General features: G+C 35.1%; 2 protein-coding genes and 2 long non-coding RNA genes across 4 annotated transcripts in view; 1 reads left to right on the top strand and 3 right to left on the bottom strand.

Moving 5' to 3' along the window:
• Nucleotides 1-2,921: 2,921 nt before the first annotated feature.
• On the bottom strand, nucleotides 2,922-9,959 carry LOC145279968 (uncharacterized). The gene is made up of 2 exons (XM_080131567.1): nucleotides 9,844-9,959; nucleotides 2,922-6,560 (listed from the first exon to the last, which is right to left on the bottom strand). Exon 2 carries the CDS (start codon nucleotides 6,238-6,240, stop codon nucleotides 5,356-5,358), a length of 885 nt encoding a protein of 294 aa, XP_079987693.1. The 5' UTR covers nucleotides 6,241-6,560; nucleotides 9,844-9,959; the 3' UTR covers nucleotides 2,922-5,355.
• A 3,314-nt stretch (nucleotides 9,960-13,273) lies between these two features.
• LOC145280355 (uncharacterized) lies at nucleotides 13,274-13,909 on the top strand. The gene has a single exon (XM_080132126.1). The coding sequence runs from the start codon at nucleotides 13,274-13,276 to the stop codon at nucleotides 13,907-13,909; it is 636 nt and encodes a 211-aa protein (XP_079988252.1).
• Nucleotides 13,910-23,105: 9,196 nt separating this feature from the next.
• On the bottom strand, nucleotides 23,106-38,700 carry LOC145279969 (uncharacterized). Its single transcript, XR_013868506.1, has 3 exons — nucleotides 38,580-38,700; nucleotides 25,600-25,713; nucleotides 23,106-23,948 (listed from the first exon to the last, which is right to left on the bottom strand). It is a non-coding gene; the product is annotated as an uncharacterized LOC145279969 (long non-coding RNA).
• Nucleotides 38,701-67,334: 28,634 nt separating this feature from the next.
• Nucleotides 67,335-72,089, bottom strand: part of LOC145279967 (uncharacterized) — a 13,859-nt gene continuing 9,104 nt past the window's right edge. The window contains exon 3 of the long non-coding RNA XR_013868505.1: nucleotides 67,335-69,559. This is a non-coding gene — a long non-coding RNA (uncharacterized LOC145279967). The remainder of the gene's footprint in view (nucleotides 69,560-72,089) is intronic.

Below are 72,089 nucleotides of genomic sequence, written 5' to 3'. Positions count from 1 at the left end.
AATTTATATTTAAAAAAATCAAAACTATATTGAACATTTAATGGGTTTATTTTTTTATAGAATATTTATATGGCAAAGTAAAAAACACAATTTTAGTTTAATATACAGTGTGGGAACATGATGAGAATTAGCAGCGAACCGGATGTTAATGTATCCACCATGAGAGACAAAATGAAAAATCGTCTTTTGCACATGGCTCCACACATCGCTTCCGCTTGGGAAGAAAAAAATAAGATAACCACAAAATAGTTATCGACCAATGGCAGATCTCCGTGCCTAAAATAAACACCTCAAATATCACAGTCACTGAGAGCCGGTTTACCACTATAAAACGAGGGATTTTAGGGAACCAAAAGGGAAGAGGAGATTCGCCCAATTGCGTCAGTGAACGCACGGACAGATTCTCCCACCCGACCTGAAGAGACATAATGAAGAAGAAAAAGAAATAGGCACCAGTGAACGGAAGCCGATTATGCTCTCATGTTATGGGCCAAACGCCTTTAATTCTAAACATTGCCTAATTCACACAAACCAAAAAAGAGGAGGAAGAAAAAGAAGACGAAGACGCTGGGCTGCTGATGAAAAAGTCACTCGCTTTCCAGTTACAAGCCAGGACACGCATCACCGACAGCAGGATGACCAGCCTACCTCCTACCACATCCATCGTCCGAAAGATAAGTTACGTTTACGAACCTTCATTCCTTGTCAATTCATACATACCTACAAACATTTTACGAACATTCATTCCTTGTTAAATCGTACATACTTGCAAACATTCTACGAACATTTCACCGTAATACAAACTGTCAAATATCTCCATCGGACAATCCATTCTTCGTTAAATCACATTCCATCCTACGAACACTTTGCCTCTTCTAATAAAAACTGTTAGTAGTAAATAAAATCGGCTCTCAACCTTCAATATTCGTCTGTCTTTAATTATATGGAGTCAGAATCTACACACTTCCAACGTTGTTCATTTCACGTATTCTTTGTTGTGACCTCCATGGCATCCTTTTCTACCCCTAACCCTTTTATAACCTCCGAGGCCATAACAGTAAAACTCCTTTAATTTGAACTTCCTCTAAAGTTGGACTTACTCTCATTTGGACTTCTTCTAAACCTGGACTTTCTCTAAACTTTAACTGTCTCGTCATTGAAATTGTATTAGCATATTTGATGCGGAGTTGCAGTAAAACTGTTTACATGGTTTAGTCAGATATTGCGCAGAAATGTTAATATTGGTACTATGTAATTAATGTAGATTAGCTATTGATAATTAATTTACACTAACCGTAAATTTTTTGTTCAGATTGCTATATTTAAAATAGTGTAAAACAACCCATCACAATGGGTATAGAAAAAATTCTTGAAACCAAACCAACCACGCTGTTCTTAAATCACTTAATGCAACTGATGTTGAAATATGGATGCAACAAGATAAGGAAACTACTGATCAATATCCTGAAGGCAGTAATGGTGATGAAAATAGCGACCGCTCCCATTCTCTTGACCCTAATGTAAATAACCAAGAACACTCTGATGAAGCAATATGATGAGAGGATGCAGAAAAGTCTATGGAGAATGTTATAAAATTTCTAGAAAAAATCTTTACTTTAGTGACAACTATGTATTGCAATCAATGTCACTCCGAAGAGATATAGTCATAAAGAAGCTACAGAACCAAGAAATTGTAGATTTTTATGATCGCTTATGGAATACAATGGCAGCGCCCGAGAGCTCAATCGATGAAAATAGAAACTGCAATGACATTCATTCAATGAATAAATAAAAAAAAATGTATTTTACATAAATGTATGATTTCTGTAGATGATAACTTGGGTAATAAATACCTAACAAGTAAGGGTAGATTTAATTTACTTTCAATGTTTTTGTTCCCGGTAATAATATTTAACAATTCTTACTTGCAATATATCGTAAACTCAACTTAATATATACTTGAAGTATCATATAGCAATGAATTTGATTTACTATTTCTTAATTCTTAGAAAATTAAAGTTAACTGCAGCACATATTTTTATCATGAAATTTGAAGAGCATACTCTAATTTGAACGAAGTGGATGTTCAAATTATAGGAGTTATACTGTATTTTGATTTTTAATCGTTAAAAAATGTCGAAAATGTCGATTTTCGAGGAATTCAACTATGAAGTTTTGCAAAATTCAAATTAATTTTTTCATTAAAAGGTGAACATGCTTTATCATTAAATATGAAATGTAGTGAAAGAAAATCACATGAGCATAATTTCTCACGGCAAGCTAACTTGTTTATGTTACAAATAGAATGTTGTCCTTTAAATGTAAATAAAACCAATTTCTTATTTAACTGTTCAATATATGTCTTATCTACTTCTCCTCCTCTTGTTTATTTCAATCATTTTATCGTTTTACCTATTCTTTCAAAAGCTTCCTTATTACTAAAATGCTAGTAATTGTTGTCTTAGATTGTCAAATTCCTTTTAAATGAATTAATTTATACAAAGAATATCACTTACTTTTCATGAGATAAATTTCTCGCTCCTCCTACCCTTTATCTTCACCATCTCAGTATTTCTTTAAAAATGGCTAAACATTTTCACTTTGCTTTGACAGTATTTAACAAAAAATAAAATTGATATTTCATTTATAGAAAAGCAAAGATATTTGTAGCACAAATATTGTTTTAAAATAGATAAAATGCAAATATCTTATAGTTTACAAAACTGAACTCGTATAAAAAGGCAGTCAACATACTACAAATACCGTGTGTTTTAGATGTAAGTTAATTCCAAAAAAACTATTATAATAGAAAAATATTTTCTACAATCTCGTATGTAATATTTATAAAAAAATAACTAATGACATTTGGAATTCATATTTCAGAAACCGATTAGGAACCAGCTCTTGATTTAGTATCGCCATGGTAGTAGGAAGAATGGACTTTAAATTATTTTGTATCAGAAAAACATTTTCGTCAAATCAAGAAAACCAAACAAGTATTTATTCTCATACAAATAAATAAAATGGATTAAGTACACCCCCTTCCTATTCTAAATCAATAATATGCAAATTGGTTTACAACTAATTATTCACTTTTCCAAAGGCATCGTACAAATAGTAAATGTTATTCTAAAATACTGTTACATTAAAAAAAAAACATATATGAAAAGGAATAACTGTATTTACAAATAGTGGAAGAATAATTTTTTTTTTTTTTTTGAATACGCATTTTGGGAAATACTTTTTTATTTCATGGCAAAGTATAAAAATTTGGAGATATGATTGTACAAGTCATATTTTCGTCTCATTAAATCAAAATGTATCTGTGCATATATCTGAAGTTGTTAAAATTCATATTATTTAAATGCTTAAAAATTCATCAAAATCAAAAAATAAATCAATTTTAATAAAATTTTAAGTATTTATCAAATAATGGTCACGAAATATAATGGACCCATTATTTTTATTTAAATTTTAGTGAAAGTGTATTATTTTGTTTTAACAAAAACACCCATCAATCAATTTGGTTTTTATTTCTGTTAACATGATAAAATAATCCACTTTGAGAGATTGTTTTCCAATCCAAAGAGTTCCTTTAAGTGCAAATCTTGCACGATTACTGAGAATTAGTTCTGCATTTGAGAAACACTCGACATTATTTTGGTTTCTATCAAGCGTGCTTTCGTATATTCAACTTCAGTGTAATTTATTATATATTTCACTGGAAACATTATTCTGTAATATATTGGAGTTTTTTTTTTAAAAGAAACGTCACATATTTAACCTCTCTGTGAATAATTATATTTTCACTGGAATCTTAGTCTTATTATTCTGAAACACACGTCACAATATGTTAATGTAAATCAGTATGTGGTCAGGCTGTGTAAAACGTAAGCGATGAATATAATTTTGTTTCAACTTTGTGTTTGCATGTGAAATATTTGATTTCTTTGAAAAAGCAGAATATTTAGGAATATGGTTTCTTTGTTTAATTTTTCTTCAGTAAGAATTCTCGCAAATCAATAGGCCCCTTATTAGGGGCTAACACTTAATCTCTATATGAGATCTATAGATATTCGACTTTCCCTTTACCTTTCAAACATCAAGTTAGTAAAGAAGTAGAGAACATACTTTTCCTCTGCACAATTGACCATTTAAAATGTTATTAGAGCTATGACAACAGCATATTCTTATTATTTTGACTCTCGAGTATATATCCAACACAGTTAGACACAGTTAATCAACCGAGAACCACATCACTCTCTATAAAAACATATAAGATAACGGATAGACAATCGAGAGTCAAAACAATGCTAAGAATATGCTGTTGTCCTAGCCGTAATTATATTTTTCTTGTGATCTATTGGTCTTACGAGACGAGCACTTATTTACTCTAGTAGAGTATCAAGCTTCATGCTGTTACTTGAAGCAACATCACTTGGAGAATATACATCATTCCTCATAAAAGCTAGTGCGAGTTAGCCATACTAAGGAGACCTTTTGGGCAGCAAATACCATGTGATTTTGAATATGTAGTCAGGATTTACTTCTACAGAAAAGTATCCTCATATTAGTTTGTCCTAACAAACCCCTGTACATAATGATCTTAAGTATTCAATAATAGTCTGTAGCAGGTATTGACGTTTCTTTCCCATATGTTGCTACATATATTACATTCAAAAGAATCACATATTTCACAAGAATATAGTTTCTCTCCTTTTATTTCAATTTATTATAGTTGAAGTTTTTAGAAATCAATGCAGTATGTGGTCAGGTTAGATCAACATAGTATATCTGTGTAAAATATAAGCGATATCGTATATTTTAAAAGAATCACATATATTCTAAAAGTATCACATATTTCACAAGAATATAGTTTCTGTTATATTTCAGTTCTTTATAGTTTAAGTTTTTAGAAATCAAAGGGCTCCTCCCTGTGGCTAACATTTGATTTCTATATGAGATGCACAGATATTCGAGTGTTCCATTACAGTTCTCCTTTACCTATCAAACGTTATTAATTTTCCTCTTGTGTATTGATGAGTAAACTAAATTATGGTATATATTTCTTTTAGTCGCTTGGTCTTATTGGACAGGAATTCATCTAATTTAGTGGTGTATAAAGCTTAGTGTTGTTATTATAGCAAATATCACATAGAAGAGTTGAACCAATTCTTGTACAAGCCAGTATAGGGTAGCCATACAAAGAGGAGATTGAATACTATGCTATTTTTAATATTTAATTAGGATTTATTTATTTATTTTACCTCATGCAAAAGTTATCTTCATTAACTTCTGAACAAAGACAGGATCTAGTAGGTATTACAGATCTCTCTAGTAGCCATTCAGGTTTAGTTAGGGCATCATTGATGTTTTTCTGGTATGTTTTCGCATATGTTTCATCATATTTGATTTCTGAGTAAAAGAAGAAGCACATACTTTGCAACTATATGGTTTCTCTCCAGTATGCGTTCGCATATGCAACACCATATTTTGTTTTGTAGCAAAACAAGAACCACATACTTCACAAGAATATGGTTTTTCTCCAGTATGTGTTCGCATATGTAGCAACATATACTCTCTCCATGCAAATGAAAACCCACATACTTTGCAAGAATATGGTTTCTCTCCAGTATGTGTTCGCATATGTTGCAACATAACTTCTTTTCTGGAAAAAGAAGAGCCACATACTTCACAAGAATATGGTTTCTCTCCAGTATGAGTTCGTATATGTCGCAACATACTTTCTTTTCTTGCAAAAGTAAAGCCACATACTTCACAAGAATATGGTTTCTCTCCAGTATGTATTCGTACATGTTTTAACATAACTGATTTCTGTGCAAAAGAAGAACCACATACTTCACAAGAATATGGTTTCTCTCCAGTATGTGTTCGCACATGCTTCAGCATTGTGAATTTCTGTGCAAAAGAATAACCACATATTTTACAAGAATATGGTTTCTCTCCAGTATGTATTCGCATATGTTTTAACATAACTGATTTCTGTGCAAAAGAATAACCACATACTTCACAAGAATGTGGTTTTTCTCTAGAATGTATTCGCATATGTTTCAACATATATTTTTTCATTGCAAAAGACGATGTACATATTTCACAAGAATATGGTTTCTCTTCAGTGTGTGTTCGCATATGAATAGCAAAATTGTGTTTTTTTGTAAAAAACGAGCCACATACTTTACAAAAACTTGAATCCCTTCCAGTATCAAATTTATAGCTCATTGTATTGTATTTTTTGTGAAAGACAAAATGCCATATGAATCATTCACAATTTATGTAGATTATATGCATGGATTTATGACAACCGTTTGAGCTAGTAATCTCCTAAATATAATTAATAAGAGATAAATACATGAGCAAATGTATTGTCCAATATATATGATTCGACAAAAAACATATAATTAACATGGAATAATTTAACTTTTGCATGAAAAATGTTCAAGTTAAAAAAGCACTTTCGTAAAGCACTTCAATATTTCAAGTCACCAAGAGAATGTTGATTTATTCGAATCCAATGATACTTGTTTTTCTCTTTCAGGATTCTGCAAAATTAAAATCAATATAAAATTAGATTTTAAAAGATACATTTCAAGCAAGGATATTAATTCTATAAATATTCTGCAAAATCAAAATAAATAAAAATATGTTTAAAATGCATCGTCAAATATACAAAATACAAAAGAAAAGATATAAATATTTTAAATTTAATTTCTTGTAGGAAAATGATAAATGATAAAATTGAAGTTTTCTTTACGAATATTACAAACTATCTTAGTGGCATAAAGATAATTTTTTCTTAAAAAATAACACGAGGGATTAGCAGTGCAGTCCCTAGCCTATTAAATATTGGATCAAGTGAGAAAGCAGAGTTCATGTATCAGTAGTGTTTTATTAGGAGCTTTAACTGCCTCATATCCCTGCATATAAAAGGCGGTGATTTATGTTTTGCTTCTATCTTTATTCACATTTGTATGTGCTATTCACTGGAATGACACAGGAACCTCTTGCAGATGTATTCCTCGGCTAAGCAAATGTATAGTGTACTCCAAAAGTGAGAGGATTCTATTATAACAGAGAGGCACTCCAATGCAAGAATTCAGACTGACAATAGCACCAACATTAAACAACAGAAGCTTCAGAAAATTTTATGAGAGTTCGGGTGCATGACTACATTTCATTTTTACTAACTTTGCATTTTGATTTTGCATACAAACTGTCGAAGGTATTGTTAAGGTATCCAAAGACGATGAACAGCTAATTCTCACTAAGAAGTGATACTTTGGCTTTATGCATTGGCAGGAGATCATGATGAATTTTGGTGTCCACAGTATAACTTTACTAGCTTATGCATTATAAGTAATTTATTCATTCACACTTTTTATTGATAAAACAGATCTCTTAGAAACACCTTTCAAATAATGAAACACCTAGTATTTAAAAAAATACTTACTTAAAGTACATTCTCTTATTTTTTTTAAACAAATATAAAGATAAATGAAACACCTATTATTTTAAAACAAATAGTTACCTAAAGTACATTCTCTTATTTTTTTAAAACAAATATAAAAATGGTCAAAAATATAAAATTCCGGTAGTTTTTCCAGTTTTATTTTTATGAATTAAACGTTGGGAATTTCGTGATTTTATCTCATGGAATAAATGCTTTCTATTTTCAGATTTTATACCATAGAAAAAAATAAAAATATAAAGATTTTATGCTATTTAATACACATTGATTATTCCATAATTATGTCATGAAATAAATATTAGAGATATAATAATTTAATATCTCTTTACAAAAGTAAAAATATGTCTTCATTTAATCAAATTCCAGATTTTTATTTAGAATTCCTCAAAAAAAGCTTTATTCGATCTTGTTTCACTAGTAGCTGAATAATTGTGTCTAGTATTTGTTTAATAAATGTGAGGATAACAGTAACCTGCATAAGCATAGCTCCATAAATTTTCTCACATACTTTGCATAAATCTTTAATCTAACGATAGCTCACTCTCCTGTTACTGCTAAACCTCTTTATGATCAACAGTATTAATTTATGCATGCCCATTATACTACAGATATTCTAATGATACACAAAAAACGCGTGAGAAAACGTTTTGATTTCGAACTAAAACATTTTAAAACAATGGATATTGCCTTGAAGAGTTAAAAATAAAAAATAAAAAATCACCATAACAATTAAAAAAAACTATTTTAAAATATGTTTTTAAAATTAATATTAATCTTTTAAGGTAAATACATATTCTTTTAATAAAAATATAGCATATATAGTTTTAACTTTTCGTAAATTTCAGTTGGAAGGCATGTAAAACTAAAGTGATGATATTTGATGTATTCAAAACTTGTGACAATGTCTCACATGAAAGTCATTTCATGAAAATTAATCCATACAGAAACGAATATTTATTCTATTCAGACCTTTCTAAGAGAAAAGAAAGATCTCAGTTTTCTTTGCAACATAACAATATAATATTAATGTAGTTGATTAGGTTTGAATTCTTTAAAAATACCTCCAGCTTTTAGCTGAATGAAACAAGTTGATGGTAAAATTTATTGTTACTAAGACAAAGCTCTTTACTTTTAACAGTTCAAAGAAATCTTTTAAACAATGATTACTAATAACACCTTACATAAGAGACAATTATTCAACCCCCTCGACCTATCTTCCACAGTAAACATGAATCGGAACAAATAGAATATACAGTCAAGTCTGTTTCAAAGAAAGGTGAGCTCTCTGCAATACTAGAAAACTTCTCACATTTGCCAGCCACCATTCGCACACACATGAACTATTGTTGCATCATCTTGGTTGATGCATCAACGACTTTTCTCTCTCTCTCTCTGCATTTTCGACTTTGTCCTAAAAACGTATGCAATCTAATAGATTTCACTGTTTATAAAGCTCCAAAACTTCTCTCATTAATGAAATATTGCATTCTCATACGTGTTTTACAAGTATTTCAATAGAATATGACCTGGCAAAATTGCTTCACTAGTGCTCTCATTAAATAAAGACATAACACTGACCAACCAGACAATCAGCAAATTCTTACCCCTTCACTACAGATGGCTCCATATGAGAAGGGTGTTTACTCTAACAGATTCTTTTCTTAAACTTCAAGCTTTTGGAATTCCCCGACTGTTAACTGTTTGACTATACCCACTTACAGAAAGGAAAATGAATGTAAATATTTCACTACTCAATACCTTATCTAGATGATTTGCTTGTAATTCCCAGTAGTCATCTACATCTATAGCATGCTTTCCTGTTTGTTGTTAAATGAAAAAATTATACAAAAATAATATAAAAATTTAATGAATTCTTAATACATTAATAATTTTGAGACCTGGTACTCGCTAAGTATTACATACATGATAAAGACTAAAATTCAAACAATCATTTTTAACACAATGAAATTAGCATTTAAAAGACATTCACTAAAATCATTATCAAATGTGGAATACAATCTGCAATTCAAAACGATTTTGTATTACCTCAATATGTCAATTACAATGTGAATATATTATTTCATTTTCTTACTGATGCACAAAACCATGTATCTGTAGAAATTTAGCTTTGCATTTCACTTTCAAGAGGGAAAAGCGATTACATTGTTTGAATGTGCAAGTAGATTTTTTTTTTATTTTACAAAATACCACAAACTGTATTAATTTCTGAGAACTTTCATAAATTTTGTTATGTTCAAATAATATACTTTAAATTAACCTGAAAAAAATCTTATGCAATTACAATTATCATTAACAAATAACAAACACTAAATATGTTTGCAAATTTGGATAATTACCTGTTATTCAAAAGTTCTTTGACACAAAACCTGTCTGTTTTCTTTAAAGGTCAGGAATCTATTGATGAGGCTTTTTACCATAGATATATGTAGTTCAGCTGTCCTAGAAGAATTCTGTAAAATAATAAATCAGATGAGTAATGCTTTAAAATCCCGGATGAGTTTCAAATTTTCATTGTTAAAATTTTATTTATTTAATTCTTATTTTCATTATATGTTTTTTAACATGTCGTTTTATGTGAATATAAGTGAAAATCTAAGGTAAAATAACATAATTAAAGATTTAATATTTTTCGTGACTTAGTTCAATAAATACAATTAAAAAGATAACAAACATGATATTTAATAAAGTATTTTTACAAAAACTTCATAAATTCTTTTGTTTTCAATCAGAAAAGAAAGTCAACCAAGAAAATCTGTAAAAATATAACAACATTCGGGCGTTTATCAGCTCATAAGTCGGTAAACATTTATTACAGTGCCAAATTAGCACTGACAGATACACGGATTAAACTTTAATTTTACACAGAGCAGGCTCGAGAATTCACTTAAAAATTCTCAAGAGTGTATCCATTAATTTGCACCAACCATCTCTGTGTAAGCAAAGAAAGTATACCCATAATTTAGAACTTATGGGTATTCGCTGAGATTGTTTCTTATTTTTTTCTCTTCTTCTCCATACAGTTTCTTTTTTTTACCCTCGCTATTAATTTATGGTCTTTTGACCACGTTTTTAAACAATGTTTTCTCTCTCGTTACCAACGTTAATCTTGAAAACGGTTGGCTGAAAGACGTCTCGATAGGGTTTTCTTTTCTGCCCCACCCCTTATTTATCTAATTTATGCTTAGGAGAAATATACTTTAGAAGTGTATTTTGGTCTTCTTTTCAAAAGTTCCTTTTTAATGGTTTATGTTTAAACTATAGAAAAATAAACAGAAATTAATTATGGCACTACGCTCGGTGTTCTTCAAAAGTGCTAAAAAATTATGTACCCATAAATTTTTTTTATATAATTAAATGTAAATAATGCTGAAGACATTAGACAAGCCTTTATAGAATCATCTTTACATTATAATCAATCGTATACATTTGCTAGTAAATGTAAGGGTAATATTACATCCAAATAAACAAATAATTTTAAACAAATTCTACACTAAAATGTAGTATATAATTTAGACATTTACCATCCGACCCAAAAAAATATTCATTGTTATTGCTGGTCTACACCTATGGAGGCTGATGGCTATCCTAATAAACTTTGCTCATAACAGAGTTATTCCTCACGAGACAGCAGTTTCCATGTAGAACATGTTTTCTTAGTTTTTGGTTTCATTCAAGTAGTCACTCTACTCATTTCATCTGTCAATGGGAGAGTTCTGTGACCGTGCAAGTAGACTGTCATCTTCTGTTGGTTTGCTAATTTTGAAATTCTAACATTGGCATATCTTCAAATATGAGGTAAGGTACTTTGTCAACCAATTTGTATAGCGTTAGTTGTAAGATTGATCTAATTTCCCAATGATAACACGCATTATTTAGTATTGGGTCGAATAATTTGGTATGGCATGATCTAGGAAAAACGTGACCTCATTGACAGGATAAAGTTTTATCCAGTGTGACACCCAGATAGACAAGACAGTTGACATTTTGTAGTTGACTGTCATTCAGATGATACTAAGCGTCTGGCTGCATCATAGTTATTGAGGTGAAATATGTAGATTTGTGTATTTCCTGGATTTGTATTCAGTGCATTGTTTTTATAGTAATGTGTCATAGGATTCAAAGTGTCTGAAAGACGTTAAATATTGTTGAAATCTTCTGCTTCAACTACAAAACTAAGTCTGCTGATTTTATCAAATTCACGTTGGTTACTATACTGCAGGTTCCACTGCAATGAAAGTAGCTCAAATGGTTAGTAAGGCTTCATAAAGGTACAGAATATAATGTTTGAATCAATATACTTGAAACTGCGGAAAAATGAGATAAGCAATTGAAGCATAGTGTTATCAAGTTCCGGAGTAAATATCGCAAAAAGCAGCAAAAAACTCCAGTAAAATCTCGAGCTCAATAATTAGTAGCAGTGCAACAGTGTTAACGTTGTTGTGTGCAGAGTTTCAGGGTTTTGCCCAACCCCCTTTTGAAATTTTTAGTTTTATGAGCAAGGTTTTTCCTAATAGCGAGCTATTTTGTTATCTTTATGCAGCTCTTATTGAGAGGATAAAGTTTTTGTGTAGGTTGATCACTGTACTGCAGGTTCCACTGCAATTGAAGTAATTCAGATAGTGAGTCAGGCTTACTAAAGGTAAAACTATAAGGTTTGAATCAGTAAACTTGAAACAATTGCAGAAAAATGGGAGCAATTGAAGCAAAATGTTGTAAAGAGTAGTCACAGTAGGCACAACCTTGTACAACTCCGTTTTTCCTAGTTTCGATCGACCCCACTTTCCATCATGTTCAATAAAAATCTCCTATTGGTGAGCAATTATTGAATAATCCTGACAATTCCAGTGTTTTTCATCATCCGGATTACTTTAATAGAAGGGTCTTGTACTTAAGCATACCACTTGTAGGTTTTAGGTCAACAAACGCTGATAAAATTATAACTGCTCTTCTGTAAGCACAAAAATTGCATTTTAGACATGTTTACATTATTTCAAAACACTCAACGGTCACTCATTTGTTCTGCTACTTTAGCTTTATGCTGCTGAAGTTCTACATAAATCAGGTTCAATTTCAATTTAGTAGTTTTTTTGATGTCCAAGAGCCTTAAATAATAAATGATCTATTGAATTAGTTTTTTTTCTTTTTAAATATGAAAGAATAAAAAGAAAAGTCTAAGGTTGTGCTTGTCCTAGAAACAAGGCCATAAACGATACCATAATTCCAAACAATCTATTCATTTTTATTTATTTGCCTCAACAAATTGGACAACTTAGATACAAGGTTGATATTTAATGGGATATCTACCTAACTTCAAAATCAATTAGTATTGTGCTGACAGAAAAGAACTCTCTAACTTTTAACTTCCGTTTCTACTCTCCGGAAGTGAGTTACTTCCCTTGAGTTTTTCCTCCTTTTCTCTTCCTTTCCTTGAAGTAACAGGTCTCGTTCCCCGGGTCTGTTCTTAGTAAAATAAAGCTTATTTAAAGTTCACTCCGTATCAAAGTTTTTTCATTACAATTTATTTTACTAAGAACAACTAAAACAAAAACAATGGAGAAGTTCCTGAAACCTGAATGGCTGGATTTGGATCCCACAAAAATGGACGCAGCCGACACGTAGATACACTGGAAGCAGTCGTTCACGATATTCCTAGAAGCCGTTAACAGTTCACCCCTTACGGACGAGTCGAAATTAAACCTGTTAATCAACTTGGTGTCTTCGACAATATATAAATATATCTCGGACATCAACGACTATCGGACAGCCATGAACGCCCTCGAGAAGGTTTTTGTTCAACCCAAAAACGTCATCTTCTGTCGGCATTTATTGGCTACTCGTCAACAACGAACAAATGAAAGTGTGGACCAGTATCTACAGTCATTGAAAGAACTTCCCAAGGACTGTGAATTCCAGGCCGTGACGGCGATACAGGCGAGGGACGAATACATAAGGGACGCGTTCATAAACGGGATGTCATCATCCCACATAAGACAAAGACTTCTGGAAAACAAGAGACTCGACTTACACACGGCGTATGACCAAGCACTCACGTTGGAGTCCGCTCAAAAACAGCTATCAATTTATGTCCAGTCAGACTCTTTGACTGCGTCCATATCTGCTGCTAAAAACGAAGAGGACAAGAACAACCAGAGTGAGCATGAGGAGCAACCAACAGCAGCGGCCCTCCCGGGGCAGAAATGCTTCTTCTGTGGAAAACCAAAGCATAACAGGGCGAGTTGTGCTGCCAGAAACTCGATATGCAAAAACTGCAAGAAGAAGGGGCATTTTGCACATGTCTGTAGATCTCCAACGGCAGCTGCTACGAATTACGGTGAGTCTTTTCTTGCTTCTTCGGTTCCTTGTTTTAATTCCTCAAAAAGCCTATCTCGTTCGTCCTTGTAGGGAAAAATCAGAGGTGAACTTATTAGTATACTCGTTGATACCGGGAGCTGAGAAAATTTCATTCACCCTGATAAAGTAAAGAAGCTCGGGTTAGCAGTCTTGCCAAGTTCGGAGAGAATCTTAATGGCTAGTAGTTCTCATACATCTACTACTCTTGGACATTGTGTTGTATCTCCTAGTCTGAAAGGAAGGATGTACAATGATATCAAACTGTCGATTATGGCAGACTCATGCAGTGACATTATTCTCAGGCATAAATTTTTAAACCGACATTCGTCAGTAGAAATACATTTCGGAGGACCTCTCCCCCTCTCTCTGTTTGTGGGCTAACCGCCATTAAAAATGTTCCTTACCCCTCTCTCTTTACAAACTTAACCGCTGACTGTCGCCCAATAACCGTTAAATCCCGGAGACATACCCTACCTGATGCCGAATTTATTAAATCAGAGATAACTCGTATGCTAAAGGAAGGTATTATAGAACCCTCTCAATCTCCGTGGTGAGCTCAAACTCTTGTAGTGTCTCCTGAGAATCATAAGAAGAGGGTTGTTGTGGGTTACTCCCAAACGATAAATCGTTTCACTCTCCTAGACGCTTATCCTCTTCCTCGAATGGAGGATATGGTAAATGAGATTGCCACTTACCAAGTGTTTAGCACTCTTGATTTAACCAGTGCCTATCATCAAGTTGCCATCAAACCGGAAGAACGAAAGTATACCGCCTTCGAAGCTTCTGGATCCCTCTACCAGTTTCGTCAGATTCCGTTCGGAGTAACCAATGGAGTAGCCAGTTTCCAATGAGTCGTCGATGATATCATCAAACGAGAGGACCTCCGAGGAACCTTCGCCTACATCGACAACATTACAGTTTGTGGAGAAAATCAGGCTGAGCATGATACCAATTTACAAAGCTTTATGAAGGCAATGGCGAAGTATGGATTAACCCTGAATGAAAACAAGTGTCACTACTCCCTTGCTTCTGTAGACCTGCTTGGGTACACTATAAGCAAAGGTTCAGTAAAACCAGACTCTGACAGGCTCACAGGTTTGATGGACTTGCCTATTCCTCCAGATCTTCCTTCTCTTTGTCGAGCGATGGGAATGTTTTCTCACTATTCAAAATGGATATCCAACTTCTCTGAGAAATTGCACCCCCTTACCAAAGTTACCAAGTTTCCTCTCACTAAGGAACAAACCAACGCCTTTAGAGAACTGAAGAAAGAAATTACGAAATCATCCCTAGTAGCCATAGACTCTTCTCTTCCCCTTGAGGTCGAAACCGATGCTTCAGAGCATGCTATCACTGCCTCCCTAACCCAGAAGTCTTGACCAGTGGCCTTGTTTTCAAGAACTTTAACCTCCGCTGAGCAGAAGCATTCTGCGGTTGAAAAGGAGGCATATGCAATTGTAGAAGCGATCCGAAAATGGCGACATTTACTGCTGGGGAAGCATTTCAAATTGATCACTGACCAAAAATCGGTCTCTTTTATGTTTGACCCCAAGGGAAAGAGTAAAATAAAAAAATGAGAAGATTACGAGATGGAAGCTGGAGTTTGCCTGTTTTAGCTACGATATCACTTATCGTCCAGGGAAACAGAATGCTGCTGCAGACGCTTTGTCTCGAATTTGTTCTTCTACCACCTCTGCTGACAAATTACACTCTTTGCACACAGATTTATGCCATCCGGGGGTAACCAGGATGGTACACTTCGTCAGAACCAAAAATCTCCCATACTCTGTGGAAGATGTGAGAGCAGTTACAAAAGCATGTCGGGTCTGCTCCGAAATAAAACCCAGGTTTCTCAAGACGTCTCCTCAGACTCTTGTAAAGGCGAGTCAGCCTTTTGAGAGACTAAGTGTGGATTTCAAAGGACCGTTACCTTCAAACTCCCGCAACAGATACATACTGACTGTCATTGATGAATACTCGCGCTTTCCTTTTGGTTTCCCCTGTGCCGATGTTTCAGCTGCTACTGTTCGGAAACACTTAACTAACTTATTCTCCATATTTGGAAACCCTTCTTTTATACATTCTGATTGCGGAACTGCTTTCATGTCAGAGGAACTAAAGGAATTCTTGCTTTCTCGAGGCATTGCTACTAGTTGAACAACTGCTTTCAACCCTCAAGGTAATGGACAAGTGGAAAGATATAACAGTATCATCTGGCTGATGGTAAGTCTGGCTCTGCGGTCAAGAAACCTTCACGTTACAAATTGGGCAAAGAGTACTAGATGTAGCCCTCCACAGCATTCGCTCACTGCATTCCACCTCCACTAATTGTACTCCCCATGAACGCCTCTTCAATTTCCAAAGGAAATCGGCCACTGGAGATTCTATGCCCACCCGGCTTACAAACGCTAAGTCTGTCTTTTTAAAGCGGCATGTGTGTGGAAGCAAATATGAGCCCCTGGTCGAGACCGTAGATCTACTTGAAGTCAATCCGAACTATGCTCATGTTCGTTTTGATAATGGACGAGAGACGACAGTATCCTTATGCCACTTATCGCCATTGGGTGATAGGCTGAGCAGCTTGGAGGCAGAATCAGTTCCGGAGATGGAGAACCAACGGCTGCAGAATGCACCTCTCGAATATAACCTTTCAGATACTCAGCCTAGCGGGATCGAAAACTCCATCCTAGAGGATTCGGTTCCTACTCCCCCCTCTCCGATGATCGACAAAAAAGATTAGAGTCCGCCGCAGCCCTCCATATTTAGCTGAAAACTATCAGCTTTAAACTTCTGTTTCTTTTCTCCTTTTTTTCAGCCTAAACAGACACACCCCTTTGCTTAGATTCCTTGAAGCCTTGTGCCCCCTGAAAGTCATGCGGCCCCGAATTTCACTGAGCGGCGGAGAATGTGCTGACAGAAAAGAACTCTCTAACTTTTAACTTCCGTTTCTACTCTCTGGAAGTGAGTTACTTCACTTGAGTTTTTCCTTCTTTTCTCTTCCTTTCATTGAAGTAACAGGTCTCGTTCCCTGGGTCTGTTCTTAGTAAAATAAAGCTTATTTAAAGTTCACTCCGTATCAAAGTTTTTTCATTACAAGTATATAATCATTTCTCCAACTCTGAGGATAGAACAGATATTATACTTTTATCATAGTTCGAAGGACTCGAATTATGACTTTAGACTTAGCACAGATTACATATTGAAAAACAAAACTATAAATTTTACAAGGGTTTTTAATCGACCATCAAAATGTAACAAAAATATCAAATAATATGCAATACACGATGCCCTAGTTGATGGAGAACAATAACATGAAAAGAGTGGAAATTTTAGATGGTCAAGGAAGAATAGAGTTTTTGTCGGCTTAAAAATTACTTTTTTCAGGAAAAATTTTCCTACTCTCATTTTCAATACGAAAAATGTAGAATAAAACTAGTTATTCAGGAAAAATAAATTATACACTATCTTTGGAAAAATTGTTGAACATCCGATGTTGATGATGAAGATAAAAACATGCTTTATTTTCTACATGATATTACCTTAAGAGCAAGATGTTGTTTAAGATATAGAACCATGATAAAGATCTTAGTCCGACATTCATTTATAATTCAAGTATAGAAATAAAGACTCTCAACATTTCTTTTCAATTTGAGGTCACCACTTATCAAGGACTAAAAGCAACTTAAAGATTATGGTTAAATGTTGTATTCTTTAATCCTTTTATTTTGTGAAAATTGGAAATTCAAAGGGAAAAGAAGGTGAAGAAAACAAAAGACTTGAAGATCTAAGAGACCTACACAAAGTCAACATAAATAACAATAAAACAACTAGCACAAATATGAAAATGAAAATGACGAATCATCAAAAAGTAAAATAATTTTTAATTATAATATGCATATGCTTTAATTTAAAAAAAATAATGTCCTTCCTTTGTACACACAAGCTGGAAATTATGTTTTGAAAAATAAAATTTCTACATAATATTTACCTAGGAACAGAATTGATTCATAATTAAAGTATAGAAATAAAGACTTTCGTCTTTTCTTTTCTTTTTAACTTGAGGTCACTACTTATCAAACCTCAAAAGCTAACTAAACATTATGCTTTAATGTCGTGTTTTTTTTAATCCTTTTATTTTTATTTTGTGAAAATTGGACGGGGCAAAAAGTCTGGTTTCTCTATACATTTTGCTTCAGTTTAAAATATTGATAATGCTGAATGTATCTAACCTTCCAGCTTGTTTTCAACTAATGTATAATGTACCAACGTTGATGAATTTAAAATGTCTGATGTTAATTATATTGTGTGAGTTTGAAAATGATTTTGAAACCTGTCAATTACAGTAATGAATATTTTAGATTTAGTGCCTGGAATACATGATTGAAGGCTTCAAATTGAAAGGGAAAAGAAGGTGAAGAAATCAGAAGACTTGAAGATCCAAGAGACCTTTCTTGGCCTTCGGGCCAAGATCCAAGTGTAGTATTTCAGAGACATTGAGATCGTGTCGGAGGCACTTGCACAGTACAAAAGAATCATGGGGGCCAAGATAAACCACAGCAAATCGGTAGGACTGTGGTTGGGCGCCTGGAGTGGTAATACAAACCTCCCGGCGACCTTCAGCTGGACGGATGGCCCGGTTCGGATCCTCGGCGTGTGGTTCGTACCGGGTCTCCAGCTTGATAAGAATTGGTCGGAGGTACGGTCAAAGGTGGCAGCTGCGGTCAATGCGTGGCTTCCTAGGAAACTTTCCTTAAAAGGTAGAGCTGAGGCGTGCGCCACATATGTCTTCCCTCTTATCTTTTACCGACTGGCCGTACTTCCTCTGCCTGCACAACACCTAACAGCTCTTGTCGAACTCTTGTCCTCGCTCCTTTGGGACAGAGGAAGACACTGGGTAAGCAGACAGGTCTGTATTCAACGTCCATGTGAGGGAGGTTTGGGAATGCCGGACTTGAGGTGTCATCGAGACGCCGGTCTTCCTTAGCCACTATCTTCGAGACGATTAACCGTGGCACCCCACGATCACTGCCGCCTTTCCCGACCTCATTCTCGACCCCACTATTGAGAGTCGTTGCAGGCCGCGGGGAGATTCAGCCTTCCTAAAAGAGTGCCAAGCCGCGCTAAAACGACTACCAGGGTCCAGCGACTTTGTGACTGTGAAAATAGAAACTGCAATGACATTCATTCAATGAATAAATAAAAAAAATGTATTTTACATAAATGTATGATTTCTGTAGATGATAACTTAGGTAATAGATACCTAACAAGTAAGGGTAGATTTAATTTACTTTCAATGTTTTTGTTCCTGGTAATAATATTTAACAATTCTTACTTGCAATATATCGTAAACTCAACTTAATATATACTTGAAGTATCATATAGCAATGAATTTGATTTACTATTTCTTAATTCTTAGAAAATTAAAGTTAACTGCAGCACATATTTTTATCATGAAATTTGAAGGGCATCCTCTAATTTGAACGAAGTGGATGTTCAAATTATAGGAGTTATACTGTATTTTGATTTTTAATCTTTAAAAAATGTCGAAAATGTCGATTTTCGAGGAATTCAACTATGAAGTTTTGCAAAATTCAAATTAATTTTTTTATTAAAAGGTGAACATGCTTTATCATTAAATATGGAGTGTAGTGAAAGAAAATCACATGAACATAATTTCTCACGGCAAGCTAACTTGTTTATATTACAAATAGAATGTTGTCCTTTAAATGTAAATAAAACCAATTTCTTATTTAACTGTTCAATATCTGTCTTATCTACTTCTCCTCCTCTTGTTTCTTTCAATCATTTTATTATTTTACCTATTCTTTCAAAAGCTTCCTTATTACTCCAATGCTAGTAATTGTTGTCTTAGATTGTCAAATTCCTTTTAAATGAATTAATTTATACAAAGAATATCACTTACTTTTCACGAGATAAATTTCTCGCTCCTCCTACCTTTATCTTCACCATCTCAGTATTTCTTTAAAAATGGCTAAACATTTTCACTTTGCTTTGACAGTATTTAACAAAAAATAAAATTGACATTTCATTTATAGAAAAACAAAGGTATTTGTAGTACAAATATTGTTTTAAAATAAATAAAATGCAAATATCTTACAGTTTACAAAACTGAACTCGTATAAAAAGGCAGTCAACATACTACAAATACCGTGTGTTTTAGATGTAAGGTAATTAAAAAAAAAACTATTATAATAGAAAAAACGAAAGTCAATACACTACACATACTGTGTGTTTTATTAAAAGTTTATTCCACAAAAACCATTATAATAGAAACATGTTTTCTACGATCAATGTCATATTTATAAAAAAAACTAATGAAATTTGGAATTCATATTTCAGAAACCGATTAGGAACCAGCTCTTGATTTAGTATCCCCAAGGTAGTAGGAAGAATGGACTTTAAATCATTTTGTATCAGAAAAAAACATTTTCGTTAAATCAAGACAACCAAACAAGTATTTATTCTCATACAAATAAATAAAACGGATTAAGTACACCCCCTTCCTATTCTAAATCAATAATATGCAAATTGGTTTACAACTAATTATTCACTTTTCCAAAGGCATCGTACAAATAGTAAATGTTATTCTAAAATACTGTTACATTAAAAAAAAACATATATGAAAAGGAATAACTGTATTTACAAATAGTGGAAGAATAATTTTTTTTTGAATACGCATTTTGGGAAATACTTTTTTTTATTTCATGGCAAAGTATAAAAATTTGGAGATATGATTGTACAAGTCATATTTTCGTCTCATTAAATCAAAATGCATCTGTGCATATATCTGAAGTTGTTAAAATTCATATTATTTAAATGCTTGAAAATTCATCAAAATCAAAGAATAAATCAATTTTAATAAAATTTTAAGTATTTATCAAATAATGGTCACGAAATATAATGGACCCATTATTTTTATTTAAATTTTAGTGAAAGTGTATTATTTGATTTTAACAAAAACACCCATCAATCAATTTGGTTTTTATTTCTGTTAACATGATAAAATAATCCACTTTGAGAAATTGTTTTCCAATTCAAAGAGTTCCTTTAAGTGCAAATCTCGCACGATTACTGAGAATTAGTTCTGCATTTGAGAAACACTCGATATTATTTTGGTTTCTATCAAGCGTGCTTTCGTATATTCAACTTCAGTGTAATTTATTATATATTTCACTGGACACATTATTCTGTAATATATTGGAGTTTTTTTTTAAAGAAACGTCACATATTTAACCTCTCTGTGAATAATTATATTTTCACTGGAATCTTAGTCTTATTATTCTGAAACACACGTCACAATATGTTAATGTAAATCAGTATGTGGTCAGGCTGTGTCAAACATAAGCGAGGAATATAATTTTGTTTCAACTTTTGTTTTTGCATGTGAAATATTTGATTTCTTTGAAAAAGCAGAATATTTAGGAATATGGTTTCTTTGTTTAATTTTTCTTCAGTAAGAATTCTCGCAAATCAATAGGGCCCTTATTAGGGGCTAACACTTAATCTCTATATGAGATCTATAGATATTCGACTTTCCCTTTACCTTTCAAACATTAAGTTAGTAAAGAAGTAGAGAACATACTTTTCCTCTGCACAATTGACCATTTAAAATGTTATTAGAGCTATGACAACAGCATATTCTTATTATTTTGACTCTCGAGTATATATCCAACACAGTTAGACACAGTTAATCAACCGAGAACCACATCACTCTCTATAAAAACATATAAGATAACGGATAGACAATCGAGAGTCAAAACAATGCTAAGAATATGCTGTTGTCCTAGCCGTAATTATATTTTTCTTGTGATCTATTGGTCTTACGAGACGAGCACTTATTTACTCTAGTAGAGTATCAAGCTTCATGCTGTTACTTGAAGCAACATCACCTGGAGAATATACATCATTCCTCATAAAAGCTAGTGCGAGTTAGCCATACCAAGGAGATCTTTTGGGCTGCAAATACCATGTGATTTTGAATATGTAGTCAGGATTTACTTCTACAGAAAAGTATCCTCATATCAGTTTGTCCTGACAAACCCCTATACATAATGATCTTAAGTATTCAAGAATAGTCTGTAGCAGGTATTGACGTTTCTTTCCCATATGTTGCTACATATATTACATTCAAAAGAATCACATATTTCACAAGAATATAGTTTCTCTTTTATTTCAATTTATTATAGTTGAAGTTTTTAGAAATCAATGCAGTATGTGGTCAGGTTAGATCAACATAGTATATCTGTGTAAAATATAAGCGATATCTTATATTTTAAAAGAATCACATATATTCTAAAAGTATCACATATTTCACAAGAATATAGTTTCTGTTATATTTCAGTTCTTTATAGTTTAAGTTTTTAGAAATCAAAGGGCTCCTCCCTGTGGCTAACATTTGATTTCTATATGAGATGCACAGATATTCGAGTGTTCCATTACAGTTCTCCTTTACCTCTCAAACGTTATTAATTTTTCTCTTGTGTATTGATGAGTAAACTAAATTATGGTATATATTTCTTTTAGTCGCTTGGTCTTATTGGACAGGAATTCATCTAATTTAGTGGTGTATAAAGCTTAGTGTTGTTATTATAGCAAATATCACAAAGAAGAGTTGAACCAATTCTTGTACAAGCCAGTACAGGGTAGCCATACCAAGAGGAGATCGAATACTATGCTATTTTTAATATTTAATCAGGATTTATTTATTTATTTTACCTCATGCAAAAGTTATCTTCATTAACTCCTGAACAAAGACAGGATCTAGTAGGTATTACAGATCTCTCTAGTAGCCATTCAGGTCTAGTTAAGGCATCATTGATGTTTTTCTGGTATGTTTTCGCATATGTTTCATCATATTTGATTTCTGAGTAAAAGAAGAAGCACATACTTTGCAACTATATGGTTTTTCTCCAGTATGCGTTCGCATATGCAACACCATATTTTGTTTTGTAGCAAAAGAAGAACCACATACTTCACAAGAATATGGTTTTTCTCCAGTATGTGTTCGCATATGTAGCAACATATACTCTCTCCATGCAAACGAAAACCCACATACTTTGCAAGAATATGGTTTCTCTCCAGTATGTGTTCGCATATGTTGCAACATAACTTCTTTTCTGGAAAAAGAAGAGCCACACACTTCACAAGAATATGGTTTCTCTCCAGTATGAGTTCGTATATGTCGCAACATACTTTCTTTTCTTGCAAAAGTAAAGCCACACACTTCACAAGAATATGGTTTCTCTCCAGTATGTATTCGTACATGTTTTAACATAACTGATTTCTGTGCAAAAGAAGAACCACATACTTCACAAGAATATGGTTTCTCTCCAGTATGTGTTCGCACATGCTTCAGCATTGTGAATTTCTGTGCAAAAGAATAACCACATATTTTACAAGAATATGGTTTCTCTCCAGTATGTATTCGCATATGTTTTAACATAACTGATTTCTGTGCAAAAGAATAACCACATACTTCACAAGAATATGGTTTTTCTCTAGAATGTATTCGCATATGTTTCAACATATATTTTTTCATTGCAAAAGACGATGCACATATTTCACAAGAATATGGTTTCTCTCCAGTATGTGTTCGCATATGAATAGCAAAATTGTGTTTTTTTGTAAAAAACGAGCCACATACTTTACAAAAACTTGAATCCCTTCCAGTATCAAATTTATAGCTCATTTTTGAAAGCACACAACTATGGATGTTTTATTAGAATTTGATGTTTGCTATTTTTAAGATTGTATTTTTTGTGAAAGACAAAATGCCATATGAATCATTCACAATTTATGTAGATTATATGCATGGATTTGTGACAACCGTTTGAGCTAGTAATCTCCTAAATATAATTAATAAGAGATAAATACATGAGCAAATGTATTGTCCAATATATATGATTTGACAAAAAACTTTATATAATTAACATGGAATAATTTAACTGATTTTGCATGAAAAATGTTAAAGTTAAAAAAGCACTTTCGTAAAGCACTTCAATATTTCAAGTCACCAAGAGAATGTTGATTTATTCGAATCCAATGATACTTGTTTTTCTCTTTCATGATTCTGCAAAATTAAAATCAATATAAAATTAAATTTTAAAAGATACATTTCAAGCAAGGATATTAATTCTATAAATATTCTGAAAAATCAAAATAAATAAAAATATGTTTAAAATGCGTCGTCAAATATAAAAAATACAAAAAAAAAGATACAAATATTTTAAATTTAATTTCTTGTAGGAAAATGATAAAATTGGAGTTTTCTTTACGAATATTACAAACTATCTTAGTGACATAAAGATAAATAATCCATACAGAAACGAATATTTATTCTATTCAGACCTTTCTAAGAGAAAAGAAAGATTTCAGTTTTCTTTGCAACATAACAATATAGTATTAATGTAGTTGATTAGGTTTGAATTCTTTAAAAATACCTCCAGCTTTTAGCTGAATGAAACAAGTTGATGGTAAAATTTATTGTTACTAAGACAAAGCTCTTTACTTTTAACAGTTCAAAGAAATCTTTTAAACAATGATTGCTAATAACACCTTACATAAGAGACAATTATTCAACCCCCTCGATCTATCGTCCACAGTAAACATGAATCGGAACAAATAGAATATACAGTCAAGTCTGTTTCAAAGAAAGGTGAGCTCTGCAATACTAGAAAATTTCTCACATCTGCCAGCCACCATTCGCACACACATAAACTATTGCTGCATCATCTTGGCTGATGCATAAACGACTTTTCTCTCTCTCTCTCTGCATTTTCGACTTTGTCCTAAAAACGTATGCAATCTAATAGATTTCACTGTTTATAAAGCTCCAAAACTTCTCTCATTAATGAAATATTGCACTCTCATACGTGTTTTACAAGTATTTCAATAGAATATGACCTGGCAAAATTGCTTCACTAGTGCTCTCACTAAATAAAGACATAACACTGACCAACCAGACAATCAGCAAATTCTTACCCCTTCACTACAGATGGCTCCATATGAGAAGGGTGTTTACTCTAACAGATTCTTTTCTTAAACTTCAAGCTTTTGGAATTCCCCGACTGTTAACTGTTTGACTATACCCACTTACAGAAATGAAAATGAATGTAAATATTTCACTACTCAATACCTTATCTAGATGATTTGCTTGTAATTCCCAGTAGTCACCTACATCTATAGCATGCTTTCCTGTTTGTTGTCAAATGAAAACATTATACAAAAATAATATAAAAATTTAATGCATTTTTAATACATTAATAATTTTGAGACCTGGCACTCGCTAAGTATTAAAGACTAAAATTCAAACAATCATTTTTAACACAATGAAATTAGCATTTAAAAGACATTCACTAAAATCATTATCAAATGTGGAATACAATCTGCAATTCAAAACGATTTTGTATTACCTCAATATGTCAATTACAATGTGAATATATTATTTCATTTTGTTACTGATGCACAAAACCATGTATCTGTAGAAATTTAGCTTTGCATTTCACTTTCAAGAGGGAAAAGCGATTACATTGAATGTGCAAGTAGATTTTTTTTTATTTTACAAAATACCACAAACTATGTAAATTTCTAAGGAGAGCTTTCATAAATTTTGTTATGTTCAAATAATATACTTTAAATTAACCTGAAAAAAATCTCATGCAATTACAATTATCATTAACAAATAACAAACACTAAATATGTTTGCAAATTTGGATAATTACCTGTTATTCAAAAGTTCTTTGACACAAAACCTGTCTGTTTTCTTTAAAGGTCAGGAATCTATTGATGAGGCTTTTTACCATAGATATATGTAGTTCAGCTGTCCTAGAAGAATTCTGTAAAATAATAAATCAGATGAGTAATGCTTTAAAATCCCGGATGAGTTTCAAATTTTCATTGTTAAAATTGTATTTATTTAATTCTTATTTTCATTATATGTTTTTTAACATGTCGTTTTATGTGAATATAAGTGAAAATCTAAGGTAAAATAACATAATTCAAGATCTAATATTTTTCGTGACTTAGTTCAATAAATACAATTAAAAAGATAACAAACATGATATTTAATAAAGTATTTTTACAAAAACTTCATAAATTCTTTTGTTTTCAATCAGAAAAAAAAGTCAACCAAGAAAATCTGTAAAAATATAACAACATTCGGGCGTTTATCAGCTCATAAGTCGGTAAACATTTATTACAGTGCCAAATTAGCACTGACAGATACACGGATTAAACTTTAATTTTACACAGAGCAGGCTCGAGAATTCACTTAAAAATTCTCAAGAGTGTATCCATTAATTTGCACCAACCATCTCTGTGTAAGCAAAGAAAGTATACCCATAATTTAGAACTTATGGGTATTCGCTGAGATTGTTTCTTATTTTTTTCTCTTCTTCTCCATACAGTTTCTTTTTTTTACCCTCGCTATTAATTTATGGTCTTTTGACCACGTTTTTAAACAATGTTTTCTCTCTCGTTACCAACGTTAATCTTGAAAACGGTTAGCTGAAAGACGTCTCGATAGGGTTTTCTTTTCTGCCCCACCCCTTATTTATCTAATTTATGCTTAGGAGAAATATACTTTAGAAGTGTATTTTGGTCTTCTTTTCAAAAGTTCCTTTTTAATGGTTTATGTTTAAACTATAGAAAAATAAACAGAAATTAATTATGGCACTACGCTCGGTGTTCTTCAAAAGTGTTAAAAAATTATGTACCCATAAAAATCTTTTTTATATAATTAAATGTAAATAATGCTGAAGACATTAGACAAGCCTTTATAGAATCATCTTTACATTATAATCAATCGTATACATTTGCTAGTAAATGTAAGGGTAATATTACATCTAAATAAACAAATAATTTTAAACAAATTCTACACTAAAATGTAGTATATAATTTAGACATTTACCATCCGACCCAAAAAATATTCATTGTTATTGCTGGTCTACACCTATGGAGGCTGATGGCTATCCTAATAAACTTTGCTCATAACAGAGTTATTCCTCACGAGACAGCAGTTTCCATGTAGAACATGTTTTCTTAGTTTTTGGTTTCATTCAAGTAGTCACTCTACTCATTTCATCTGTCAATGGGAGAGTTCTGTGACCGTGCAAGTAGACTGTCATCTTCTGTTGGTTTGCTAATTTTGAAATTCTAACATTGGCATATCTTCAAATATGAGGTAAGGTACTTTGTCAACCAATTTGTATAGCGTTAGTTGTAAGATTGATCTAATTTCCCAATGATAACACGCATTATTTAGTATTGGGTCGAATAATTTGGTATGGCATGATCTAGGAAAAACGTGACCTCATTGACAGGATAAAGTTTTATCCAGTGTGACACCCAGATAGACAAGACAGTTGACATTTTGTAGTTGACTGTCATTCAGATGATACTAAGTGTCTGGCTGCATCATAGTTATTGAGGTGAAATATGTAGATTTGTGTATTTCCTGGATTTGTATTCAGTGCATTGTTTTTATAGTAATGTGTCATAGGATTCAAAGTGTCTGAAAGACGTTAAATATTGTTGAAATCTGCTTCAACTACAAAACTAAGTCTGCTGATTTTATCAAATTCACGTTGGTTACTATACTGCAGGTTCCACTGCAATGAAAGTAGCTCAAATGGTGAGTAAGGCTTCCTAAAGGTACAGAATATAATGTTTGAATCAATATACTTGAAACTGCGGAAAAATGAGATTAGCAATTGAAGCATAGTGTTATCAAGTTCCGGAGTAAATATCGCAAAAAGCAGCAAAACACTCCAGTAAAATCTCGAGCTCAATAATTAGTAGCAGTGCAACAGTGTTAACGTTGTTGTGTGCAGAGTTTCAGGGTTTTGCCCAACCCCCTTTTGAAATTTTTAGTTTTATGAGCAAGGTTTTTCCTAATAGCGAGCTATTCTGTTATCTTTATGCAGCTCTCATTGAGAGGATAAAGTTTTTGTGTAGATTGATCACTGTACTGCAGGTTCCACTGCAATTGAAGTAATTCAGATAGTGAGTCAGGCTTACTAAAAGTAAAACTATAAGGTTTGAATCAGTAAACTTGAAACAATTGCAGAAAAATGGGAGCAATTGAAGCAAAATGTTGTAAAGAGTAGTCACAGTAGGCACAACCTTGTGCAACTCCGTTTTTCCTAGTTTCGATCGACCCCACTTTCCATCATGTTCAATAAAAATCTCCTATTGGTGAGCAATTATTGAATAATCCTGACAATTCCAGTGTTTTTCATCATCCGGATTACTTTAACAGAAGGACCTTGTACTTAAGCATACCACTTGTAGGTTTTAGGCCAACAACCGCTGATAAAATTATAACTGCTCTTCTAAGCACAAAAATTGCATTTTAGACATGTTTACATTATTTCAAAACACTCAACGGTCACTCATTTGTTCTGCTACTTTAGCTTTATGCTGCTGAAGTTCTACATAAATCAGGTTCAATTTCAATTTAGTAGTTTTTATGATGTCCAAGAGCCTTAAATAATAAATGATCTATTGAATTAGTTTTTTTTCTTTTTAAATATGAAAGAATAGAAAGAAAAGTCTAAGGTTGTGCTTGTCCTAGAAACAAGGCCATAAACGATACCATAATTCCAAACAATCTATTCATTTTTATTTATTTGCCTCAACAAATTGGACAACTTAGATACAAGGTTGATATTTAATGGGATATCTACCTAACTTCAAAATCAATTACTATTGTGCTGACAGAAAAGAACTCTCTAACTTTTAACTTCCGTTTCTACTCTCTGGAAGTGAGTTACTTCCCTTGAGTTTTTCCTTCTTTTCTCTTCCTTTCCTTAAAGTAACAGGTCTCGTTCCCCATGTCTGTTCTTAGTAAAATAAAGCTTATTTAAAGTTCACTCCGTATCAAAGTTTTTTCATTACAATTTATTTTACTAAGAACAACTAAAACACAAACAATGGAGAAGTTCCTGAAACCTGAATGGCTGGATTTGGATCCCACAAAAATGGATGCAGCCGACACGTGGATACACTGGAAGCGGTCGTTCACGATATTCCTAGAAGCCGTTAACAGTTCACCCCTTACGGACGAGTCGAAATTAAACCTGTTAATCAACTTGGTGTCTTCGACAATATATAAATATATCTCGGACATCAACGACTATCGGACAGCCATGAACGCCCTCGAGAAGGTTTTTGTTCAACCCAAAAACGTCATCTTCTGTCGGCATTTATTGGCTACTCGTCAACAACGAACAAATGAAAGTGTGGACCAGTATCTACAGTCATTGAAAGAACTTCCCAAGGACTGTGAATTCCAGGCCGTGACGGCGATACAGGCGAGGGACGAATACATAAGGGACGCGTTCATAAACGGGATGTCATCATCCCACATAAGACAAAGACTTCTGGAAAACAAGAGACTCGACTTACACACGGCGTATGACCAAGCACTCACGTTGGAGTCCGCTCAAAAACAGCTATCTATTTATGCCCAGTCAGACTCTTTGACTGCGTCCATATCTGCTGCTAAAAACGAAGAGGACAAGAACAACCAGAGTGAGCATGAGGAGCAACCAACAGCAGCGGCCCTCCCGGGGCAGAAATGCTTCTTCTGTGGAAAACCAAAGCATAACAGGGCGAGTTGTGCTGCCAGAAACTCGATATGCAAAAACTGCAAGAAGAAGGGGCATTTTGCACATGTCTGTAGATCTCCAACGGCAGCTGCTACGAATTACGGTGAGTCTTTTCTTGCTTCTTCGGTTCCTTGTTTTAATTCCTCAAAAAGCCTATCTCGTTCGTCCTTGTAGGGAAAAATCAGAGGTGAACTTATTAGTATACTCGTTGATACCGGGAGCTCCGAAAATTTCATTCACCCTGATAAAGTAAAGAAGCTCGGGTTAGCAGTCTTGCCAAGTTCGGAGAGAATCTTAATGGCTAGTAGTTCTCATACATCTACTACTCTTGGACATTGTGTTGTATCTCCTAGTCTGAAAGGAAGGGTGTACAATGATATCAAACTGTCGATTATGGCAGATTCATGCAGTGACATTATTCTCAGGCATAAATTTTTAAACCGACATTCGTCAGTAGAAATACATTTCGGAGGACCCCTCCCCCTCTCTCTGTTTGTGGGCTAACCGCCATTAAAAATGTTCCTTACCCCTCTCTCTTTACAAACTTAACCGCTGACTGTCGCCCAATAACCGTTAAATCCCGGAGACATACCCTACCTGATGCCGAATTTATTAAATCAGAGATAACTCGTATGCTAAAGGAAGGTATTATAGAACCCTCTCAATCTCCGTGGTGAGCTCAAACTCTTGTAGTGTCTCCTGAGAATCATAAGAAGAGGGTTGTTGTGGGTTACTCCCAAACGATAAATCGTTTCACTCTCCTAGACGCTTATCCTCTTCCTCGAATGGAGGATATGGTAAATGAGATTGCCACTTACCAAGTGTTTAGCACTCTTGATTTAACCAGTGCCTATCATCAAGTTGCCATCAAACCGGAAGAACGAAAGTATACCGCCTTCGAAGCTTCTGGATCCCTCTACCAGTTTCATCAGATTCCGTTCGGAGTAACCAATGGAGTAGCCAGTTTCCAATGAGTCATCGATGATATCATCAAACGAGAGGACCTCCGAGGAACCTTCGCCTACATCAACAATGTTACAGTTTGTGGAGAAAATCAGGCTGAGCATGATACCAATTTACAAAGCTTTATGAAGGCAATGGCGAAGTATGGACTAACCCTGAATGAAAACAAGTGTCACTACTCCCTTGCTTCTGTAGACCTGCTTGGGTACACTATAAGCAAAGGTTCAGTAAAACCAGACTCTGACAGGCTCACAGGTTTGATGGACTTGCCTATTCCTCCAGATCTTCCTTCTCTTTGTCGAGCGATGGGAATGTTTTCTCACTATTCAAAATGGATATCCAACTTCTCTGAGAAATTGCACCCCCTTACCAAAGTTACCAAGTTTCCTCTCACTAAGGAACAAACCAACGCCTTTAGAGAACTGAAGAAAGAAATTACAAAATCATCCCTAGTAGCCATAGACTCTTCTCTTCCCCTTGAGGTCGAAACCGATGCTTCAGAGCATGCTATCACTGCCTCCCTAACCCAGAAGTCTTGACCAGTGGCCTTGTTTTCAAGAACTTTAACCTCCGCTGAGCAGAAGCATTCTGCGGTTGAAAAGGAGGCATATGCAATTGTAGAAGCGATCCGAAAATGGCGACATTTACTGCTGGGGAAGCATTTCAAATTGATCACTGACCAAAAATCGGTCTCTTTTATGTTTAACCCCAAGGGAAAGAGTAAAATAAAAAAATGAGAAGATTACGAGATGGAAGCTGGAGTTTGCCTGTTTTAGCTACAATATCACTTATCGTCCAGGGAAACAGAATGCTGCTGCAGACGCTTTGTCTCGAATTTGTTCTTCTACCACCTCTGCTGACAAATTACACTCTTTGCACACAGATTTATGCCATCCGGGGGTAACCAGGATGGTACACTTTGTCAGAACCAAAAATCTCCCATACTCTGTGGAAGATGTGAGAGCAGTTACAAAAGCCTGTCGAGTCTGTTCCGAAATAAAACCCAGGTTTCTCAAGACGTCTCCTCAGACTCTTGTAAAGGCGAGTCAGCCTTTTGAGAGACTAAGTGTGGATTTCAAAGGACCGTTACCTTCAAACTCCCACAACAGATACATACTGACTGTCATTGATGAATACTCGCGCTTTCCTTTTGCTTTCCCCTGTGCCGATGTTTCAGCTACTACTGTTCGGAAACACGTAACTAACTTATTCTCCATATTTGGAAACCCTTCTTTTATACATTCTGATTGCAGAACTGCTTTCATGTCAGAGGAACTAAAGGAATTCTCGCTTTCTTGAGGCATTGCTACTAGCCGAACAACTGCTTTCAACCCTCAAGGTAATGGACAAGTGGAAAGATATAACAGTATCATCTGGCTGATGGTAAGTCTGGCTCTGCGGTCGAGAAACCTTCACGTTACAAATTGGGCAAAGAGTACTAGATGTAGCCCCCCACAGCATTCGCTCACTGCATTCCACCTCCACTAATTGTACTCCCCATGAACGCCTCTTCAATTTCCAAAGGAAATCGGCCACTGGAGATTCTATGCCCACCCGGCTTACAAACGCTAAGTCTGTCTTTTTAAAGCGGCATGTGTGTGGAAGCAAATATGAGCCCCTGGTCGAGACCGTAGATCTACTTGAAGTCAATCCGAACTATGCTCATGTTCGTTTTGATAATGGACGAGAGACGACAGTATCCTTATGCCACTTATCGCCATTGGGTGATAGGCTGAGCAGCTTGGAGGCAGAATCAGTTCCGGAGATGGAGAACCAACGGCTGCAGAATGCACCTCTCGAATATAACCTTTCAGATCCTCAGCCTAGCGGGATCGAAAATTCCATCCTAGAGGATTCGGTTCCTACTCCCCCCTCTCCGATGATCGACAAAAAAGATTAGAGTCCGCCGCAGCCCTCCATATTTAGCTGAAAACTATCAGCTTTAAACTTCTGTTTCTTTTCTCCTTTTTTTCAGCCTAAACAGACACACCCCTTTGCTTAGATTCCTTGAAGCCTTGTGCCCCCTGAAAGTCATGCGGCCCCGAATTTCACTGAGCGGCCGAGAATGTGCTAAGAAAAGAACTCTCTAACTTTTAACTTCCGTTTCTACTCTCTGGAAGTGAGTTACTTCCCTTGAGTTTTTCCTTCTTTTCTCTTCCTTTCCTTGAAGTAACAGGTCTCGTTCCCCGGGTCTGTTCTTAGTAAAATAAAGCTTATTTAAAGTTCACTCCATATCGAAGTTTTTTCATTACAAGTATATAATCATTTCTCCAACTCTGAGGATAGAACAGATATTATACTTTTATCATAGTTCGAAGGACTCGAATTATGACTTTAGACTTAGCACAGATTACATATTGAAAAACAAAACTATAAATTTTACAAGGGTTTTTAATCGACCATCAAAATGTAACAAAAATATCAAATAATATGCAATACACGATGCCATAGTTGATGGAGAACAATAACATGAAAAGAGTGGAAATTTTAGATGGTCAAGGAAGAATAGAGTTTTTGTCGGCTTAAAAATTACTTTTTTCAGGAAAAATTTTCCTACTCTCATTTTCAATACGAAAAATGTAGAATAAAATTAGTTATTCAGGAAAAATAAATTATACACTATCTTTGGAAAAATTGTTGAACATCTGACTGTTGATGATGAAGATAAAAACATGCTTTATTTTCTACATGATATTACCTTAAGAGCAAGATGTTGTTTAAAATATAGAACCATGATAAAGATCTTAGTCCGACATTCATTTATAATTCCAGTATAGAAATAAAGACTCTCAACATTTCTTTTCAATTTGAGGTCACCACTTATCAAGGACTAAAAGCAACTTAAAGATTATGGCTAAATGTTGTATTCTTTAATCCTTTTATTTTGTGAAAATTGGAAATTCAAAGGGAAAAGAAGGTGAAGAAAACAAAAGACTTGAAGATCTAAGAGACCTACACAAAGTCAACATAAATAACAATAAAACAACTAGTATTAAAATGAAAATGACGAATCATCAAAAAGTAAAATAATTTTTAATTATAATATGTATATGCTTTAATTTAAAAAAAATAATGTCCTACCTTTGTACACACAAGATGAAAATTATGTTTTGAAAAAATAAAATTTCTACATAATATTTACCTAGGAACAGAATTGATTCATAATTAAAGCATAGAAATAAAGACTTTCATGTTTTCTTTTCTTTTTAACTTGAGGTCACTACTTATCAAGGCCCAAAAGCTAACTAAACATTATGCTTTAATGTCGTATTTTTTAAAATCCTTTTATTTTTATTTTGTGAAAATTGGACGGGGCAAAAAGTCTGGTTTCTCTATACATTTTGCTTCAGTTTAAAATATTGATTGAAGGCTTGAAATTGAAAGGGAAAAGAAGGTGAAGAAATCAGAAGACTTGAAGATCCAAGAGACCTTTCTTGGCCTTCGGGCCAAGATCAAAGTGTAGTATTTCAGAGACATTGAGATCGTGTCGGAGGCACTTGCACAGTACAAAAGAATCATGGGGGCCAAGATAAACCACAGCAAGTCGGTAGGACTGCGGTTGGGCGCCTGGAGTGGTAATACAAACCTCCCGGCGACCTTCAGCAGGACGGCTGGCCCGGTTCGGACCAGGTCTCTAGCTTGATAAGAATTGGTCGGAGGTACGGTCAAAGGTGGCAGCTGCGGTCAATGCGTGGCTTCCTAGGAAATTTTCCTTAAAAGGTAGAGCTGAGGCGTGCACCACATGTCTTCCCTCTTATCCTTTACCGACTGGCCGTACTTCCTCTGCCTGCACAACACCTAACAGCTTTTGTGGAACTCTTGTCCTTGCTCCTTTGGGACAGAGGAAGACACTGGGTAAGCAGACAGGTCTGTATTCAACGTCCATGTGAGGGAGGTTTGGGAATGCCGGACTTGAGGTGTCATCAAGACGCCGGCCTTTCTTAGCCACTACCTTCAAGACGATTAATCATGGCATCCCACGATCACTGCCGCCTTTCCCGACCTCATTCTTGACTCCACTATTGAGAGTCGTTGCAGGCCGCGGGGAGATTCAGCCTTCCTAAAAGAGAGCCGAGCTGCGCTAAAATGACTACCAGGATCCAGCGACCTTGTGACTGCCACCTGTAAGGAACTCCACAGGGATCTAGTGAGGGGGGCCGCCGACGATTCACTATGTGCGCGTTTGGGTTGGCAGCAGAGTGAGATCCGCTCTGCATGGAGCTGGGCGCCAGGTTCGAATCATCTGAACAATTCAGAGTTCTCTCTGACCAGGCGATTGGCCCAAAATGCGCTTCCCCTCAACAATGTACAATGCAGTTCTGGTTTTTTGGAGTCGCCTGCCTGTCCCCGTTGCGGGACGACGGCAGCAGAAACAACTGATCACGCATTTTTCGATTGCCGCGAACTCCACCAGTACTGGTCGTATGTTGGCGAGGTGACGGCTCGCATCGACCCCAAGCATCCTCACCAGATTACTGTATCAAATGTAGTGGACAACGTGAGGCCGCCGTGGGACTGTGAGAGACAAATGGTCTACATCGCAATCCTGGCCGTGGCGAGAATGGTGATTTGGACGTCGAGACTGCAAGATGGCCGGGGGGTGGGGTGGGGGGTGCTGCCTTTTTCTGATCAGGATCTGATCGCTTTCTTTAAACACCAACTACGGGCAAAGATCAGATGCAACAGAAGAAGGCTGTATCGCACGGCTTTTGAAAGAAGATGGATGCAGTTAGCAAGTCTGTGTGTACGAAGAGAGGCCAAATTTGGATACGTGTTTCCCACTTAGGTGTGGAGCGTCAGTTCTAGGGTTTCTGTCGGACCCCCGCCCCTTTCCAATTCTACTTCCTTCAGCCTCTCAACCAGCCGAATAAATCTTGTTTCCCTTATTAGAAAGCCTCCAAGATCCCCAGCCTCCAAAAACAACAATTTTTTCTTTTGCCCGCCCTTCCTCTCGAAATTCAACCCAGCTTGGAAGAAATTAAATCAAACACTAACACCCTCGTCCCGCCCTCACCGCCAATTTTTTCTTTTCTCCCCTATTTAGGACACAACCCCTCTCCCCTCCATTTAGAGGCTGCTCGCGAAACCCTTGGTTTGTTATCTTTTTGTTTTTTTTTTCCCCAAGTCCCTCGACACAAATGAAATTTTATTAAGATTGTTATCTTTTTTGTATTTTTTGATATAAATACAAAAAGTTTTAAAATTTGGCTTAAGTAGCCTCCCCCCCCTGCCACCATACACTCATAAATACAAATTTAAACGGGTAACCATGATAAAAGAGGCTGGCCGAGAGAAAAATCATTTAAAATTTACAACAGAGACGAGATGGATCAACCAACTTCACCATCCCCCCTTCTTTTTGAGTTGGCCTTGTGCCTAAGTTTTTTGTTCATTTTCCCAATTGTATTTTTTTTTCCTGTGAATAAAAAATTTAATATCTCAAAGTGTAGTATCTGTTCCGGCAGATACTGCAAGAAAAGACCATATGTGGGGGAAACCCCACATATAAGACCTTGGTCAATGTAGGGGAAACCCTTCATACCAATTATCACTATCCAGCTCCCCTACTCCCCGGGGAGTTGGTCCCCATTTCCTCTTCACTCCTCACTTTAAAAATTGGACTTGTGCCTAATTTGCTCAGTGGGGGAGCAAATAAATACCTCAAAGTGTAGTATCTGTTCTGACAGATACTGCAAGCAAAGACCCTATGTGGGGGCGACCCCACAGATAAGACCTTGGTCAATGGAGGGGCAACCCTTCATACCAATTGTCACTATCCAGCTCCCCTACTCCCCGGGGAGTTGATCCCCATTTCCCCTTCACTCCTCACATTAAAAATCGGCCTTGTGCCTAATTTGCTCGGTGGGGGAGCAAATAAATACCACCTTTCTTGGCCTTTGGGCCGGGATCAAAGTGTAGTATCTGTTCTGGAGATGCTGCACTTGAGGTAATTTGTCCTGGTCAATGGAGGGGAAACCCTCTACACTGGGACAATTATTATTTTTGGTCCCAACCAGAGTGCCTCTTTTGCCTTTTTTTTGGGGGGGGGGGAGCTGGTTTAACCCCACATTAAAAACGACATAGTGTCAAATTTTGCTTTGGTGGGAAAGCAAATACATCCTAACTAGAACAAAGATGAGAAGAAAAATGATGAATCATCAAAAAGTAAAATTAATTTTTTTAATCAAAATATTAATGTTTTAACTTAATAAAAAAAAATAACGTCCTTTCTTTGTAAATACGAACTGCAAATTACATTTCGAAAAAATAAAATTAGTTATAAATAAAAAGACCAAGAGTTACTGCTCCTTTTAAGATACCCTCTCTATTTCAGTGAATCGTTACGGAAACTTTAAATAGTTCATCGAATTTGTCTACGGAAATCTAACAATAATTATATTCCCAACAAAAAGACACTTGTGAAGGATACGGACGATGCTATGTTTAAGTATGATGTTCAAATTACGTTCAATATTTTTAATAAAATACCAAGGACTTATGTATGACATAAAAAAGAAACTGGAATCTTAAGAATGCATCAATCGTACCATTTATCATAGGAACAACCAGGCTAATGAAAAAGAAATTAAAAAACTATCTGTCAAATATACCCGGGAAACTAAGCAAGAGAAATACAAACAATTGCACTTAATGGGGTAGTTAGAATTTTAAAAAGATCTCTCGGTTGGAGTAACTAAACCAATGGAAGAATGTTTGGCATCCGGTAGAATGCCACATCCCCAGCAAAAGTTTTTGTTTATTAAGTTCTTAAGTGAAATAACGTTATTATTAAAAACATATTCTTAACATGAAGAGGAAGGCGTTTAAAAAAAAACGCCATCCTCTCCATGTTAAGAATGTGTTTTTAATAATAACGTTATTATTTCAGGAGGCCCCTTATTTTACATAATTACTAGGAAAAATAATGTCCGCAGGTTTGAAGGCAAATGTAAATGGCCGAAAATGTGCAAAAATTAATCAATATTAACTATTCTCCAACTTTTTTTTACTAAATGCAAATAAAATAAAATATAAATTATGTTGCAGAATTAAAAGAAAAACAAACCCAGGTTTACTAATGCATCGTTTATGGAAAAATGTGTTGATATAGATAACGTAAATTTACTTGAATAATATATTTATTTTTTGTGATGTTTTAGGTAACAATGGAATGGGCGGAGGTAACTGAATGAGTCACTTACGTCTACAAACCATTGCGTTGCCGTTGCGTATGTAATTTATTATTATTTAGGGTTTGTATTACTGTACACAAAACAAATATATAACAAATAAATGTTATCAAAGGCAAGATAAGTTACTTTTCTACCTAACTGGATATATTTTTCGTATTTTTATTCAATGTAACATGTTTATTCAGCTCGAAAACCATACAGTGTTTACCGATGTATTGGAACATTCAAGATGGAGTCTGATTCTCTCTTTAACACGGTAAGTTTGGGAAAAGATGTTATAAATAAAAAACCGGATAAAATACTGTTAAAAACTCGCTCAATACATGTTACTGTGACATAGGTTGACATATATTCGGCGGGTTTTTAATAGTATTTTGTATAGTTTTTTTTATTTATAACACCTTTTTCCAAACTTACAGTGTTAAAGAGGGTGTGAGACGCCATCTTGAATTTTCGAATACATCGGTATGTTTTTCGAGCTGAATAAATATGTTACATTGAATAAAAACACGAAAAATGTATCCAGTTTGGTAGAAAAGTAACTTATCTTGCCTTTGATAACATTTATTTGTTATATATTTGTTTTTTGACAACTTTTTTGAATCTATGTGTACAGTAATACAAACCCATTATTTATTATTAGATTTAAACTTAAGGCACGTAAAAACTAAATAACTTATTTACAACGGTTTCTAATATCTAAATCATCCTCAGGGCACTCGTAAACAAAACAAAAAAAATATTTAAAAACAAAAAACGATTGTAAATGATTGTATAAAATAATGGTCTTCGTTTACATACAAACACGGGACGTTGACTCATTTCTATATATAAAAAAAAACAAAACAAAAGTGAATTATAATCGTTAAGACGAACCGCTGCAGAAAAAAAAAAAAAAATAGTACATAAGAGGAATTAAATTCAAGCAATACTTACCTTTTGTTTGACAAATTGTTGACATGAAAGATGATTATAAAATATATGTTAATTAAAACAAGACGACTAGTTTGACTAGCGGAAGTAAAATTTAAGATGGCGACCGGAAAAGCAAGTTCGCAGAAAATTAAAACCGAACTAATTTAAATGATCCATTATGAAACGCGAAACGGTCGATCGCTTTGTTGAATATCACGTAAAAAAAGTATTTTATTTATCGCAATATTTTAATCGTTTGATCGAGAGAAAACAAGATATAACTGAGTCGAGTCGATGCGACATGCGTTCTTGAGATAAGCCACTAAGAAAGTGTCCCGACATTGCCTCTGGATTGTCAGAAGTCGACATTAAAAAGGAGTGATTAATTAGACTCGCTATATTTCAAAGCTTATAACAACACGAATAATGTAATTTAACCCCCTTTTTTTCAATAAAAGGAGCAAAGACCAAATTTTAAAATAATAAAGGTTTAATCGAAAAATATACAATATTTTTTTAATCGGTTTTCTTTTAAAAAGATCTCACGAAATTCAACGGATTTTAACTTAATCAAAATATAATAAATATATATAAATTAAAAAATCACTTACCTATATAAAATACTAATTAATGGGCGCTTCCATTCTTCATTTATAAGAATTTGTCCATGTTTATATTTTATATTCCATGTACTTTTTGAATAAAAGAATTTTTAAGCATTCATTCGAAAAGACCGCGATTTTGTAAGCGATTATGCACTGTTAGCAAAGTGGTGTTTAATGTCTTTCTTCTAGTTATCAAATACGGATGCCTAAAACGGTCATAATGAATTATTTCAAAAACATAAAAACGACACATACGTGTGAGCCGTCGTGTGTGAAAATATAGGTCACCATACTTGAAAAATGAGCAAATTTCACTCATCAGTTTTTACCGTTTAAACACAATACAACCGATCAATTTTCCATTTTTTTTTAATAATACATGAAATTTTGATTTAATATATTTTATTTCTTCTTTATGCAGTGAAGATTTTTTTAATCTAAAAAAAAAAAAAAAAAAATTGAATGAAATAGAAAAAATTGTTGTAGGTGTTCAATTTTTTCAGGACAATATTTTCAAAACGTGAGGTTTCACTTAAAAAAAATCAACGTGTTTTAAAAAAAAAGGTTTTAAACTTTTGACTTTACAGGTAAATTTGAACAAATATAAATCTGAGGTGAGAAAATTAATTATTTACATTTTAATAGACATTTGGAAATGGGAGGGGGGTGAATTTGAAAAAAACGTTTGTCTAAAATATTATATTCGGTTTATTGGAAATAGCATAAAATTTTACATTAACCATTTTTTTTTTTTACACAAAATCAAGGCCCGGAAGCCACTCAGGGATAAGGGTTATTGCAAGTACATTACGTTAGTGTGGAGATTTGATGAAGTGTTTACTTAAGGAGGCGGTTCATTAGGAATTTGTTAACGTTGGACTTGAATACATCCAAGTTGTAGTCCGATGGGAAGCAGGCAGACAGAACAGAGTTCCACAGGCGTGCAGTTCTAAGAAAGAAGCTTTGTTCATGGAATGCGCGTTTTGATTTAGGCACAGATATAGAGTGGGGGGGAATTTTTCACAGTGGATTCAGCTAGACGGGTGTTTTTTGTGAAAGATTGGCGAGGGGGGGGATCAGAGATTAGAGTTCAGATGAGCACCTGCCATGGAAATAACGATAAAACAAGGATAGGCTCGCAACGTCTTTTCTGTGGGAGAGAGGTTGCAGGGTAGAGAAAAGGGCATCCCCCACTAAGCCACGAAGTTTATTTTGTACTCTGTCAAGGCAGGATAGGCTGTTTTTAGCAGCTCCTGCCCAGATATGGCAACAGTAACCCATCCTTGGACGTACTTGGCTTTTATATAGATAGAGAATTGCATCAGTAGTGAGATATCTTCTGGAGCGGTAGAAGGATCCCACCATCTTTCCAGCGACCTTGGCAACAGATTTGATGTATGTGTTCCATTTCAGATCAGGAGTAAAGGTCAAGCCCAGAAGCTTGTCAAAACACGGGGCCTCACTCAGACGAGAGCCATCCATCACAATTGATGCCAGATGGGGATCAGAGCGTTGATGATGTAAGGATAGGAGTTTGGTTTTGGATGCATTAAAGGTAACCAGCCACATCTTCCCCCACTGAACCGTGCGCTCAAGATCAGAGGAGAGAGAATCAGAGAGAACTTTGTCATTTACAGCCTTTGATGTGTTGCCGTAGATGGTCGTGTCATCAGCATAGATGTCAACGAATGATTAGGGAGGTCATTGATGTAGATCAGGAAGAGAGTTGGGCCCAGGATTGACCCCTGAGGAACTCCAGCATTTATATTGCAGGCCTCCGAGTTTTGTCCATCTATCACTACTCTTATGAGCCTATCGGAGAGAAATGATTTAATGATTGAGAAAACATTTCCAGTTATACCGTAGCTGGAAATCTTGTGAAGTAGACCCTTATGCCATACCTTGTCGAAGGCCTTTGATATGTCAAGAGCAATTGCCCTAGAAAGGAAGCCTTTGTCAAGAGATTCACTAATCCTGTGCAAATATTGTAAAAACGGAACCAATAGAAACATTTTGATAGATTTTTAAATTGAAAAAAATTAACTCGTAAAATTCATTTTATTTCATTACGTAGAAAAAATGGCTGCATGAGCGCGCACGGGAACTTTGTAAATACTGTTTTATAAAAAATAATATTTGTATTATTTAAAAAAAAAACTTTAATAGTTTATTTTGGAAGTATATTCCATAAAGAAATTAAACAAACCACTTTAAAAAGAGAAATTACGAGTTTTGTATATTTTATTCGCAGTTTTGTGTTAAGAGTGTTAAAAACTCCCCCAAAATTCTGACACACCTGTGCCTTGCCTTGTATATATGACCCTATGAATTGTGTATTTTAAACATACGAAGCTACACATTAAAACACAGATAAAAGAGGAAAAGTAATTTCTCTCATTGAAATATGTTTATAGAAATAATAGAAAAATTGGTGTACTTGTGCGAAAGTACAACTTTTTTGTTTTTCAGTTGGAACATTTGGAGAGTGCATAGCATGGTAAGACAAATGCAATTTAAGGAAATAAATTTCAGCGAAAAGTTTATTTTGACAACTTTCATTCATTATTTTATTACAAACAAAAAGTTTTGACTTTGTAGTAAGTGAAAAAAATATTTGAAAAGAGTGAAGAAACTGGTATACCCTTGACATAGGTTTTATTAACTACTGTGAGAAATGAATCTCACAAACGTAATACTCTCTGGCTGAGGCAAAAATAATTCCACAATTACAAAACCATACCTTTAAACTCAAATTTTATTCTGTTATAACATCAAAGAAAGGTTACTGATCCAGGTACAGTCCTTGCAAAACGGTGGGTCTATTTTGCCTCCAAAATTGGGAGCCATTAGTTAACTCTTTTGTTGGAGTAGTAGCGTCGTTTTCCTTAGAAAAGGTCCATGATAATTTATGGTGTTCTTGGCAAGAGTTCTGGTGCCTTTAATTAGGCATAAATCGAGTCCCTTGGAACCCTAATCGGACTGAGAAAAGTTCAAACATTTAGTTGATATAAACATGATTAAAATGTTCAAATGATGTCATCCTCTAATTGGGATATCTTCGGCACAATATAAAGGTGTCTCTGCTTGTAGAGATTTCAAGTCCTTTTTCACCAAACATTTAAGTGATATAAATATGAAGAAATTGTTGCGGCTCCATTCTCGATAAGGCATTCTTCACGGAGCCAAGTTTTGGTGAGTCTCGCTCTTGCCGGAGGTCTTCGTTGACTAAAAAACAAAATGGATGTTTACAAAAAAGGCGCCAAGTAATTATCTTGGCCCATACAAATTAACTAATCACAGGCTGCCTACAAAAAATTTGCGTAGGCGACAAAACATAAAAATGACATTGTAACTGGAATTTCTCACACAACCAAGGAATACACGTGACTGATGTGGTTTCCACAAGTTTGTTTTGTCACTGGTCGCCTACACACACCTATATTGTATAAAGTATGCGGCTGTCATGCGATGCGTCATTTTGATACACACATCCATAGGACTATATTTTTGTCACTTTGCGTATGAAAACAATAAACAGGTTGGAGTGATCTAAAAGCTCGATATAAAAGCACTAGCAAGCCAAAATCAAAACATACTAGATAGTGTTTCCGCAAGTCACCATCATCGCCGCCTGTGGTGTCGCTAACGTCTAATACCGTCTGAAGGATGTAAATCCACGCCAAATAAATAAATAAATAAATAAATAAACAATCCCAGCAACAATTCCGTGATCTTCACCCAGCTTTTTGCAGACTAAATAATCGCTGCTCGAAATTATCATCATGTAGACCTCAACGGCCTACATAAAAAAGCGGCACGAATAAAAGTGGGCACTTGTAAATTGTATGTATCCGTTATGGGACGAAGTTCTCTGAAAAAAGATTTCACTTGATTTCATCAAGTAGTTTTTTTTTTTTTTTTTTTTTTTTTTTACAGCGAAAAAACAATTTGTGGTTATGGTTAACTTTCGTCACCCGTTGTTTACAAAGCCATTTGCCGGAAGTGACGTTTTATCTACGGATGATCAAAACCGTATAGAATGAACCTTTTTTTTATATATAAGTTTTATTCAAACAGGCTTTATTTGAACTTAATGGACTTTTTTTTGTATTTATTAACTGTTTTATTCTTTTTATCAAACAAAAATAGAATTTTTATATTGACATATTATGGACTGTTTTTCGAACATCGAAATTTTAAAATTAGTTTTATTAAAAAAAAAAAAAGAAAGACGGTGTTTTTTTTTATTAAATTCTAAACTTTATTTGAATTTTTCAACAAACTTTTACAGACATAATGGACTGTTTTTCAAACATCGAAATTTTAAAATTAAAGTTTTAAATATATTTAAAATAAATTATAAAATATCTATAAAGTCTATTTTTTATGTCTGTAAAAATTTGTTAAAGAGTTAAAATAAACAAAGACTTTTCGTTAATATCTATAAAGTCTATTTTTTATCTCTGTAAAAGTTTGTTGAAAAATTCAAATAAAGTTTAGAATTTAATTTTAAAAAAAAACACCGTCTTTCTTTTTTTTTTTTTTTTTTAAATTCTATTTTTGTTTGATAAAAAGAATAAAACAGTTAATAAATCAAAAAAAAAGTCCATAAAGCCTGTTTGAATAAAACTTATATAAAAAAAAAGGTTCATTCTATACGGTTTTGATTATCCGTAGATAAAACGTCACTTCCGGCAAATGGCTTTGTAAACAACGGGTGACGAAAGTTAACCATAACCCAATTTGTTATGATACTGAGCAAAATGTTCGATTTTTAGGAAGAAAGCTAGCATTTAGAGATGGGGAGGGGTGTCAGCGCTTTAACTGAAGTTATCTCCCTTTGTCATTTATAAAATTCAAACAGATTTCTTTTTTTTTAATCCAATATGGCCGCCTTCAACGCGCTCTCATAAAAACCTGTTTTTCCGTTGTAAAAAACAAAAACAAAACAAAACAAAAAAAAAACTACTTGATGAAATTAAGTGACTTTTTGGTATTATTTTACTTTAAGGCCCGTCTCACGTTCGTATAGAAGAAAATGTTTTTTTTGTAGATTCCAGTGTGCTGAAAAAGAATATGAAAACCATTTCCGTCGGAAATTTACCGTTTGCATGGTATGAACCTCGGAATGTTGGAAGTACGCGCGAGCGCGCGAAAACATAAGCGAGCTTTTTCAATGGCGGAATCGCGCGCGCACTCGCGTACCTGACGGCCTTTTCACAGAGCAATGTAATGTTTGGCGGAAAATTTCAAAGTAGATGAAAAACAAGAAAAATAAAACAACTTTGCAGGGGAGGGGGATGTCGGAAAGACCCTTTTTTGTGGCGGACAAGTCAGTTTTTTTTTTGAGGGGGGGAGTGAAGTTGGAATATCATTAATAATCTCGGAAAGACATTTTTTTTTTTTTCAAAACAATTCTTGGTAAATATCCTGATACGCTACTACAGAACACCGACCACTCTAATTTGTTTGTTTTATAGGTAATTGAGGTCGCGCCCCAACATCACATCCGCCGCCCCCCTCCGCCCGCTCGCGCCCCCAATGTACACAGTAAAATCTTCGGAAAATGTTAAATGGTGTTCTAATTGGTAAATGTCGGTGCGTTACTTTTTGAAAATTTGAAAATTCTATGTTCCAGGTAAAAAAAAAACAAACAAACAACAAAAAAAAGAAGATAAATTAACTCCAACTTCGAGTGCTTTCCTTTTCTTGTTTTATTTCTTTTTCAGCTAATTTTAAATTTTCCACCCAAAAAGTGCTATAATATATTTTAGAAAGAATCAATAATTTCGAAAAATTCGAAAATTCTTTAATTGATATTCTTCCACGTATATATTGGGGTGGGTGGGGGTGTGGGGTTTAATTTGCGCCGGAAGTTATATTTGGGTACTCCTGCAGTATTTTACCCACCGATTTCACGATCTTAGCCGAGCGTTGACAAACGCTTTCGGCGTTAATGCCGACGAAAGCCGAGAATTCGGAGCTACAGTGCAAGAACGCTAAAAGTATGTGAATAGCAACAACATTACAAGGAAAAGATATTACACACACACAACAAAATGGATAAAATTAATACAAAAAATTTGGATAAAATAAATCACAAACACTTACCGTAAGTTTTTTTAAAGTAAAATAAATTTATTTTGTTGAATATTTTTTTTTTTTGGTTCATTTTGTCTTCCGATAGCTTTTTTTTTGGGGGGGGGGGGTTAAGCAACAGTAATAAACACTTCAATGTTTTTTTTTGTTTGTTTTTAACAAAACGTTATTAAACAGTAACAACAATGTTTTTTTTTTTGTTTTTTTTTTCAGTAATGTTTGTAGGGGGGGGGGGACAACAATTACTGTTTATCTTTAGTTCCGACTGGAAGATTTTCTACTGACTGTAGAGGCAAAGTAGGGAGCAAAGGGTTTTCAGAGGATGTGGAAAGAAGCTCCTTCCCAAACCGGGTAGCCTTCCGCGATTTGATTTATTATGGAGACAAAAGGGTTGTGTCCAAATTTTTGTCTCCACATAAATTAGCATAAATATGTTTCCAACAGCTCCCGGTTTTTTTTTTTTTTATCGCTAAATTAAATAGCTGAAATGAACGGCTGTGTATTTTTACTTTGAACAATAAAATAACTGAAATGAAACGCTATGTGTGTAATTTCAATGAAAATTATTCGTCTGCTGCGTGCGCGTTTGTTTGAAGCGCCCTGATTGGCTGATAGAGTATCGTACCGCTCGCCATGTTCCGGCGTTTTCCGACGGATGTCGATCAACGCTCGGCTAAGATCGTGAAATCGGTGGGTAAAATACTGCAGGAGTACCTATATTTGTTTATAGCACCCACCCAGCCACCGGTTACACGCGCCAAGGAACATTTGCCAACAACGGAGATAATGTAAGTGTCATTTTGACATTTTTTATCATTCTGATTCCGACTTATCCCCCCCCCCAAAAAAAAAAGTAATTTGTCCGCCACTGAAGAAAAAGAATTGTTTTGAAAAAAAAAAAGAAAAAAAGTCTTTCCGAGATTATTAATGCTATTCCAACTTAACCCCCCCCCCTCAAAAAAAAACAAACAAAAAAACTGATTTGTCCACCACAAAAAAAGGGTCTTTCCGACATCCCCCTCCCCCGCGAAGTTGTTTTATTTTTCTTGTTTTTCATCTACTTTGAAATTTTCCGCCAAACATTACTATTACTCTGAAAAGGCCGTCAGGTACGCGAGTGCGCGCGCGATTCCGCCATTGAAAAAGCTCGCTTATGTTTTCGCGCGCTCGCGCGTACTTCCAACATTCCGAGGTTCATACCATGCAAACGGTAAATTTCCGACGGAAACGGTTTTCATATTCTTTTTCAGCACACTGGAATCTACAAAAAAAACAACATTTTCTTCTATACGAACATGAGACGGGCCTTAAAGTAAAATTTTACCGACTTTTTTTTTCAGAGAACTTCGTTCTATAACAGATACATACAATTTAAACTTTTTTTCGATATTTTCATTTTTTAATGTCTTGACTAAACTCTACAAGTACCTAAAAGTGTTATATATATATATATATATATATATATATATATATATATATATATATATATATATATATATATATATATATATATATATAAAACAAACTGTAAACGGACGAAATACTCCATCCCTTACTAAGGAAGCGTACACAAGCAATAATGGATGACTATTTTATTCTCATAAACTTTTTCTCCGCAGTATTTCGACTTCGTAAAATTTTCTTCATAAAATTACGCTAACATTTATAACTTCCTGAGCCTCGCAAGGTTTCTTCAGTCAAAAAAGCCTCCAGCAATAGATTTACAATGATGCAATATTCTTTTTCCACTGGAATGATGTCCCCGAACCCTTGTCTTATAAAAATACACATTTCACCACATTATTAATGGACCTCAATCTTTTAAATTTCCCACACACAAATGGGGAGATAGTAAACATTCAAGAATGACTGTGACTTGCATATATAGCACGCCAAAAAAAAAAAAAAATAAATAAATAAATAATGACCCATTTCTTGTTAAATAAAATTTATTATTTTAACTGTTTGTAATTGTTCCCGAGTTGCTGCTATTTGCTGATGTTTTTCTTTGTTGTTTCCCCTCTTGTTAAGGAAAGGAATTTCGAACCATGCTCTCGTCTTTGTCATGAATTCGGAGACCGGCCGATCAACCTTGTCTTTACAAAGGAAACACTATTAGAAACTAAACTTTTATGTTGGTTTTATTTCAACCAAACGTTTTCATATTGGAAAATCGTTGAAATGTCAAAACGCTGTTGTAATAACATTGTTTGAAGAACTTAATTTATAACGTAGCTTTGTGTGGTTTATTAAATTAGGCGGAAAAAGGTGAGAATGTATTTTAAAAATACTGTTGTTTTATGTTATTTTATTGTATTCAAATGATTTTGAGATGATCCTGCCCTACGGCTAGAGAAAATTAAAAGACCATGTATTGAAAATTTAGTATAAAATGGTCCATCTAAGATTATTTAAAAAACCTTTTCGAAAAATAAAATGGTACGGAATTTCTCCAAAGTGCATTGCAAACCACGGTGAAAGTATTTTGCGTTCTGGATTGATGTAATCTGTGGCAACAGACAAGAGCTGTTTTTTTTTTTTTTTTTTTTTTATCGTAACGCCGATGCCACCACGTCGAGACTACTCAAATAGAATAATGGCGTGCTGTGCTGCTGCCCCAACTATAAAACCCAGTTGCACGCATGCAGATGTGTAAACATCATTTCAGCTGGGCACACGTTCACTTTTCTCCACCCCCGCAAATTCTGTGGGGTTTTAAATGAAACCCTACTTTTTCACGTGGACGTAGTTCAAAGCATGTTGCGTCACACGGATGTTATTCTGTTCATCCAATCGGATTACGAGGAAAACAAATTTAAAAAATGTTTTGTCTGATGGTCTCCATCGAGCTAGTTAAAATCTATAAAAACGGCATTTTTGCACCCAAACGAATCAGTCGACCTCAAAGTCAGCATGCGGTAAAACATCAACGTTGATCTCCGTGTGCGTAGACGTTAAATGCGCGCACGCCTGACAATTAATTCTCCTCGTGGAGATGGACTTTGTACCCTTTTCTACCTCTCCGCTAAAGTCCATTGTTTAATTCTCCCTAAAAAGAACTTTTCTTCATTACATAAAAAAACATTTAATTACCTCAGTCACCATTCACAAAGAAAACAATCCTGTCTGTTCTGTTCATTTATTTACAATTTAAAAAATAAAAAATAAATTTTGTATTTAATTTATACGTCTGCTTGCGGTCATCTCTGTTTTGATGGCCAACTCTCCATGTTTTTATCTTTATTTCCATTTGTGGTGAGACTGTGGGTGTCGATATCAGTCCCGCAACAAGTGGTTTACCCGACGTGAGGTGTTCAGTGAATCAAGATGGCTAGCGACAACGCTAATCATGATCCCTCCATCAGCGTCGTTGTGCCCCTGACGCATTTACCAACGTTGAGTGAACGTGTTGTTTTGTTCTTTTTTTTTTACATAAGGGTCACCACTTATCAAGGCCCGGAGGCCACTCAGGGATAAGGTTTATTGCGTGTACAGTAATCAATGAGATAGTATTGTAGTAATCATTAGTATTGGAGATTTGATAGAGTGTCTTACTTAAGGGGGCGGTTTGTCAGGAATTTGTTTATGTTGGATTTGAAAACATCCAAGTTGTAGTCAGGTGGGAAACAGGCGAACGGAAGAGAGTTTCACAATCGTGCACTTCTGAGAAAGAAGCTCTGCTCATGGAATCTACGTTTGGATTTAGGCACAGATAAAGAGTGGGGAAAATTATTGACAGTAGTTTAAGCCAGACGGGTGTTTCTCGTAAAAGATTGGCGAAGGGGGACGGAAGATTGGAGCTAAAACGAGCACTTGCCATGGAAATAACGATAAAACAAAGACAGGCTCGCAACGTCTCTTCAGTGGGAGAGAGGTTGTAGGGAAGAGAAAAGGGCACCACCTGCTAAACCACAAAGTCTATTTTGTACTCTCTCAAGGCAGGATAGGCTGTTTTTAGCAGCTCCTGCCCAGATGTGGCAGCAGTACTCCATCCTTTGACGTACTTGGCTTTTATACAGATCGAGAATTGCATCGGTTGTGAGATATCTTCTGGAGCGGTAGAAGGATCCCACCATTTTCCCAGCGTCCTTAGCAACAGATTTGATGTACGTGTTCTATTTCAGATCAGGAGTAAAGGTCAAACTCAGAAGCTTGTCAAAACATGGAGCCTCTCCAAGACGAGAGCCATCCATTTCAATTGATGCCAGATGGGGATCAGAGCGTTGATGATATAAAGATAGAAGCTTGGTTTTGGACGCATTAAAAGTGACCAGCCATCTCTTCCCCCATTGTAACACGTGCTCAAAATCAGAGGAGAGAGAATTAGAGAGAACTTTGTCATTTACGGCCTTTGATGTGTTGCCATAGATGGTCGTGTCATCAGCATAGATGTCAACGAATGATGTAAGTATGTGTTTTGGGAGATCATTGATGTAGATCAGGAAGAGAGTTGGGCCCAGGATGGACCCCTGGGGGACTCCAGCATTAATACTGTGGGCCTCTGATTTCTGCCCATCAACCACTACTCTTATGAACCTATCAGAGAGAAATAGTTTAATGATTGAGAAAAGATTTCCAGTGATACCGTAGCTGGAAATCTTATGAAGTAGGCCCTTATGTCATACCTTATCGAAGGTCTTCGATATGTCAAGAGCAATTGCCCTGGAAATGAAGCCTTTGTCAAGAGATTCACTAAGCCTATGAGATATAACCGTTAGCATATCTGCTGTAGATCTTGCAGAGCGGAAACCATATTGCATGTCACTAAGAAGGTTGTTTCTGTTGAGGTGGTTGACTACTTCTTTATTTAATATGGATCCCAACAACTTACTCATGACACACAGGAGACTTATTGGTCTGTACTGAGAGGGAGATTACTTTTCACCTGAATTCTTAAATACAGGGCATACTGATGAGGTTTTCCAGGGTGTTGGAAAGCACTTCTCCTTAAGGCAACGCTTAAACAGTTTTGTAAGTATGGGGACAAGTTCTGGTTGGAGCTTTTTCAGCACTATAACTGGAATGCCGTCAGGGCCAGTTGCTTTACTGGAATCAATGTTCTTGATTAGCTTGGCGACCTCACGCACATATATTTGTATGTTGCATTGTGTGTTGTCTGTTATAGAAGGAAATACGGGGAGTTGATGGCCATTGTCGTATAGGGTAGAATTAGCTGCAAAGTTCTTGGCAAATAGTCTGGCCTTGTCTGATGCTGACGAGATGACCTCTGGTCGATTGATGATAATTGGGATAGAACACACGCTTCTATTCAACATCCTGTTTGCTATTTGCCAGAACTGGTGGGAACCAAACCGCTGCTCAGTTACTTTGGATTTAACAGACTGAGCATATAGCTCTCTTGCATTTTTTATTACTCTTTTTTACAGTGGTTGCTGGCAGTCCTGAAAGCAGCTTTAGTCTCAGTACATCTATTACGTTGGTAGCTATGGAAAAAGTGATTTCTGTGCGCGATGGCAGCAGCACATTCTGGGGAGAACCATGGCTGGCTGTTAGGTTTTTATTGGAATCTTTTGGATGGTATGAATCGGTCTATGCCTACAATTAACCATTCGGTCAGGTCTGATACTATAGAGGATACCTCCTTTTTAAACATGGAATGCAGAGGTAGGTCAGATATGAATGTATGGAAGCTATCCCAGTCAGCCATAGAGTATCGATATACAGTACGGTGGAGGGGTACGTCTGAAGACTTATTACATTTCATTTTTATCTTAACTGCTACAACAGAATGGTCAGAGGATCCCAGAGGAGATAAAACGGAAGATGAACACAGCTCAGGGGAAGTTGTGAGGAAAAGGTCTAGAAGGCTTGCATATTGACCGGTAGTATCGGGCACACGGGTCGTTTCGTGAACAATCTGAGTGAGGTATGGCAAAATCATGACAGAACCTCCCCTCGTCATCGGTTTTATTTGAGTGGGTCAGCTATTCCACATTATGGACATTTAAGTCATCGCAAATGTGAATGTTAGCCGAAGGACGAGCAGACCAGATGTGGTCAATTTTCTCAGATATGCTCTTAAAGATAGTAACCCCACTGTTGTGAGGGCGATAGAGGGCAAATATAAATGCAGTGGTGTAAGCTAGTGCAACCCGGAAGCACATATAAGGTAAATTAGGGTCTTCTCTGGGGATATCCCTACCACATGGAAAGCCATCTTTGATTTAGGCACATATTCCATGTCCATGGCGATCTTGGGGGTCAGATTTAGATGTTAAGTTAGAGTATCCTTTAATTATGAAGTCGTCTAGAGAAGTGGTTGGCCCTATGCCAGTTTAACTTAGAAAGAATATGTCCGGTTTCGTCTCCTGTGATTGTGTTTCAACCTCTGGAAGGTTGGAACGTAGACCCCTGATGTTGAAAAGTAGACCTGGTAGTAGTGGTCTACGTTGGAGGATGGGGTTCTAGGTTTATTCGTGTTTCTTTTTTGGAGATTTGTCATGATTGTTGAGGTTTTGGTGTTTGTGGAGCAGGTCGGTAGACTTGGTTGGAGCAGGACAGAGAGGGAAAATAAGAAAGAAAAAGACAATAATTTTTTTGTAGCACATGATAAAGTAAAGCCGTAACAATTACCCACTAGTATGGCATCGAGAGGCCCTACCAGAAACTACTGTATGGTCCAGAGGCATTACCTTCTGCCATGACTGATGAAGCGAGCAGACACTTGAAAAACGAAAGAAACATAACCATAACCAATTTTTTTTTCCAAGCATCTAATAAACGACGTCGGTAAATCAAAAAAAATGTATCAACATTAACACTGCACATGAATAAAAACGCGCAAGACAAAATTAATATTATAGATGAATTAGCTGTTAGTAGGCGCCGAAACAAAATGGCCGTTGCATGCTCACTTTATTTACAAAAACACTGTAAGAGTCTTTTACGTCTTCTAGTGATAAAAGCATCAATAGTTTCATCTGAGTGTACGGGAGATAATTACATCCCTTCAATCTTACCCCGGATCACAAATACAGTCTTCAAATTTTTTTGGTGGTCTCCAAATACGTCCTGACCTGCGAGAGGGTGGTGATGCCGATTTTCCTACCACTGATGGAGTCCCTGCAACTTCTTCCATCTGCCTGCTCTTAGGTACTAAACTTTCCTCAGGAACTTCCGGTGTACTGAAAACTTCAGGTGTGCCGGAATTCTCAAGCTGCTTGTATCTCAGGCGTAAGTTCCACTGCTGCCCGTGATGGGAGTTTCACAAGCTGGTCCGTATGTCTCCTTACTAGCCCTCTACCGGTTTCCACTTCAAAACTCACTGCTCCCAACTGTCTGGTAATGGTACCTTGAATCCATCGTTGAGTAGATCCATAGTTACGCAACAGTTAATGGAGCGGTATCATTACTTTGCTCCCCCTTTCCATTTTATTTTTCACACCCAGAGCCCTGTACGTGTCTGGCTTTGCCAAATGAAACGCCGTTCTTAACTGTCGCTTGAACATCAGCTCGGCAGGAGAAACCCCAGTTGATGAGTTGGGAGTTACCCTATAAGTGAACAAAAATATGTTCACCTTGGTTTCAAGTGTTGCCTTGGAGTCCGTTTCCATCCTTTTAAGCGCTTCCTTGAAGGTGCGTACACTGCGTTCGGCTTGATGACCATTTGAGGAAGGATGGTAAAGAGCTGTGAAAATGTGCCGAATTCCATTGGCATTCATGAATGTTTTGAATTCTTCACTTGTAAAACAGGGACCGTTGTCACTCACGATTAATACCGACAGTCCATGTGTTGCGAAGATCCCTCACAATTTCTCAATTGTGGTCATAGCAGAAGATGGTTTCGTTATGCATATTTCAGTCCATTTTGACTGAGCATCCACTACTATCAAAAATATGGGCCCCAAAAATGGACCCCCATAATCTAAGTGGACTCTCTCCCATGGTGAACTTGGATATTCCCAGCAATGAATGGGAGCCTTGACAGGGTTGCTTTGATTAAACATCCACGTTCCACAAGCTTTACCGGTTCTCTCAACGTCTGCATCCAGATTTGGCCACCATACATAGCTGCGAGCAAGGCCTTCATCCGCACGATCGCTATGTGTGTCTTATGCAATTGCTGTAGTACTTTCGTTCTAAGTCTAGCCGGAATTAAACCCCTACTTCCCCATAATACTGCACCATCTTCATATGTCAACTCTGTCCGTTCGTTGAAGTAGGGCTTTATTGCTATGTCTGAAATGCACCTGCTCCAGCCACTCAGGATGTATTCGTGCACCGACTCAAAGTAATGTCTCTTCACTGCCGCCACAGTCACTGGAGCGTCAATCAAGTTCATCATGTGTATCCTGTTGGTATTTGATGTGGCATCTTGTTCCTGCACACTGATTGGAAGACGAATGAGGCAATCTGCATTTCCATTAAGGAACCCGGCACAATGCCCCAACCTATAATTGTAGGCAGCCAGAAATATGGCCCAGTGTTGAACTCTGGCAGCAGCAAAAGAAGGGATCGGTTTGTGTTCAGCAAACAACCCCAATAACGGTTTGTAGTCAGTGAACAACGTAAAATTATTCCCATGCAGATATTAATGTAACTTTTCCATTGCAAAGACTAGATCCAGCCTTCTCAATGTGCGCATAATTCTGTTCTGCCTCAGACAGCATTCGTGATATGTACCATATTGATTTCCCCTTTCATCTTCCATTTTGTGAGCCATTACAGCTCCCAGTCGATAGGGAGAAGCATCTACTTACACTAGAATGGGTCAAAATGAGTTAAAGAGGTGCAGAACATAGTATCTTCTTGGTTTCTTCAAAGGCCCTTCTTTGTTCAGCACCCCATACCCAGGGAGTACCCTTCCTCATAAAGCTATGAAGCGGTTCCAGTATTGTTGATAAATTCGGCAAATGACTATGAAAATGATTAAGTGCCCCGAGGTAGGCTCTTAACTCCGTGATGTTTTGTGGGCGAGGTGCCTCTGTCATGGCGGCTACTTTGTCTGGAAGAAGGGCTATGTCTTCCTTACTAATTCTGAAACCCAAATATGTTACTTCAGGAAAGAGAAACTTGCACTTACTTTTCTTTAATTTTAATCCGACCTTATCCAGGGCAGCAAATACACTCTGTAAATTCTTCAGATGACTACTGTCATCACTACCTGAAACCAAGATGTCATCCACACGCACCTTGCTAAAAGGAATATTCTTCAACCTTTTGTCCATCTCCCTTTGAAAAATCCCTGTGACACTGTGTACCCCAAATTGTAGTCTAGTGGGCTGGTATAATCCTTACTGGGTGTTTACTGTTAGCAGTTCCTGAGTTTCTTCATCCAATTCCGCTGATAAGCATGGCTCAAGTCGAGCTTGCTAAATTTTTGACCCCCTTTCAAAGTAGCAAATATATCTTCTGTCTGAGGAATGGGGTAGTTGTCACATGGTGATGTCCGGTTTGCTGTTTGCTTGTAATCTTCGCAGATTCGGATGCCCCATTAGCATTTTTAACAACTGGTACAATGGAGGCAGCCCACCTAGAGTACTCCACTCTTTTGTAAATTCCCTGAGTTTCCAGGCAATCTAGCTCTTTCCCCACATCCGCTTTTATGGCATAAAGCACTGCTCTTGCCCGACAAAATTTGGGACTCACCGTCTTATTAATGGGTTTTTCACCTTAAAATCTTTTAAACACCCCATTTCTTCACTGAACAGCGCCTCAAATTCTTTAAGAAGCTTTTCCAACCTCGAAGGGAAATCTTCCTGGTATAAAGGAAACATGGCTCTCCAATCTAGCTTTATCTTATTTAACCAGTTGCGGTCAAGAAGTGTCGGTACATTTCCTTTCACTACTAGCAAAGGTAGTCGATGCTTTAATCCTTCCTGGATTACTTCCACGTCTGTGGTCCCATGTGATTTAACTAACTCGCCAGTGTATGTTCTTAACTTGGCGTGGCTTTCTTTTAAATCACGAATTTGTCCAATTTCTTTAACTTTTCGAGGCTCATTACTATGCATGAAGCTCCTTGATTAATTAGTAGTTCCACTAATACTGGTGGTGCCCGAAGTGTAACAACTGTGTGCAAGTCTAACTTTTGCATATTTATTTCCATTTCTTCTGTACAACAATTTTTCTCTACATTGTTTACCGTCCTAGGTGTGTCAGAAATTTCGTGAAAATAGTGAATAATCCCACCTCATCTTCCCAAGCTCATAACTCCTCGAAAAATGTAATTCAAGCCCTAATTATTTTTTCAATTAAAGGAGCAAGGACCAAGGTTTCATTAAAAAACAAAAAACAAAAAAATAAAATAAAACGTGTTTTTTTTAAAAAAAGGTTTTAAACTTCGGACTTTACAGGTAAATTTATAAAAAAATAGTACTTTTTTGTTTTAAATTTGAATATATTATTTATTGACCTTTTCTCTTCAATTTGTTATATATAAGACTTTGGTACATAAATTAATTATTTACTTTTTAATAGACACTTGAAAATGGGGGGGGCGTGAATTAAAATAAAACGTTTGTCTAAAATATTATATTCGGTTTATTGGAAAGAAATAAAATTTCACATTGACCCTGAAAATATCGTAAAAATAGAATCAATAGAAAATTTTGATAGATTTTTAAAGTTTAAAAATTGAAAAATATTGAGTTCGGAAAATTCATTACTGTTTTTAAAAAAAAAAATATTTCTATTACTTTTAAAACAACTTTAATAATTTATTTTTGAATTATAATCCATAAAGAAAATAAACAACACACTTTTAACAGAAAAATTACGAGATTTTTATATTTTATTCGCAGTTTCGTGTTAGGGGTGTCAAAAATTCCTACAAAAATTCTGATACACCTAGCCCCCCCCCCTGCTTTCCTTCCTTTGTGCTGCTGAGCAGGCCTCCTGCTCTCTTCTTGTCTACACTTCCGACGAGTATGCCTGATTCGCCTACATTTAAAACATTCCTTGTTTTTAAACTGGCACTTGTCCACTTGGTGGTCAGTGCTTCGACAACGATAACACTCTCGTTTTAATGGCAACCTGTGCACGGACGTTTCACTGTCACTCGTCTGTGCTCCAACATCAACTTGGAATATTTCCTTGCCGATTCCATGGACACTGCTATTTCAATGGCCTTGTCCAAAGTTAGCATCCTTTTGCCAAGCAAGCTCTCCTGTATCTTCTCATCTTTCACTCCCACAACCAAACGATCACGTATGTGTTACTTTTTCTTCGAAGTTGCAATGCTCCAACATTTTTCTCAATGTGGCCACATATTCACTGATGGATGGATTCTTCCCGTTTGTCCCTGGTGTTGAATAAGAAACGTTCATGTATCACGTTGGGGACCGGCTTAATGTGTCTTTCCACCAGAATACACAGCTCTTCAAATGTTTTCTGCTCAGGCCTGTTCTCGATTAACCCCCTGAGAATAGCACAATGTTTTGCCCCAATAACCGACAAAAATATAGCACGCTTCTTACCTTCATTCAACACATCATTGGCAGTAAAAAAAAAAAAAAAACTTTTTCTTGGGTACTATTCCATTCTTGAATTGCGCCAAGCATCGTCATTTTTATCCGATTTTCAGCAGCTTTTACTAGTTCGTTGGGTTGTGGGTGTTCACCGCTTTTATTTTTAAATTGTCTTGTTACTCCTCCACATTATTCGTTCCTCGTCGCCAATTAAAATGTATCAACATTAACACTGCACATGAATAAAAACGCGCAAGACAAAATTAACATTATAGATGAATGAGCTGTTAGCACGTGCCGAAACAAAATGGCCGTTGCACACTCGCTTTATTTACAAAAACACCGTAAGAGACTGTTACGGCCTCTGGTGATAAAAGCATCAATAGTTTCATCAGAGTGTAAGGAAGATAACTCTTTTTAATATATTACATCAACCATGCGCAAGAAATAACGACACCGGTCTCTCAAAATTACCGATTTTTCCCCAAATAATCGCTCCAAAATCGAAGATTAAACAATTCGATTTTCTACAAATCAAACGCCGATGACAGCCAATTAGCGCCCAAAAAACACACATTGAACACCTACGGATTAACAGTCATGTGGTTAACACATTGGACAAACCGCCAATAAAAATGTAGTTTCATAGGTTTTTGTGTCAAAGTGACGCATTACAACTGTGGTGGTGGTGCAAAATAGGGAAAATAAATTGTCTCGAGGAAGAAACGAACAACGTGTTAAATTGAATTAAACGAACAGGAATTTCTTTCGTTAAAGAAACAAATGAAAGAAAAGGGTACCACACGTGTTTAGTTTGGCGTGCGTCTCTTGCTGTTAACTGGTGAGAAGAAAAGTGTATTGTCATAGAGAGAGAGAGTGAGTGTGTGCATGAGTGTTTCGTTCAACCTTATCCATTTCATTTTAAAATAAAGGGGGTCACCATTTCATGTAGATAGAATGGATGTTTTAAGTATAACAGTGTGTTCATGTCCGCGTGGGTGTAACCATCATTCGTTGCGGGACTGGTGTTGTAGACAGAAAAGGAAATGTGTGTTCATCTCAAGTTCGGGTCACTATCGTTTGTTTGCGCGTGGGAAGAGAAGTGAGTAATGTAATAGAACGAGAAATGGCAGTCCATCGTGTAGACAAAGAAAAGGATAGAGGGTTGACGTCAGTTAGCAGTCAGCTACGCGAAGGTGTTCTCAGGGACCAGTAGTAGATAGAGAGAGAAAGAGTGTAAAGGTGTACATACTGTCTGTTAGCTTTTTGTTCCACATAGTAGCAAGTGGTGTGAGGTACGCGCCTCCTGAAAGGGAGGCGGCGGTTCGTCGAACCTCTCAGCCCAAAAGCTGGTCCGAAAAGGGTTAGAAACAGCTTGTCTCTTCCTTTTATAGTTGTTTGCGGTGGTCTTTTGCGCATGTGTGGATTTCCATTGAAGAGAAGTGACGTCGTCCATCTGTGTAGGTACGTGTGCGTGTGTGTGAGTACATGTGTGTACATTAGCGTGTGTGTATATACATGTGAATGTGAGTGTATGTACGCGAACGTGAATATATGTACGTGTGTGGACGTGTGTGCATATGTATATGACAAGTAATATAGCTTGAAATGTGAACGCGTGTTTTTGTGTGAGAATTGAAAATGCTCGCGTACAACGGTATCTCCTTGCATGATACAGATTTGCATGGGTGTTCAGTGACATAAGATTTTTCTGTTTGCGTTACAAGCGAGTTGATTAATCTGGCCACTATTCACTGCTTTCTCAAACTACTTTGTTGCACACATAATATTTTACAATAGCTGTAACTCTAGCATCTGGTGAAAAATGTTGGTCATCTTTCAAACTAATTAAGAATGCCTTGAGATCAACAATTCATTAAGATAGATTGAACAACTTGGTATATTCTATATTAAAACAGAATTTTGATGATATAGTGCATGGTATTTCTACACACTAGGCTCGTAAATAAAGTTATTTTGATCGTATTTTGTACTTAATGAACAGAAAACAAAATGTAAAGACAATATATATATAGCCTACAACCCCCTTCTTTATTTGTAGGTACAAATATGCTTTATATAATCAGTCGAAACTGGCCAATAAAAATTATATTGTGGTGAGGTTTGTAGATAAAAAAACAACTGCACACATATTAAATTTTAAGGTTGAAAATCTAAATTTTAAATGTGTTTAATTTTCCATCTTTTGTGTTTTGAAGTTTGAAATTCATTAAATATGATAATAATTATTATCTTTTCATTATTTAAAAAAACACTAGTTTTAAATCATTGAAAAATAAATAATATTCTTTTAGTGAGTCAAATATTGCTAATATACCATTAAATAGGAAATGCTTTGAAGCATCATTACCAAAAAAGGAAAAAATCGATAAATAACTGCCCATTTTGCTAAAAATACGATAATTTATTTCAGCAATTTCTTATTTGATATGAATTCACTTATAGTCACCTATACGTGCTAAAATTGTTGTTCTGTATTGTTAAACAGTTGTTAACTCTCCCTTTTTCAAAATTACGAATTATGACTTGTAAAGCACTAAAGCAATCTGTAGTTTCTTAAAAACGAACGTAAAATTTTGGATTTTTGATTTTGATACCGGATTTCTACATGCTGAGATAAAAGATGAAATTATTTGAAATTCAGGTACTTCTGTTATACTCTTTACATATTATTGTAGGACTGACCCGAATCACCCCTAAAAGCCAAGAATAAGGACGAAAATAATACCATTCCCAAGAAATAATAGTTTCTTAGTCCCTCTCTTTCTCATAAACCGGACACAAACCAGGAACTGCTATCCAGAGTCCCTCATCATCTTGCTTTTTTTCTCCTTAATCAATCCCTAGCGAGCATAACAGGCGAGTAGACAGTGGATTCTTAGCCCCGAAACTAACGAGATGTATGTTGCCGGTGAACATTATTAACAAGAGGTGTATTCACTCCAAAATGTAAAAAGGCAAATAAAGTTCGTTCCTTTTCAAGGTTAACATTTGTATTACTTTTATTATTCCAGCAACAACTAATGAAGACAAGAGCCAGCCAGTATACATTATTATAGTAAATCATCCTAAATCTTATTTAGGCAAAAAAAAAAAAAAATAATAATAATGATACAAAAAGCTTTTAAAAAATAATTGTTTATCTAATGCTAATCGATACAAAAAAATGCCGGAGAATAGTGTTTTTTTTTGTTATCAAAAATTTTAAATTCTATTAAAAATAGCCAAAAAAGTTTTATATTATTCTGCTTTTCATATGATAAAATTCAGGCTTTTATCTTTCTGGAAGGAAATAGTTCAAGAATAACGGATTTTAATAGATTTTAATTCGTTTAAAAAAAAAACAACTTTATTTCTCTTTCACTTTTTGGCTCTACCTATTTATTATGGAACTGCCATCAAACCGGAAGAGCAAAAATACATAGTATTCGCAGCTTCTGCAACTTTCTATCAGTTTTGTTAACTTTTGTTTGGAGTAACCAACGTTGTAGCAAGTTTTCAATGACTCATCAATGATAAAAGCAAACGAGAAAACCAGGGAGAAACCTTCATCTACATTGACAACGTTACTGTTTGTGGAGAAAATCAGGCTAAGCATGGCACTAAAAGAATTATGAATGGTATGACAAAGTATAGACTGATATGAAACGAAAGCGAGTGTACTTTACTCGCTGGCTTAAAGGATTGATGGACTTGCCTGTTCCTCAATACCTTCCTTTTCTTCGACGAGCCATGGGAATGATGATTAACTATTCAACACAGACTTATGTCCCCTGAATGTCACCAGAATGCTACATTTTGTTATGAGAAAAAATCTGTCATACTTTGTGGAAAGTTATGATAGCAGACGTAACAGACCCTGGATGCTTTTATAACTGCTAAGTAATGAGATTTTAAGCATATTATAAGTCCGAATTATCCACAAGCGGAAACAAACATACAAATGATAAAAAAGGACACTAAAAGTCTTCCAAATGCAACCTGGACCCATTTGTACCAATGTTAGTATGAAAACTACTCTATTAAAACACAAATCGCCATCACCAGACCAACAGTTGATGAAAAGGACTCTTAGGACAAATCTTCCATACATTTTGCACAAGAAAATAATAAAAAAGAGTGAAACAGACAAAAAAATATAACGAATTACCAAGTCTAAACAAAAACAACACTTCATGTACGATTTCACGGAAAATGAAACCAAAAAGGAAAGACAATCAAAAAATTGTAAGAACTTTGTTCGGATTAAATAAAAAGGAACAAGCAAGTTATCTAAGATGCAATAGATGTCATCTTCTAAAAACAAATGAAAATCCTTCACGCATCATCACAACTACACAATATGACTATGAAAATATATTTAATTGAAGCAAAATGTAGTAGGCAAAAAAACCCAAAAAAAACAGGAACACAGATAGGAAATAGTCGGTATCGTGTACCTCTAGAAGAGAGGGATTTCTTGGCTGTAAAGAAAGAAGCAGAAAAACAAACAAACAAAAAAAACCTCGCTTCTCGCAGACACATGGTTCGTCACAAAGAACAATCTAATCGCCAGAACCACTTACACACAATCTGCTCACTGCTTTCCAGCGTCCTGCCTTTATAGCAGCCGGGAATTATATATTTGCATAATCGCGTGAGAGTAGACGTGATTCTACGAAAATTGCATGGGGTCAACGCTAATAAAAACCCACGGACGCCATTTTGGAACTCTCTCTTTCACTCAGCCCAAAATACAACAGACTATCCGAGGTAAGCTCTCTATTTCCTCTCATTTCGGTTATTGCTACTTCTGCTACATTAATGAAGAAAATACTCAATGACACACGCAAAACTGATCATTGATTAATCACACAAAGGGAGAAAGAACAATCAGGCTTCCAGCGAAATATAGGCAATGAGCAAATACATTTAATGAATGAAAAAAATTTTTCTTACTTTTTGTAATAAAGATGAATATGTTAGATTTTCATGAGTTGTTCTCCTTTGATTATGATTACTCACACTCTTTGCGATACGATTCCTCTTACATTAACCTCCTACTATTGTCTTATTCCGTTGTATTTGTTAGGGTAAATAATTAGCATAAAAGAAAGATAACGACGAGATGTCTTTAGGATACAAGAAGCCATTTTTATCATATTCCAAGGGACGTAATTCGTACAGTTAAAACTACAAAACAAGATGAGATAATCCATATCTTGATATCCCTCTTTTATAAAGGAAATGTTTGACCAAGCAGGGTTTGCTGAAAGAGTTTTCGGATATGAACCTCTTCTACAAGTCATATCTTTTGGGGGGTTTTACAACACAACCCGATCTTGTGATTGTTCAGGATGCTTTATTAGTACTCGACTGTGTTATATGTGCAGGTCTGTATGTTTCTGCAGATGGGTTCAGATGCTTGTATGTGTATTGGGAGTTCTGCAGGATGTCTGTCTGAAATATTGGGTGATGTAAGCTGAGTATGATGCAAAGGTGTATTATGTATCTTAGGAGTTTCTTAAAAATATCGTAAAAGTGTCGTACTAGAGATGTGAGCAACTTTCTTGAGATGTCTGCAGTTTCTGCAAAGAATCTCTCTGGATGATGTTTTGACAATGTAGGAACGTGGTTCAGTGCAGGCTTATCTGATGACAGTTGGAGTCTATCTACTCGTGACTTGGTCTTGTATCCACACTCATTGTCCTGCGCCAAGATAAGGGCGGTCTTTAGCATGTTTGTCATGTTGTCTCTTTTGCGATAACTGTCTTTGTAATAGACGACTCCAGATTTCCTCCTTATAGACATTTTGGTTCAAGCACTTTGTCAGGAGATTACTGACTAGTTTGTGATTAAAAAGTAATTCTCCCGGGGATGGGAAACATGATCTATTAGAGTTGATTGGAGACACAATTTCTATCCAATTAAAATAATAGAAACATTTTTATATTATTCTGCTTTTCATATGATAAAATTCATGCTTTTATCTCTCTGGAAAAAAAGTCGCCCAAGAAGAATGTATTTTAATAGATTTTAATTCGTTTTAAAAACAAGTACTTGTTGATTTTTCCATTTGTTGGCCATGCCTATGCAATTATTATTAGGTACATGCAAAACAAAGAGCCGGTGCTCGAAATGTATAAATATTTTGGCCCCCTTACTTTTCTTAAAAAAAATCACTAAAAATCAGGAACTTAACCAATTTTTATGAAATTTTCAGTATTTATCAAATAATGATCACGGAATAATATGAATACATTATTTTTATTTGAACCTTAGTAGAAATGTATAACTTTCCTTAAACAAACAAAAAAATTCTTACTAAAGTTATGATTTTTTAGTAGTAAAAAAAAAGGAATGTATTTTTGCATTTTTTTTATAAAAATAAATATCGTAAATAGTAACAGTAAAAAAAAAAATTTTTTTTCAGGAATATTACGAAAAAGTTCCTGAAGTCCACATTAATGAAATTGATATAACTAAAAGAAAAATCAATTTCTCGAACAATATTATCATTGAATTAAACATTGTTTATTTAATATTTTCACACAAGAACATTATAATTGTAAAATATTTCCTCTTTTTTTCAGAGTTACATTTTTAGCGTAATTATTACATGTAAGATTCTAATATTTTCCTGGCACGAATGTATGTGTAATCTTCAGCGAAACATAATTTTGATATGATCTTAAAAAATAAAAAATTTCTAAGCAGGAAGACACAAAAGTAATTGAATTAAAAAATGATAAAAATAATACTATTATTTATGATACTATCATGTACGGATACACAGCTAGAAAAAAAGAAAAAAGAAAACCAGTCGGTTAATACATTTCTCAGCATTGGCTCTTTGTTTTGCACTTCCTCACTTTAACACCCAACGCCATTTTCAGATAGCCTTTTGACTTTCTAACATTTTGGGCTTCTGTAGAACTCAGGCACGACGATGTTTCGTTTGTTTTTATTGTGCAAAGCCAGAATCTTTAGCTTTGTGGGGCTAACTAAGCTACTTTTTGTTAAAACAATGTGTTTTTCTTTTAAATTTAATTCATTACCTCAGGATTTCACTAATTATCTTTGAAATAGCCCCATAAAACAAATATTTATCATTCATGGGATTTTTACAATGAATTTATTTAACCTAAAAAATTAGCTGAACTTGTCAGTTTCCGAATGCATGAAAACAGTTTTCATTATAACTGTTTTTCATGTGTAAAAATATTTTTTCCTGTTGGAAATGAACTTTTGGTTTTAAACTTTCAAATACAATAAAAAAATAAAGCAGAAACCTACAAAAAAATTATGACAAACCATTAATGCATGTAACTAATTACTATTAAAATTTATCTCTAGTATGGGTCCACATGTGTTGCAATCAAGTTGGTTATTATTTCTGTAAACAGGATCAAAAGAATCCACTTTGAGAGATCGTTTTCTGATACAAAGAGCTCCTTCAAGTACAAATGTCGCATATGATTATTCAAATTTTCTCCAATATGTTACAACCAACATGGTTTCTGCATGTTACAGCCAATATGGTGTCTTTGTAAGACACAAGACAGGTACGAGAAAATGATACGATGTTTCTCATTCTGATAATTACTTTTGCAATCGAGAAACATACCTCATCATATTTTGTTTTCTATCAAGCATGCTTTCGTATGAGATTTGACCTCAGTGTAATTAATTATATATTTCACTGAAAATATTATTCTGTAACATATTGGATTTTTTTTTCAAAAGGAACTTCACATATTAAACTTCCGTGTGAATAATTATATATATCACTGGAATCTTAGTCTTATTATTCTGCAACATATCGGATTATTTTTAAAAAGAAGCGTCATATATTTGTCCAATGGAGAGTATAGTTTCACACATTTGTTTGCATGTAATAAAACTCAGTTATATGCTTGAGCCAAACACTTCCCAGCAATATAGTTTCCAATTAATGTGTACGCTTATATAGTACCATGTGATGGCAAAATAATGTTATTTTGATTGTGCATATGTTTGCCTGTTTCAACATATGATGTTACATTGTAAATTATGCAAATACTTTAAAAGCATATTTCTTTTAGTATTCAAATATTAAATTTGAAGAGGAAGAGCTGTATAGCATACAGCAGTCTAGTTTTTTATGCAGTATGTGGTCAGGTTTGGCATTACATTATTTGATAAGCATATCTGTGTAAAAGTCAGCAATGAATATACTTTTGTTCCAATTATGTGTTTGTATGTGAAATATTTTATTTCTTTGAAAAAAGCAGAAAAATACTTGGGAATATGGTTTCTTTGTTTCATTTTACTTCAGCCAAAGTTCTCAAATATCAAGGCGCACCTTCCTGAGGGCTAACACTTCCAGACGTTTTCAGATGGGCACTTTTATTGATAGTACACACATGAAACTCTAGTAGCCTTCAAGTCACTTGTATTGTTCCAAAAACTTCTGGAAGGCCTCATAGAAGTCCTCTTGTGTGAGTTTGTCAATTGACTCTTGTTACAGCCTCATTTATCTCAAGTGTCTCATACAAACATCTAAGAGAATAACCAAAAGTCACAGGGAGAGAGGTCTAGACTAGGGAGGGTGACGCATTGTCTTGATGCCCATCTTGGTCAAATAATCTGTGACAAAGACGGAGTTGTGGATTTATGCATTGTTCTAGTGAAAATGACACTGACACGATTTGAAGAGTGCTGGCCTCTTTCGATTTAATCTGTTCATGAACTCTTTTTAAACCTTAAAAAAATATTCCTTGTTGACTGTCCAGTAAGAGCCCAATGCATGTAGATTATGCCCATGCTATCAAAAAAAGATTGTCATAATTTTCTGCATGGATTTGCTCTGTCTTACATTCTTGAGTCTGGAGAGCCAGTATGCTTCCACTTGGAACTCTGTCTCTTTGTTGATGGGCTGTAGCAGTAGATCCAGCTTTCATCACAAGTCACCAGAGCATCAAGAACTGTGATCTAAATTTATCAGTTCGACCATTTCTGTGCTGTCATGGCACCATTTTTCTTTCTGATTTTCTCTGAGCACTCTTGGGACAAACTTCAAACAATTCTTACACATTTTTAGTTCCTCGTGACTAATTGTGTACATTTCCCATACTGACATCAAAGTTTTCACTTATTGTCTCTATAGACACCTGATAGTCCTTATACATGAAATTCTTAATTTGACTAATCAACTCTGTTCTTATTTCTTTACTCCTCCCACACCTCTCATTATCCCTCACAGACTCCCTGCCTTCTTTGAATCTCTTATGCCATTAAAAACTGAGGCTCGATTCTTGCAAGATGGCCCAAAAGTAGTCTGAAGTATTCCATATTTTTCTATAGCATTTTTTCAAAGTTTAAAACAGAATTTTATTGCATATCATTTTTCTAAAGTGTCCTCACAACCAGATTGCATTTTTGAAATATACTAGCTGTGATAATTAGCCTTTAGTAGAGTGTATTCTAATTTTTGCTGCAGCTGTTTATTTGAACTTGAAATCATACAACAATTTTAAATGTGTGAACAAGTCTGAAAACTTAATAAATGCACCTGGTACCTATGCAACTCTGTAATAGTGAGTTGGAAAAGAAGTTGAAAACAATTTTCTTCTCCCCAGTTGATCATTTAAATAGTATAATATAACGTTTTGTGGTCTACTGGTCTTACTAGATTCCAGGACGTGCATTCATAGTCTGGTAGAGTATCAATCTGTGCTGTTACTTGGAATAATAAAACTTGGAAAAGATGCACCATTTTTGTAAAAGTTAGCATGAGTTAGCCATACATGGAGATCCTATTTGAGCTTTGAATACTGTGTGATTTTGAATATTTCGTCAGGATTCACTTCTACAGAAAAGCATCCTTCTGCCTGGTTGTCCTGACAATCGCCTGTACAGAAAGAACTTAGACACTAAAAAGGTGTCTAGAAGGCATTCAAGTTTCTCTCCTGTATGTTTTAACGTATGTTGCAACACATTCTTCTTTCTAAAAGACCCACATATTTCACAATAATATAGTTTTACTTTACTGTTGTTGAAGTTCTTAGAAATGAAGGGGCTCCTTACTGCAGCTAACATATGATCTCCATGAGAGATTCATAGATATTCAAGTTTTCCGTTACAGTCCTCTTTATCTTTCAAACGTTCAGTTATTTAAGTTGGGAACATAATTGAGAAAAGATAAACCATTCTTTGTATAATCCAGTGCAGGGTAGCCATACCAAAAAGAGATCAAATACTATGCTATTTTGAATATTTAGTCAAGGTTTAATTGAAAGGAGACGTACAATCATCAGGGTTGTTTTGATAAATCAAGACTTAAGAGACCTTAGACACTCAAGGTGAATTTCTAGTAATTATTCAAGATCTCTCCAGTAGTTATAAATGTTCTCTCGAGGAGGAATTCGTTTCTCTCCCATAAGTGTTTGCCTATGTTTCAACATATTTGATTTCTGTGTTAAAGAAGAGCCACATACTTCACAAGCATATTATTTATCTCCCATATATGTTCGCATATGTAACAACATACATCGTTTAGTTATAAAATATCCACATACTTTATAAGGATATAATTTTTCGCTTATTTTAAAATTTTCTCCTCAGTTTGTTCAAGCTGATGATGCAGGATCCTACTAGATACCAAGCATTTTCCTACTAACTCAGATATTCCAACCGAGATATATTTTTAAGATTCTGGCCGTCCCTTTAAGTGAAATTGTTTGAATCTCTCATCCACTTAGCTGGACATATTTTGCAGGTAGTTTTTTTAAATTATTTTTCATGATTCCATTTCTCCTATGAGTGGGATGATAAACATCTTCTTAAAATTCCAGTTTCTTTTCATAAGACCTTGGTATTTCATTATCTTTTCTCTTTCAGGTCAGCTTAACCTAGCATTATTGTGGGCACTAACTCCTACTAAGACTGCTTTTTATCCTTCTTGTCCCATGTCTGGGTTTGTAGCTCCATTTTCTAGGTACATAGCTGCATTAATTGGATAATCATAGTGGATGGTGTATGACTTATTTCTGAATGTTCTTTCAAGTATATTTCCCCAGGATTTGCACTGCATTCAATATTCAACATTTTACAGAACGTCCAGTAAAGATATTTACACACGCCATTGTGTTGGGTCAAACAGTAACCATCTGCCAGCAGAACATTTCTATTTCTGTGTGGCAGGAGCTGCACTTGCTTAGACCACTTATTTGCTGAAAAGCATTGATCATCAAGTCTTGATCTTGGGCAGCCATTATAATTCTCTCCTCATCAGAGTGTAGCGATTCTCTTTTTAGCCAGTCACTTGGCACATTCATCCAAACCAAACTTCATTCCAATATTTCTGGAGAAGTTATGTACAACCTGCAAAAGTCGACTAAAGTCATGTCCATAAAGAAGAAGTAGTTGACTCTGTTTTGGTCTGGTTGGTGGCCTTGGCTCAGATTGTAGGCACTCCATTTTCTGTTGAGTAACTTGCTTAATGATCTATCGTCAGGCAGAAGAGTAAAAGAGATAGGCTACTCATTGGAAAATCTCTCCTGATTTTGATGTTAAGGATTTTTACAGCGTGACTTAATGTCACAGTTGTTTGCCACATTTTATACGTACAGCCAGGATCTCTTTGATCACTGGATGGATTTTATACAAATCTAGGCATTATCACAACCATGTATGGGAACCACTATGATTTGCCTCTTGGTAATCAAGCTATGCCATACTTAGGTTTCTTTGTCTCACAGCCCTCAAGCATGGTCTTATTAATTAGTAATTGTTTCTTCATGCCTAACTACTTCCTCCTGCACATTGTTTGTTCTTTGCTCCAGTATGTATTTGCATATGTTTCAACATACGTTCTTTCCTTGTAAAAGAAGAGCCACATACTTCACAAGAATATGGTTTCTCCCCAGTATGTTTTCGCATATGTTGTAATACATGATCTTTCCTTCTAAAAGACGAGCCACATATTTCACAAGAGTATGGCTTCTCTCCTGTATGTATTCGCATATGTTTTATCATATCTGATTTCTGTGTAAAAGAATAATTACATACTTCACAGGAATATGGTTTCTCTCCAGTATGAGATCTTATATGGTTTAACATATGATGTTTATGTCTAAAAGAAGAACCACATACCTCACAAGAATATGGTTTCTCTCCAGTATGTGTTCGCATATGTAGTAACATATGTTCTTTCCTTGCAAAAGAAGAGCAACATAATTCACAAGAATATGGTTTTTCTCCAGTATGTGTTCTCATATGTAACAACATACTTTCCTTTGTTGCAAAAGAAGCGTCACATACTTCACAAGAATATGGTTTCTCTCCAGTATGTATTCGCATATGTTTCAACATATAGTGTTTAAATGAAAAAGAACGGTCACATACTTCACAGGAATATGGTTTCTCTCCAGTATGTGTTCGCATATGTTGCAACACATATTGTTTCCTTGCAAAAGCAGAGCCACATACTTCACAAGAATAAGGTTTCTCTGTAGAATGAGTTTGCATATGTCGCAACACATATTCTTTCCTTGCAAAAGAAGACCCACATACTTCACAAGAATATGAATCCCTTTCACTATCAAATTTATAGCTCATTTTTAAAAAGAAATACTGTTGATTTTTTATTAGAATTTGGTGCTATCTGTTTATGATAGTGTACTCTTATTGTACTGTCCAATATATTATCAGAAAATATGATTTGACAAGACAAACTTCATATAATTAACATTCTATGATTTAACTGATTTTGCATAAAATATTTAAAGTAAAAAAACATTTTCGTAAGGCACTTCAATATTTCAGGTCACCAAGAGGATTTAGATCCATTCAAATCCAATGATACTTGTTTTTCTCACGAATTATTCTGCAAAATCAAAATCAATATAAAATTAAATTAAAAAAATATTTCAAGAAAGGTGTTAATATTATAAATATTCTGCAAAATAAAATTTTTTTTTTAAAATGAACTGTCATATACTATAAGAAATAAATATTTGCGTATAGTAGTCTAAAACATAAGATATAAATTTAATTACTTGCAGGAAGATGATAAATGACCAAAGTTAAAGTTTCTTTACGAATATTAAAAACTATCTCAGTGCCATGAGAACAATTTTTACTTAAGAATAACACCAGAGATTAGTAGTGCAAACCCAAATCATATTAAATATTGGATCGAGTGAGTAAGCAGAGTTCATGTGTCAGTGGTGCTTTGTATGTGCAATTCACTGGAATGACAGAAGTAGTTCTTGCAGAGGTATTCTTTTGCTAAGCAAATATATCTTGGCAAAATTGAAATGAATTAATTGATACTGGGTGCTCCAGCACCAGACTAAGTAAGAAAATATGCTAGACGTAGCTAAATCAAACTTGTTAAGTTATTATTCTTGGTTGGACAATACAGACATTTTCTGGAATAAAAGGGATGTTTTAATTTATATCCTGATAAAGGAGGAATACCTGATTAGGCTTTGGTCCCTAATGAGAGAATATATACCATGTAAGTTAGGAGAGTCTTGATAAGCCAATTTCTGTATATATGGCTTGAGTGCACTTGTCAAAGAGTCTAATTTTGATGCAGAATTCATCTAGCTACAAAATAAAGGAGGCATTATTGGTCTGCCAGCAGTTAAATGAGGAAAAATATCTGTTTTGCTACTATAGAATATATGCTGGAGTTAGCAAAAGTTAAGTCTTTAGGTCATTACTCTTGGTACTAGAGAGCTAACTAATCAACCAGAGAAGACCTCATTGTGGGATGAAGCAAGATAATTGGCTGAAGGGGAACCCAGCATCTCTCAATCTCCATGCCAACCATGACTATCACAACTGCTGCATAAGCAATTTTGAGCAGTCAGTCTGAACTCAGTGGGGCGTTTTGAGTGCTGCATTGCCAAGCTAAGTTCACCAACACCTCCTACCTGTCGCTACCCGTCAATTGAAGGAAAAACAGAGATTTTGTGTAACTGACTGTTAAGAATTATAAAAATATTATAAAAAGAACTTGTAAATATTATTTTGACTTTAGCTAACCTGTTTTGGATTTTAATAATTAGTGTAAAAAAAACCCACAGAAGTTTGTTTTTTATGAAGTTTATTTTTTTACTTCTTGCTTGCTCGGCGGCATCTACTTAATGAGCTGTTGAAACCGGAGCTGAAGAACAACCGGCATATTGACCCTTGTTGAGGATTGAAGGAGAAAATACCTGACCTCTACTGGAGATTAAAAGACACTTGAATCTGAAGAAAAGGTTAAGTTTAGGTCATGATCAAGATTCCTGTTACATCTTGTTACATTTGGTTGCCGTCCCCAAGACATAATACTCAGAAAAGTAACAATGGACCGATTTGTTACATAATGCCCATTTGAATCATTTAAATTTACTACTTCAAGGTAAAACTCGAATAATGATGAATAACCATATTCTTTATTTTAAAAAAATGTGTTATGGGAATAACAAATTAGAAATAATAATTATGTCCATATATATTATTCCTTAATTGGAATTCGTTTTTTGAGATGAGCATTATATATATTAATTTATTTTTATTTCGGACTATTAGTCTCATCTTTAGTTGGCTGAAACGTTGTGAATAAACAAACCAATAAAAGATGAAAAACAACAACTAATAAAGATGAGACTAATAGTCCAAAATAAAAATAAATTAATAAATAATTATGTCCATTTCCATCATTCCAAGCAAGGCAAACACAGAATTCGAGCTATTTATGAATGAAATCCAGGATTTGCAAAACGAATCAGTATTACATTTTACTGATTTTCTTCTGCATAAAACTGATTTCAAATTGTTTCCTACACCATTTGATGTGGAAATTGAGACAGCATCAGAATGTTTTTAAATAGAATTGACAGAAATGCAGTATGATGATCTATTAAGAGAAAAATCTAATTATTCCAAAGATATTTCATTAATTTATGCAAAATATGTTTTTCCAAGTGGAAGTGTTTAGAATTAGTGCTCAATACAAAAAAGACCACGTCTTTGTTTGAAATTACCTATCAATGAGAAAACCATTTTACAAATTGAAGCAAACTAGGAACAATTTGAGAACAATATTGTGATGATATCTTGTTCTTTGCATCGACAAGATAGAAACAAGGTTTATTCTCATAAAAACTTAGCGTACTTCATCACCTCTAAGTATCAATCATCATACTAAGAGACAAGGACAATTTAAGGATAGGATGACTTAATGGATAATCCCTCTGACATATTCTGATGGAGACCATCAACAGAGTATGACAAGAGAACAGCAAGTAGACTTGCAAAAGTTGTTTGCAGACAATTAGGAATGAAGCTGAGCCTGTGTTCTAGATATATATTGCTGCCAGTGACAGTATGAGCTGAGTAAATACAATGAATTTATTGGA

Source organism: Euprymna scolopes, chromosome 7 (genome assembly GCF_053919585.1).
Source record: "Euprymna scolopes isolate OS-2025 chromosome 7, ASM5391958v1, whole genome shotgun sequence".
In the NCBI taxonomy this organism is placed as follows: domain Eukaryota; kingdom Metazoa; phylum Mollusca; class Cephalopoda; order Sepiida; family Sepiolidae; genus Euprymna; species Euprymna scolopes.
The sequence above is the reverse complement of the archived record's forward strand: the minus strand, read 5'-3'. Positions and strand labels throughout refer to the sequence as shown.

What these genes read in the sequence shown, in the direction of transcription:
- LOC145279968 (XM_080131567.1), bottom strand. Translation starts at nt 6,240, where the DNA reads ATGAGCTATAAATTTGATACTGGAAGGGATTCAAGTTTTTGTAAAGTA.
- LOC145280355 (XM_080132126.1), top strand. Translation starts at nt 13,274, where the DNA reads ATGAACGCCCTCGAGAAGGTTTTTGTTCAACCCAAAAACGTCATCTTC.